The sequence below is a fragment of the Triticum dicoccoides genome, chromosome 2B, assembly GCF_002162155.2.
Source record: "Triticum dicoccoides isolate Atlit2015 ecotype Zavitan chromosome 2B, WEW_v2.0, whole genome shotgun sequence".
Classification (NCBI taxonomy): Eukaryota; Viridiplantae; Streptophyta; class Magnoliopsida; order Poales; family Poaceae; genus Triticum; species Triticum dicoccoides.
Window position 1 is genome coordinate 650,828,625 of NC_041383.1, and position 72,089 is coordinate 650,900,713.

Below are 72,089 nucleotides of genomic sequence, written 5' to 3' on the forward strand. Positions count from 1 at the left end.
GAAGCAATATGGCCCAGCTCTTTCAGCCAAAGATCCAGACCAAGAAAACAATAATGAAGGAGCAAGTCCAGTGATGCAGGTATGAAAATTGTACACCACCCCCATGGTGCAGATCCCCCGGAGAGTCTAAGTCAGTATTGATCCACATGGATATGCCTACAGCATGAGTAACCGGCATGAGGAATAACAGTCTGGAAGCCTGAGTCCTCACTTATATGAATTATCATGGATAGCCTGTCGTGAACAAAATTTTTCCGTCAGAACCACCATCAGTCAAGTCTGCAGATATTATCATACAGGCCAAACCCTTTATGCTGGCCCCGACAGGAGACAATCAAACAATTGGTACGGATCCGCTACTCACGACAGTGGAACCAGTTAAGATGATTCAGAAACTTCTACGATGAGTCAGAATCTGTCAGGAAACGGTTATGTTTTAACTCACTGTTTGGAACCCAAAGGACCTGCAGTTAGTGGAGAAACCCCAATGCAATGAGTCAGATCTTGAGTTTTCATCAGAAAAATCTGATCATCATTACATGAAAGGTTGTCAGTGCCGGGTGGCACACCCAGCGGAAATAACTTTTGGATTTGTGAGACGGACATATATTTCAGTCGTGATAATTAATCACAGTCAGCTAGTCAGCAGATCTAAAAAGAAATTGGAGCCTGTATAATCATGAGCAAGCCAGGTAAGATCTGTCATAATGTGGATACAGTAAATAGAACTACCCCAGGGTTAGTTAGATAAAGATTTAGTGGGAACAACAATAAAGGAAAAAGGATACCCGAGTTGGAAACGGTTTCCTTAAGTCAGAATATTCATACTTGTTCCCTCAGCAACCAAATCTCGAGGACGAGATTTCTTTAAGGGGGTAAGGTTTGTGACAGCCTGATTTTTGGCCCAGTCTTTTTCTTTTGTTTTTCCGAGGTTTTTGCTTGAGTTTTCTTTTTTCGTGGCTTTGTGGTCTGGAAACTGAAGAAGATGCCCTCTTCTTTGCTTCCAGAGTGGCTTGTCATTCCCAAATCCTTCCCGAGACCCTGTCATTTTCATCCTAGCCCAAATCCCAATATTCTTTTTATTGGGAATATTCCTTTTCTATTAAAGGAATAACTCAAATTACCCTAGGTTGTGAAGCAACCTATATTTCCCTCACTCCTAAAATTCCCAAATAATTCTCATAAATTGTTTGGGTCATATCTTGATGAAATATGGCAAAACTTTTCATTTCCATGTACGAAAATAATCCTCCAATAAATCATTTCCTATTCTGCCCTAAATGGCACACTGTGAAGCAAGTGCCATTTTCCTTTGCCTAATTGACCTCAAACTCCTTGGAAATCTTATCATGTACATATCATTTCCACATGCCAAAATTCAACCTCATTTGCCTAGTAATTATTTAATTATGATTTTCCAAAGTTTCTGTCTAGAAAGAAGCTTTGTGAAGGAGGTACAAGCTAGGCATATCCAGATGAGTTTCCATTTTGCATGTTCCTCATATCATCATATCATAGCCCTCCACCAAAGTTGATGTCATTTCATGCCTCCATGTGAGCACAGCTTCATATCTTAGTTTCTGGTCAAAATTTCAGTTTGTGAAGCACGTATATTTTATCTTGCTCCCTTATGGCTGTAAATTTTTCTAGACCTTCTAGTAACCGTATAACCTCTCTCCACCATGTTGTGTCTCAATACCATAGACCATTTGCCCTGTGGAATTTTTCCAAGTTTCTGGTCAGAATAAATCTTTCTGAAGCAAGTGCTATTTTGGTTCATCCAAATGGCACGAAACTCCTTGGGAATCTTAATATCGTCAAATCATTGGTCCATAACCATTTTCAGATCAATTGATGCAACTATGTGAGTGCATCATCCAAATTTTCATTTCTGGCCATTTTGGCACTTTCTACACCAACCACCCTTTAAACTCCTCATCTTAAGCTGATTTCTTGTGATCGTAGTCCCCTTAGTGTTTTATCATCACCAGACAAACTAGTTACTTAGTTACCTAGCTGCTGTCCCCACTGCACATCACAAACACTTGGTTGCTGGTTTACTTTGGAGCTAAGTGCAAATCACTTCTTTGCCCCTCGAATGATTTATTTCCTCAGTTGTACTAAGGTCACTAGATTCAATCCACTAGACATGGTTGGTCCGGCCAAAACGAGCTATTTGCACCAGTGCGCGTGGTGATCACGCTTGCGTCATGCAGATTGCACGCTCTGGCTTCTTCCCGCCCCTGTTCTCGTCGGCTCCCTCCTCGTCTCGACCTCCATTCATGTCCTGGAGCTCCCCCGTGATGCCCTGCATCGCCCTGCATTGATGGCTCATCGTCGTTCGCCTTAAATGCGTCGCTAGGTCCATGCCCGTGTCGTACCCCGCCACTGTCCACCATTAGAGCCATGTTGGAGCTCGCTTGTGATGCTCCAGAGGCTTCCCCTGGCCTATATAAAGCAAGGGCGAGTCCTCCCGCAGCTCATCCATCCCTCCCCCGCCTCGTTTGCCTTCTGGAATCGCCTAATCTCGCTGTTCTTTGCCGTGCACGTCTCGGCCATCGCCGGAGTTCGCTCCTCCCCGGTGTGCCTAGCCCTCCCCTCATCATTCCAACTTGTCCCCCGCGTTCCCCTCACGCCCACAGCTCACCCCAACCACTTGCCCATCGCCGGAGAGCACAGTGGTCGTGTTCCTCGAGCTCGGCCGCTGCCTCTATAGCTTTCCGTCGCCGCGGCTTCCCCTCTTCTCCAACCCTTCCCGGCGCTCGTTCTGCCTCTGAACGGGTGTGCCTCGTCGCCCCGCACCTGCCGGTGATCTCCGTCCAGCCGGAGACGGCCGGAGCCGCCCACTCCCTTCTTCGGCGTCCTCCTCTGTTGCTCCTCTGTCGCCGCGCCTCGCCGTCTCCCAGGCCGCCCCGGCGCCCCTGCTGCCTAGGGACGGAGGCGCCAGGCTCCGCTGGTCCCTCCGGTGGCCGCGCCCTGGCCGAAGGTGGCCGGAGCAGGCCTGCCCCCTCGCCGTCCCTCCCCTACTCTGCCTCTGCTTCACGCGAGGAACAGGGCGAGCGGGAGGAAGGGGACGAGCGCCCGTGCCCCCTCCAGCTGGCCAGGCGGGCCTCGCCTCCCCTCTTGACCCCACACATCAGTGAGCCAGGAGCCGGCCCCGCATTGACCCGGTCCACTGAGTTGGCTAAGTGGAGACTTAATTGGGCCAGTACATTTTCATCCCCCGAAAGCGTATTTCTGATTTTACGCCTCTACCTTATCCACTCAGGGACCTGTTTGCTGAAGAAATATTCACAAATTGGTTCCTAATCGTCATCACCTTATATCTCCGTAAAGTAACTCCAAATTAGGTGATTCCAAAGCCTACTTCGTCGTCTCGTCGAGCCCTTTCTGGTGGTGTCACTTTCATTATGTTTTCGCATTCTGAAAATGACCTTTTCGCCCTTGCACTTAAACAGCCCCTCCGAGAGAGAACTGTTTCCGGCAAATCTTTCCGTAGCTTCACCGCACTTCTCCCCGGTGCCTTCTTCATCCCCAGGCAAGCCACAATACCCACTTGCATGATAGTCATGCAGTAGCCATGGTTTTCAACTTGAATATTTAATAAATGTTTGCTTGTTGAAAAGATGGTTACTTTGTCCCGGTGATGTTTAGATTTGCATGTTCAACTTTGTGCTATGTTGTCTTGTACTCTGTTATCATGTTCTACCTGCTAGTATTTCCTTTCATATGTTTATGCTTGCTAGTAGTACATGTTGATGTTGGTGATGGTCTTTGGTGCATGACTGTCGTCTGTCCTGAGTACCGTTGTTATGCATGTTCCATTGCATCCAGTTGGTTAAATGCTTGCATGTCATGGCATTATGATGCCGGTTATTTTCACTTTAAGTTGAACCTGATAATAACTCAACTTGAATATGTTGTTGACTGGGTCATGGTGCCGCTGAAACGAGTCTTTCCCAGTGCAACCACATTTGCCGGTATGGGACGGCCTTAATTCGGTTCATTGTCGTGCCTCTGGTCGATGCCTCCATCTAGGGAAGGTTATGGGCGTGCTGTACCCTGGCCTGGTAAGCAGTCATAACCTTGTGTGCCCGTTGTTAAGTTTTTGGATCCGGGTCCCAAAGTGGATCGTGGCCATGACGGTCTTCGATGTGTCTTGAGGTAGACACGGGGCCACCCAGGACTAGCCTGATGGGGATTTAGTCGGAGTGGCCGGGAGAGTGTCATGGCAATGAAGTGGTTTCGTCGGAATGTCGTTGGTCCACCTGAATGGGAATGCGAGGCCAATGGTTCCGTAGTGTGGGTCCAGTGCGCTACCTCTGCAGAGTGTATTAATCTATCGATAGCCGAGTCCATGGTTAAGGACACGCTCGAGATTAGGGTACACCATGGGTCAACACTTAATAAATTTGCACACTAAGTATGAAGTGAGGTGATGGCAGAAAGGCCATCGTGTTGAGTTGGACCAGATGTGGTCGTGGTTGTGATCGCCGTAAGGATCACGGGCCATTTATTGGTCTGGTTGTGATCGCCGTAAGGATCACGGGCCATTTATTGGTCGAATTGTGATCGCCGTAAGGATCACGGGCCATTTATTGGTCGGGTTGTGATCGCCGTAAGGATCGCGGGCCATTTATTGGTCGGGTTGTGATCGCCGTAAGGATCTTGGGCCATTTATTGGTCGTGGTTGTGATCGCCGTAAGGATCACAAGTTTGTCTATGTGTTCATCACGTTTGTGATCTGGAAATGATCATGTTCGGTAAGCCAGTCCAATGGACGAGTACTACTTGAGCATAGTCACAACATGTTGGATATATTGTTGCATGCTAGTATCATCAGATTCATTTGTTCATGCCAAGTTCATGTTGTTCTAGTTGTATCATGTTCATGTTGATGCCATGTTGCTATGATGATATCATGTTAATTTCTGCTTAACCTGTAATTGCCATGCTGTTGTTTGTCTTGAATGCTTTTGGTTATTGTGAGCTTGCAAGTACATTCAATGTACTAACCTGGCGTGTCATGCCAGTTTGCAGGTCATTCCGGATTTGATTGCTTGTTTGCTGTGGAGTTCTTCTTTGCGAGCAAGGATAAGCGTTCCAGCCAGAGTCCCTACGGAGTGGAGTTCACCACCGTCATCATTGTTCCGCTGCTAGAGTTATTCCGCTGCATCGTGTTGTTCTGCTGCTTGCATAGAGCAACAGTGGCAGGCATAGTGTCGCCGTGCCGATGTAACCCTTGTATCCAAATAGATTGTAATAAAGAGCTTGTTTGTTCTATGCTAAGAAGTGTCATATTCCAGAAGACTTCATCTCGATCTCTGGGCTGGAGTACGGGGCGTTCCGGTTTTCTCTGAGCCGGGGTGCCACACAGTATGACTATTATCGCCCACAACTCTTTGTGTTCTACTCGTGCATATAACATCTATGCATAGACCTGGCTCGGATGCCACTGTTGGGGAACACAGTATTTCAAATTTTTTACCTACGATCAGGCAAGATCTATCTATGTGATGCATAGCAACGAGCGGGAGAGTGTGTCCACGTACCCTCGTAGACCGAAAGCGGAAGCGTTAAGTAACGCGGTTGATGTAGTCGAACGTCTTCGCAATCCAACCGATCAAGTACCGAGCGCACGGCACCTCCACGATCTACACACGTTCCGCTCGGTGACGTCCCTCGAACTCTTGATCCAACTAAGGCCGAGGGAGAGTTTCGTCAACACGATGGCGTGATGATGGTGATGATGAAGTTACCGACGCAGGGCTTTGCCTAAGCACTACAACGATATGACGGAGGAGGAAATCTGTGGAGGGGGGCACGCACACGGCTAAACAATCAACTTGTGTGTCTATGGGGTGCCCCCCTCCACCATATATAAAGGAGTGGAGGAGGGGGAGGGCCGGCCTCATGGGGCGCGCCCGGGGGGATTCCTACTCCTAGCAGGAGTAGGTTTCCCCCTTTCCCTAGTTGGCGTAGGAGAAGAAGGAAGAGGGAGAGGGAGAGAAGGAAAGCCCCCCCCCCCCCCAAATTCAGATTGGGCTTGGGGGCGTGTGCCTCCTGAGGGAGTCTTGGATTAGGGGATGTCCGGATGGCCGGACTATAGCCTTTGGCCGGACTCCCGGACTATGAAGATACAAGATTGAAGACTTCGTCCCGTGTCCGGATGGGACTTTCCTTGGCGTGGAAGGCAAGCTTGGCGATATGGATATGTAGATCTCCTACCATTGTAGCCGACTCTGTGTAACCCTAACCCTCTTCTGTGCCTATATAAACCGGAGGGTTTTAGTCCGTAGGACGAACAACAATCATACCATAGGCTAGCTTCTAGGGTTTAGCCTCTCTGATCTCGTGGTAGATCTACTCTTGTACTACCCATATCATCAATATCAATCAAGCAGGAGTAGGGTTTTACCTCCATCGAGAGGGCCCGAACCTGGGTAAAAACATCGTGTCCCTTGTCTCCTGTTACCATCCGCCTAGACGCACAGTTCGGGACCCCCTACCCGAGATGCGCCGGTTTTGACACCGATATTGGTGCTTTCATTGAGAGTTCCTCTGTGTCGTCATCTTTAGGCCCGATGGCTCCTCCGATCATCAACAATGATCCGGTCCAGGGTGAGACTTTTCTCCCCGGACAGATCTTCATATTCGACGGCTTTGCACTGCGGGCCAATTCACTTGGCCATCTGGAGCAGATTGAAAGCTACGCCCCTGGCCATTAGGTCAGATTTGGAAGTTTGAACTACACGGCTGACGTCCGTGGAGACTTGATCTTGGACGGGTTCGAGCCACAGCCAAGCGCGCCGCACTGTCACGATGGGCATGATCTAGCTCTGCTGCTGAACAGTGCCCTGGAGGCCGCACCAGTGTCCGCTCCGACCCTTAGCTCGGAGCCGACTGCGCCGATCAAGGACGGTGGCTGGACACTGCCTCGGGGGCTGCGATCTCTACGGCGATTGAGCCGAACACCATCCCTGTCCTTTGCAAGGCTCATAACTCCAAGGTGCCAGACTCCTCTTCGGACTCTGAACCTTCCGCGCCCCTGCCAATCGAATCCGATTGGGCGCCGGTCATGGAATTCACCGCCGTGGACATCTTTCAGCACTCGCCCTTTGGCGACATCCTGAATTCACTAAAGTCTCTCTCTTTATCAGGAGAGCCCTGGCCGAACTATGGTCAGGAAGGTTGGGATGCGGACGACGAAGAAATTCAAAGCCCACCCACCACCCACTTCGTAGCCACTGTCGATGATTTAACCGACATGCTCGACTTCGACTCCAAAGACATCGACGGTATGGACGACGATGCAGGAGACGACCAAGAACCAGCGCCTATAGGGCACTGGAAGGCCACCTCATCATACGACATTTACATGGTGGACATCCCAAAAGATGGGAATGGCGATGGAACAACGGAGGATGACCCCTCCAAGAAACAGCCTAAGCGTCGGCGTCAGCGGCGCCGCTCTAAATCCCGCCACAGCAAAAACGGTGATTCCGGCATGGGAGACAATAACACCCCGGACAGTGCCGAAGACAACCCCCTCCAGCAAGATTCAGTGCAGGAGGATGGAGAAGCCAGCCCTCATGAGAGAGCGGCAGGCAGAGAGGTAGAGGACGATAATTACATGCCTCCCTCCGAAGACGAGGCAAGCCTCGACGACGACGAATTTGTCGTGCCAGAGGATCCCGTCGAACAAGAGCATTTCAAACGCAGGCTTATGGCCATGGCAAGCAGCCTCAAGAAAAAGCAGCAACAGCTTAGAGCTGACCAAGACTTGCTAGCCAACAGATGGACTGAAGTCCTTGCGGAGAATGAGTATGAACTCGAACGCCCCTCCAAGAGCTACCCAAAACGCAGGCTGCTACCCTGATTAGAGGAGGAAGCACCTAAACCTACATCACCAGCGCATGATACGGCCGACCGGCCACCTCGTGGCCGCGACAGAGAGGCCTCTCGGCCCTCCACTCAAGCCACACCCCGGCGCCGCTCAAAAAATACCAAGGTGCGGGAAAATGCGCCAGACCTGTAGGATATACTGGAGGACAAGGCACGGCAAACAAGATCGATCTACGGATCACGTGGGCGCCCCCACAATACGTGCTGATAAACATCACGCCGGATATGGCAATTCCGGCAGGGCCGAACACAGTAGACAAAGCTCATTTGAGCTGCATCGTGATATAGCCCAATACAGAGGCACCACACACCCACTATGCTTCACGGACGAAGTGATGGATCATCAAATCCCTAAGGGTTTCAAACCTGTAAACATTGAATCATACGATGGCACAACAGATCCTGCGGTCTGGATCGAGGACTATCTCCTTCATATCCACATGGCCCGCGGTGATGATCTACACGCCATCAAATACCTCCCACTCAAGCTTAAAGGACCAGCTCGGCATTGGCTTAACAGCTTGCCAGCGGAGTCAATTGGTTGTTGGGAAGACCTGGAAGCCGCATTCCTCGACAACTTCCAGGGCACCTATGTGCGACCACCAGACGCCGATGACCTAAGCCACATAATTCAGTAGCCAGAGGAATCAGCCAGACAATTCTGGACACGATTCCTAACCAAGAAAAATCAAATCGTCGACTGTCCGGATGCAGAGGCCCTTGCAGCCTTCAAACATAACATCCGCGACGAGTGGCTTGCCACGCACCTAGGATAGGAAAAGCCGAAATCCATGGCAGCCGTCACAACACTCATGACCCGCTTTTGTGCGGGAGAGGACAGCTGACTAGCTCGTAGTAACAACATGACCAAGAGCCTTGGTAGTTCGGATACCAAGGACAGCAATGGCAGGTCGCGTCGCAACAAGCACAAGCGCCGCATTAATGGCGATAATGCTGAGGATACGGCAGTCAATGCCGGATTCAGAGGCTCTAAACCCGGTCAGCGGAAAAATCCATTCAAAAGAAATACTCCAGGCCCGTCCAATTTGGACCGAATACTCGACCGCTCGTGCCAGATACACGGCACCCCCGAAAAACCAGCCAACCACACCAACAGGGATTGTTGGGTGTTCAAGCAGGCAGGCAAGTTAAATGCCGAAAACAATGACAAGGGTCTGCATAGCGACGACGAAGAGGAGCCCCGGACGCCGAACAATAGAGGATAGAAGGGCTTCCCCCTACAAGTGTGGACGGTGAACATGATATACGCAACCCACATACCCAAAAGGGAGTGGAAGCGTGCACTAAGGGACGTATATGCGATGGAGCCAGTCGCCCCAAAGTTCAATCCGTGGTCCTCCTGCCCGATCACTTTTGATCGAAGGGACCACCCCACTAGCATCCGCCATGGCGGATTCGCCGCATTGGTTCTAGACCCAATCGTTAACGGATTTCACCTCACTAGAGTCCTGATGGACGGCGGCAGCAGCCTGAACCTGCTTTATCAGGATACAGTGCACAAAATGGGCATAGACCCCTCAAGGATTAAACCCACAAAGACGACCTTTAAAGGCGTCATACCAGGTGTAGAGGCCAACTGTACAGGCTCAGTTACATTTGAAGTGGTCTTCGGATCCCCGGATAACTTCCGAAGCGAGGAGTTAATCTTCGACATAGTCCCGTTCCGCAGTGGCTATCACGCACTGCTCGGACGAACCGCATTTGCAAAGTTCAATGCGGTGCCACACTACGCATACCTCAAGCTCAATATGCCAGGCCCTCGAGGAATCATTACGGTCAATGGAAACACCGAACGCTCTCTCCGAACGGAGGAGCATACGGCGGCCCTCACGGCGGAAGTACAAAGCAGACTCTCAAGGAAATTCTCGAGTCCGGCTATTAAACGTCCGAACACTGTCAAGCGCGCCCGGAGTAACCTACAACAAGACCGCCTGGTACGTTCCGAGCACGCGTAGCAATGCGGCCCCAACCCCAGCCCTCGTGAAATTGCGAAACCAGTACTACGCGTACATAATTACGCTCTGGAAATACCATGGGCATAGGGGGAGGGGCACGACCACGGCAGGCCCAGAATGCGGCTCAACTGCACCAGGGGCTCCCGATTGTGTCATCCTTTTTTTCTTACTTTCAGGACTCTATTCTCAAGAAGCCCTGTCCGGCAATAGAATCGCCGAACACGCGATGCAACAGCCAGGGAAGCAGAAAGCTACGTCAAGTGTCTAGGTGGTCTCTATAACGAGCAGTATACTTGTTTCACATATCATCCCGCAGCTCGCCCCTGGAGGGGGACAGGTCAAGCAGTCCCGTCCATTGCTTATCGCACTATTTGTATCGTTTTGCTTTTACTGCAGCCTTTTTGAATAAACAATATATAGCTTCTCCCTATTATTGCATTCCTTTTTTTTATCTATATATGTTCACTTATGACATGTTGCATCCGTACACTTTGGTGCGGCCAAATACACCAGGGGCTTAAGTACCCCAAAATATGGTGTGATAAGTCCGAACACTTTGACAAGTGCGGCACCCCGAACTTATATCATTATATGCATCGGCTCCGAATCATGTCTTGGGTCAATAGTTGGGTTTGCCCGGCTCCCATGTTTTGGTACCTTACGTTCCGTTATATCGGCTAAGGTAGCGCTGGGAGAACCACTGCGATTGTGCCCCGGTTGAGATGGGTTAAGCACCTCAGTGGAGAAAGCTAAAACTAATCGTCATGATAGGGCGAGAGCCGGTCGCTGTTCGAGAGGTGTCGCTTAGAGCGAGGAGTCGGCTTTGTTCGGCCCAGGCGTGGATAGCACCCCGAACTCGGTCTTCCGAATACTAGGGGCTTCGCCGAAATTTAAAATTATAGAATTCTATGGCTAAGTGAGAGTGTTCAAGCATTATAGTCCGGTTGCCTCATTCGTTGCGTTGAGCGCCTCCCTCTAAGGACCCAAGAATGGGAAAAAGAGCGCTCAAGTTTATCCCAAACACCCCAGCACTCGTGGCATGAGGGCAGAAGCCGACGACTCGCCATCTCTCAAATTTAATAAACGGCCGCACAGAAGGTAATATTTTAAATTCACAAGCGTTGCTTAGCGCATATGAACAAGTTTTCAACATACAGGATAACAAATGCGAGTTTACTCAAAAATTACATCTTTGGAGCATTCACACGCTATAAGGCGGGCACCCTTCAGGACGCCCGCATAATACATTTCGGGCTTGCGATACTCCCTGCCCGGCGGGGGAGCGTCCGTCACAAGCTTCTCAGCGTCCATCTTGCCCCAGTGCACTTTAGCACGGGCAAGGGCCCTACGGGCACCTTCGATACAGACAGAGCGCTTGACGACTTCAATCCATGGACAGGCGTCCACCAGCCGCCTCACCAGCCCGAAGTAGCTCCCAGGCATGGCTTCCTTAGGCCACAGCCGAACTATGAGGCCCTTCATGGCCTGTTCGGCCACCTTATGGAGCTCGACCAACTGCTTCAGCTGGTCGCTCAAGGGCACCGGGTGTCCGGCCTCAGCATACTGAAACCAGAACACCTTCTCCGTCGAGCTCCCCTCCTCGGCTCGGTAGAACGCGGCAGCATCGGACACACTGCGGGGCAAATCTACGAATGCTCCTGGAGAGCTCCGGATTTGGGTAAGTAACAAGTAATTCACTTTCACGTGCCTGCTTTGCATAAAGAATGCCTTACCCGCCGCTATCTTCTTCATCACTTCAATCTCCTGGAGGGCTTTTTGGGCTTCGGCCTTAGCGGCTTTGGTGCTCTCAAGGGCCGAGGCAAGCTCGGACTCTCGAGTCTTTGAGTCATGCTCCAAACCCTCGTGTTTTTCCACAAGAGCCTGGAGCTCTTGCCGCACCTCCGCCACCTGCACCTCCTGTTTCTCTTGCTCGGCGCACTCCGTGGCCGCATTGCTTTCGGCCTTGGACACCGCTTCCTTCAGGGTCGCCCCCTCGTTCGTGGCCCCTGCAATACTCACGTTATTCCTGTCATTTTTTGCAACCACATCTTTTATACACTTCCATAAGGTATTACTTACCTTCCTTGTCCTCGAGCTGCTTCTTGGCAAGGCCGAGCTCGTTCTCGGACCGCTCGAGGCTCTGCTTCAATGCATTGACCTCCGCAGTCAGTGCGGCAGAGGTCAGCAGCGCAGCCTGCATTCCCCATATTGACATACTTATGTTAGACTCCTGCGTACATCTTTTTAGATCCTCAGTTCGTTTTTTCTTTCCGAACACCAAACTGAGCATCAGGGGCTACTGTCTATGTGGTAATATTTTTACATATCTTAAATACATACCTCAAAGCCTGTTAGAAGGCTGGCACAGGCTTCAGTCAGCCCGCTCTTGGCGGATTGAACTTTCTGGATCACCACACTCATAACAGTGCGGTGCTTCTCGTCGATGGAGGCGCCGTTAAGCGCCTCCAGCAAATTATCTGGTGCCTCCGGTTGGACGGAGGTCACCGGTGTCGCAGTCTCGCCCTTCTTAGAAAGGGGCCGCCTGCCGGACTTCGGAACCACTAAAGGTTCCTGTGCGGAGTCCGGCCCAGGGCCGGACTTAGAGCCCTTTGGGGTTTGATCCCCCTTGTGCCCAGAGTCCGGGAGGTTGCCTTGCGGCGCCTCCTGGACCTCCTCCTCCTGGCTGGGCCCCTTCTGGGACCCCACCTCGGTGTCATCCACAGCGCGAGGAGAGGAGGCGGCCGGAAGTGAAGTGCTATTCACGTCCGACGAAGCCAGGGAGCCGCTCGTTGAAGTATTGAGCCCGTCCTTGGGCGGGCTGCAGGGTTATATTCGGCGTTAGGAGATTCTATACGACAAATGAAACGCCACGAGTTATTCTGATATCCTGACACTTACGATGTCGCCAGGGGCTTAGCCCTCGGTGGCCACTCCTCTTCGCCGTTGTCGGTGTTGGTGGAGTAGTCCGGAGGAAGGGTCCTTCCCTTCTTGGACCCTCCGGCCTCCCCGGTTGGGGTGGCCTTCCTTTTCTTCTCTTCCCCCGCTGGGGGAGAGGCCTCTTTTTCCTCCTCCTCGTCTTCGCGGGAGGAGTCCGCCTCGGAGTCATCGGACGATGAGTCCGATAACACCTGGCGCCGGGAACTCTTTCGGGTTCCCGTGGCCTTCTTCTTGGCCTTCTTCTCCGGCACCACGTGAGGTGTCGGAACCAGCAACCCCGTCAATCGGGCGTCCGATGGGTCTTCTGGCAAGGGAGTCGGGCAGTCAACCTGCCCGGACGTCTTTTGCCAGGCCTGTCAAAGGTAAGGGAGTTTAGATCTCGCATAGATTCAAACTATGGAAAGCAAGTGTCCTGTAAAGGGTAAAATAGCTTGCCTCGCCGGCTTGACGCTGCGAGCTAAATCCCTGATCTTCGGTAGCGGATGCGGGAGCCTCGGCGCCCTTGAACAGCACCTTCCAGGCATCTTCGTACGTAGTGTCGAAGAGCCTGCTCAAGGTTTGGTGTTGTGCCGGATCAAACTCCCACAAGCTGAAGGCCCATTATTGGCACGGGAGGATCCGGCGGATGAGCATGACCTGGACTACGTTGACGAGCTTGAGCTTCTTGTTCACCAGATTTTTGACGCAAGATTGGAGTCCGATCAGCTCTTCCGAATTACCCCATGTTAGGCCCGTCTCTTTCCAAGAGGTGAGCCGTGTAGGGAAGCCAGATCGGAATTCGGGGGCCGCCACCCATTTAGGGTCACGCGACTCGGTGATGTAGAACCACCCCGATTGCCACCCCTTTATGGTCTCCATGAAGGAGCCCTCGAGCCATAAGACATTGGGCATCTTGCCCACCATGGCACCTCTGCACTCCGCCTGGCGGCCGCCCACTACCTTCGGCTTGACATTGAAGGTCTTCAGCCATAAGCTGAAGTGGGGCTGGATGCAGAGGAAGGCCTCGCACACGACGATGAACGCCAAGATGTTGAGGATGAAATTCGGGGCCAGATCATGGAAATCCAGGCCGTAGTAGAACATGAGCCCCCGGACAAATGGGTGAAGTGGAAAACCTAGTCCACGGAGGAAGTGGGTGAGGAACACCACCCTCTCATGGGGCCTGGGGGGTGGGGACAAGCTGCCCCTTGTCGGGGAACCGATGCGCGATGTCGTTGGACAAGTATCCGGCCTTCCGCAGCTTTTTGATGTGCCCCTCCGTGATGGAGGAGACCATCCACTTGCCTCCCCCTTCGGACATGGTTGGGGAAGGTTGAGGCGAGATGTCTGGACTTGGGCGCTGGAGCTCGAGTGCACGGAAATGGATGAGCAAAGGAGGAAGAAGGCGTGTGTGAAAAAGTGGATCCTTATCCCCTTATATGGACGGACGAAGATATGCGTCCCCACCAGCCTGGTAAAACTCGCTTATCTCCCAAGCGCCATAATCAATGGCGCGGTTGAGTTACCCACGCCCGTATTGATGAGAATCCCGGAATAAGGGGACACGATCTCTACTTTGACAAGACGTGCCAAAGAAACCGCCTCGCTAAACGCGCTGAGGTGGAACAGTAAAAATGATCCGAATAAAGGCTTGGCCGTGGTGTGATGTCACACCACGGAATACGTCAACAGATTGAATTTGTGTAAATATTATTCTCTCTACGGTGGTATGTGGAACTTATCTTGCAGAGCCGGACACTATCCTTGTGTTCAAAATCTTCTATGAAGTATTCGGAGGAGGAACCCGCCTTGCAATGCCGAAGACAATATGCGCGCCGGACTCGTCGTCATTGAAGCTTGGTTCAGGGGCTACTGAGGGAGTCCTGGATTAGGGGGTGTCCGGATGGCCGGACTATAGCCTTTGGCCGGACTCCTGGACTATGAAGATACAAGATTGAAGACTTCGTCCCGTGTACGGATGGGACTTTCCTTGGCGTGGAAGGCAAGCTTGGCGATACGGATATGTAGATCTCCTACCATTGTAGCTGACTCTGTGTAACCCTAACCCTCTTTGGTGCCTATATAAACCGGAGGGTTTTAGTCCATAGGACGAACAACAATCATACCATAGGCTAGCTTATAGGGTTTAGCCTCTCTGATCTCGTGGTAGATCTACTCTTGTACTACCCATATCATCAATATCAATCAAGCAGGAGTAGGGTTTTACCTCCATCGAGAGGGCCCGAACCTGGGTAAAAACATCGTGTCCCTTGTCTCTTGTTACCATCCGCCTAGACGCACAGTTCGGGGCCCCCTACCCAAGATCCGCAGGTTTTGACACCGACACCTCCCACTTGGCCGCCGCCTCCTGTCTTCCACCATGGCCCATTAAGGCCCATTAACTCCCCGGGGGGTTATCGTGGGGTTCCGGTAACCCCCGGTACTCCGGAAAATGTCCGAACTCATCCGAAACCTTTCCGGTGTCCAAACATAGCCTTCCAATATATCGATCTTTATGTCCCGACCACTTCGAGACTCCTCATCATGTCCGTGATCACATCCGGGACTCCGAACAACCTTCAGTACATCAAAACACATAAACTCATAATCCCGATCGTCATCAAACGTTAAGCGTGCGGACCCTACAGGTTCGAGAACTATGTAGACATGACCGAGACTCATCTCCGGTCAATAACCAATAGCGGAACCTGGATCCTCATATTGGCTCCCACATATTCTATGAAGATCTTTATCGGTCAAACCGCATAACAACATACGTTGTTCCTTTTGTCATCGATATGTTATTTGGCCGAGATACGATCATCGGTATCATCATACCTAGTTCAATCTCGTTACTGGAAACTCTCTTTACTCGTTATGTAATGCATCATCTCGTGACTAACTCATTAGTCAGATTGCTTGCAAGGCTTATAGTGATGTGCATTACCGAGAGGGCCCAGAGATACCTCTCCGAAACACGGAGTGACAAATCCTAATCTCGATCTATGACAACCCAACAAACACCATCGCAGACACCTGTAGAGCATCTTTATAATCACCCTTTACGTTGTGACGTTTGATAGCACACTAAGTGTTCCTCCGGTATTCGGGAGTTGCATAATCTCATAGTCATAGGAACATGTATAAGTTATGAAGAAAGCAATAGCATTAAACTAAATGATCATAGTGCTAAGCTAACGGATGGGTAAAGTCAATCACATCATTCTCTAATGATGTGATTCCGTTCATCAAATGACAACTCATGCCTATGGTAAGGAAACTTAACCATCTTTGATTAACGAGCTAGTCAAGTAGAGGCATACTAGTGACACTCTGTTTGTCTATGTATTCACACATGCACTAAGTTTCCGGTTAATACAATTCTAGCATGAATAATAAACATTTATCATGATATAAGGAAATATAAATAACTACTTTATTTTTGCCTCTAGGGCATATTTCCTTCAGGTGACTATAAACTGTACTGCCTCAATGGTGATCTTTAACAGTTGTTGCTTCTCGTACATCCCAAAATATTTTGTATAACCAATTGAAAGGGCATGTATCCACTAACTATGGTTTGGTAATTAATAACAATCTATATGGAGTAATGCTTTCACTAAGATATATGTGAAGGAATATTACATAGGTGGTGCCTTAATGATGATTGCCATAAAGATGAAGATTTGCTCTAAGCTTTGGTATTGAATGAGAATTCATATGAAACATCAAGGGCATTGTATCTTATGTAAAGAAATGGTCCATAGTGATGCATGAAGCATGTTGGACTATTGTGGAAGAGTTTCATCAAAAGCCTCTCGAAGAAGTCCTCATGGTATCCTCTCTGCTTAACCCGTGAGCACGGGGTCCAGGAAATCTCTATGTACACCCCATGCGCACGGGCCTCTTGACCCGTGCACAAGGGGTAGAGTGTTAAATTCTGTGGATGTCCCGTGTGCATGGTTGTACCTGTCAATGAAGACGTCTTTTTTCGTCGTTACCTTGTTGAATGCATTGCTCGGATATAATTGGACAAAGATTTCACGATGAATCGGGACTTCATAAACATATGTATTTCACGTCTTTCCTATATGATTAAATAAAATATAAGGGGATTTTTGTAAAAAGAATCCTCGTGCGCGGAGTATACCCAACATTTTCCCGCTCTCAGCCACTTACAGGTGGGTCACCGCTATGCTGGCACGCCACGCAGATTGGACGTACGTTTGGATTCGGAAGGAGGCACCGTATTTGCACCATGGGACAAGTTTAAGCACTAGTTTCATGTATTTTCCAACTTTAGGCCTAAACTGACCGCGCAGGACAAGTTGGGGCACCTCCAGCGTACTTAACTCTATTTAAAACTAAAATATGTCTAGATGCATCCATTTCTATGACAAGTATTTTCGGACGAGGGAGTATTTGCATCAACATAGAAGTGCACCAGCGAGTACAATGCCGAGAATGTCACGGGATTTACACAAGAAAAGATCAACACCACGCAGCAGATACGGAGCTTCGTGGTGTATACGAGGAATTTACGTGAAGCATATAACTTAAAAATAACATATGCTTATGCAGCTATACCAAATATATAATACATATGCAAATGTGACATATTTAGATAGGAAGTTGAATAACAAATATAGTACAATAGTTGTTTCTGATGTACCACATACACAGTGTATCCGTACTGCTGGTTATTATCTGATTCATAAGTTTTTTCTCAAGAGAGCATCAGATTGATCGGTCCATTAAAACAAGGCAAAATACACGGAACCCTTAATTTACTGACTGCATGGGCAAAGGTCGATTGTTGATTTGGAGTTTTAGCGGCTCGTTGATAACTGCATTAACCGCACTCACCATTTCATTTGGCGAGCTAAATCCATCAGTCTGAGAGTAGAACAAGTGAACTATCTTGCACATCTTCCAGAACAGCTCCTTGCATGGCCTAGGAACAACTGTGTTTTCCCTAAGAACCAGCTTTAGCAAGTCTTTTCTACATGAGGCTATGGCCTTCTGTATCGTTTCTTTAGCCGTTTCAATTGACATAGAACCACCACTGTGGAGAACAAGTAGTGAGACACAATCCAGGTTTCCCTCCCTGCTCTCCCTCTGTAGTAAATAGATTTAAAGATTGTCAGGGTACCAAATTACAGCATGCAGGTCGAAAATACATGAGACAACAGGGATGAGTAATTACTACTATTCTCTTCATTATTATTATATAATAACAGGATACGCAACTACTAGATGTATTATAGCTTCTAAGAGTAAACATCAGTCTGTCTTTTACCATCGCCTGGAACTCCTAAGATTACCATACAAGCACTTAGATGTGTGTTTTACAAGAATAAATTCTTGACAAGATCATGAATGACTGCAAATTTTGATTTTTGTTAGAACTTGTAGTCCTGAGGATTACTATAGTGTCTCTATCTCACCACATATCTGTTTACAGTTTGTTGTGGCAACCATCGGGATATTTCTTTATATTAAGATGAAAGGAATTTCCCTGTTGTGGTGTGTGAAGCATATATAACTTGAAAATAACATATGTTTATGCAGCTATACTAAATATAGAATACATATGCGACCGTGACGTGCGTAGGTACGAAGTTGAGGATAAAAGGAACCCAAATACCTCAAGTCCTTGGATATCATTGAGGAGACGACCAATTGTGCTCGTTAGCCTAAATAACTCCTTGTATTCTTGATCTTGGATAACACATCCCGAGAGCTTTGGCCCAACAAAGTACAACGATGTGAGCACAATGGGCCCCAGTGTGAAGGAAACAACTGCATTTGACATGTATTGCTCAACTGTTGGCACATATTTTCTCATCCGCCATTCTGCCTCAGACATCATAGACCTCAACAGTTGTAGCCACTGCAGATGGATTCAACATGTCAGTGCTGAACAATTTTATTTTGAGAAATAGACAAACATAATGGAAACTCACTAATTCTATCAGGTGCTTTCGAACATCACGGTTTTGTATTGCAGAAGCTACTACTCCAAGCTGATTGACTGTAGTATAGATAGCATAAAACAATATTTTCACTTGCTCAGAGCAGAACTCATCTTTGGAGTGATCATCCCACCTAAGATAAACATTAGCAAATCAGGGACCAAAACTTGTTAGCAATGTGCGACACACCAACTCCACTTACAAAATGAAGGGCCAAGGGGGTTACTTCTCAACTAAAGTTACGAGGTTTTCATGTTCTTCTTTTGATCCCCCAACATCGAAGAAGTCATCAACAACGGTTGTGAGCACACCATTTTTGGCCCACGACATGCGAGCATCAGACAGTTCAGGAGGAAATATAGTAGCAGCAGCAGCAAGATAACAATATGCCAGCTTCTGCCGTGCAAACTGTAATTGGTCCAGCCGATTCCCTTTCGCCCAACTGTTGCCACAATTATTTTTTAAACATCTAAGAATGGAAATTAATAGGGCAAGAGAGCATAAATTTTACATTACCTTTCAAGATGCAGGAGTTCATCCTGGTAAATAGATTGAGAAAAACTGAAATCTTCAATAGCCAAAGCCAGGAAATCTTGGCAGACACGACATGGCCTGATTCAGCAAAATGTCTAGAATTTATGTCTGACATCCTTATTTATATGACTTTACAGACTATTCTTTTTGAGAAATGAGACTTACAGATGTTCTGTCTTTAGCTTTTGAGAACCACAAACATCGAAGTGTTCAATGTTCCTCTTGTGGCCTATACGTTCCATTGTGGCATAGAAGGGAAATTTAAGAGCATACTCAACCTAGAAGTATAAAAACATAGAAACAGTAAACACCCAATAAAAGCTAGAATTAGTCCACTTTCTAAGATTTAAATTTCATGTAAGGACCTCTTGAAATATTGCCGTTGTTTGCACCCGCTCGGAGAGCAATTTTTCTGTCAATAACCTGCCTGACCAGTAGCCTATGTTATCTAGGCTAAATTCATTTTCTGATACACTGACTTTTGAAGCTTTGTACAATTCCAATATAGATTTTGTATCATTTAAATATCCCTGAAGTGAATTATGGAAGGTGGATGCATCAACATGATACAGATCATCTGCATTGTATTGAAATTAGCGAGTTAAATTAAACATACAAAAAAATATAAAGATAACATTTGTAAGATAGGAAATTCCCGCCCAAAGAAAGTACCCGAGGAAACATCATATCCATTCATTCGCAAAAGACGGAATGCCATTGCACATGTTGCTACATCTAGCATGATTTCCTCATCTCTCTGTAACCAGAAACTACAAAGTGGATACAATGAAGTTTACAAGATACAAAAGATAAATATCAGAACTTTATTCATGACCGTTACCTGTGTGCCACGTCCAGGATGCTCTTTATCTCACTAGAAAAATGATGAGATATCCCGATGGTTTCAAGATAATCTACCAATGAAAGCTGACAATGTATATTTGTTGGATAAACTGTTGGCACTGCAAAATTCTAATATTGTTAGGTATTTAGCCACAGCCTGAAGAGCTTACAAATTTCTCACAAAGAAAGGTACCTAGACCGACCTGAACCACCAAATTTATTGACAAACAAATTTAAGTAGTGTAGGGCTTTGTCATCAAAATTGTGGATTAGTGCAGCAGCAGTTGTGGAAGGAGAGTTGAACAACGACCCATTCTTCCTCTGGAACTTCATAACTTGATTCCAGTCCAGCAGGTTTCCTAGCCCTTCAGCAACATAAGCCATATATTCTTTTCTCCCATCGGATTTATCCCCAAGAAGTCTGAATAAAGTCCATATGTATAAGATACAAACTTTTGAAATAATAATCAGAGGTAATACATGTCTAACTCAAATTCTGGTTGCCCATTTCATTAAGGAAAAGACAAATGTGCTAACATGTGGTCCTTTTCTTCTTCAAGTCATGGTTCTTAGAAAATCATTAAAAAAATGAACTTCGCACTGAAAAATGTTCATCTTATACAAGAGAAAAATAGCCAGTCCCAAAAACCTATGTTTCAAAATCATCTATCCCTAAAGTGTAAACGTGGCCAGAAAAGAAAGAGTACAACACAATTTTCATGCCAGAACTGTCAGACAAACCTTTTCAGCTCCACCTCCCGGAGGTGAAGAATCCTATCAAGATCATTTTGTCCAACCGGAAATTCCAAACCCATCTCAGTCCCAAGGATAAGCATACCCGAAAACGTGATATTGAAGCCTATAGGGGTATCACTCTGCTCATTCGTAACAATAGAGAAATTTCTTCTGATGAAACATAGTCCTGCCAGTACCATTTTTATCGCATCAAGGCCACATTAATTTGGCAAAACTTGAGATACAAGACAGTAAAACAACAATAAAGGGTAGGCAAATTCATCTTTGTTCATACCTCTCTTGATATGCTCACCACCAACATTCCATCTCTTAAGTGCCAGCACACAAGCCAATGTGGATGAGAGGACATCCTTGTTGACGGAGGAGTCCATTTGGATGAGACCCCAAGATCCATTGCTCTGCTGGTTTTGTAGGATCCACTCAACACACTTTGGGAAGCATGGAACTTGAGGAGAGCCCGACAAGGGCACCATAGCCACCCAGGCGGTGTCGTAGGAAGATGGCAACAACTCAGCTTCCAGGAGCTGCTTCCTTATTCTAGCCTTCCGCTCCTAATTTAGTTGAAACTAGAATCATGTGACAAGAGCCTCAAACATCACCGCAACAATGATTGATAGTGATGTACATACTACATACCATGTTTTGGAGACATGCATTTTCTTCGGCAGATGCCTCCTCCACATTTGCTGATTGAAGATAGGAGATGTATTTCACAAATCAATTGGCACATCCCATAAAAAAGAATGTTTGAGGAAATTGGGACATCACCCATGTTATTTTTTTCAGGCTAGGGACATTGCTCATGTAAACACTGCAGAGGATGCTACTCTCAGGCATACAAAACATTTAAAGTGTATATTCATTCTTGTGCAGCTAATGGAGAATATGATTTTTTTTAGCAAATCTAACTTGAGATGAGAAAAGTATATTTTCCGTCCCTCAACTTTTTTGGTAGTCTACAAATGGTTCCTCAACTCTAAAACCAGCAAAATCTAATCCCTCAATGGTTGAAACCAGAAAATTTTCGTCCCTTGGATTGCTTCGGGTGATTTTGTGCTGACCTGACATGGTTTTGACCGTTGAACTCACCACCTCATCTTCGTCTTCTCTCTCTCTCTCTCTCTCTCTCTCTCTCTCTCTCTGCCCACAGGAGCACCTCGCCGCGAGCGTCTGCTGAGGCCGCCGCCTTCGGCAGCCGTGGCCTCGCCTCCATGCTCCTCCGCTTCTTCCTTCACTCATGACAATCTTCCACAAAGGTACTCCGATTGAAACAGCGAGACGCGCACGTTCAGAGCAGTAAGCAACTCGATCGATCCTGTTGTGTGAAGCTAGCCAAGCTAATTGATTTACCACCGGCCAGAAACGCACAACTCTCATACACGTACACACACTAGTAGAAAACGGGTCTTTAGTCCCGGTTCCAGAGGGCCTTTAGTCCCGGTTCTGAAACCGGAACTAAAGGGTCGGGACTAAAACCCAAAACCTTTAGTCCCAACTCGCTACACTTTTTAGAATTTTGTTTGATATATATTTTGATTAACTGTTCATTCAGAGAGCATATGCTCCCGCGAGCTAAAGTGGCGCCCTCCGAGATAGATTGCAAGCCCTTTCTCTTCTTGGCTATCATGGTATCACTTGTTAAATTGTGTATGTACACTGACAATTGACCTGGTAATTCCGTGGGTTGTGCATTAAATAGCCTGACCCTAAAATCCCAAGGCCAGTCTTGCCTAGTATGAAAAGTAAAAATGATAGCATTTTATATTTAAAATATTAATTAAATGATTTATATACTTTTCACTTAAACCCTTCTTTTAAGGCATTTTAGGCTTTATAGAGCTTTTGGGTCATAAACTGAAGCCCAAGCCGGCCGAACTGTCGAGCTTCAGGCTCGGGCTGTCAGATCGGGCTGCCCATGCCCAGATTCTAAGTGATAGGTTGCGAACAAACATGTCACAAAACCTCACAAAAAATATTACTTGAAAAAAAATCATGTACATAGATTACCAGCACCTGTCAAATGCAGCTGACTGTCTTAATAAGAGATCCAATGGCAATGGAGAGTGGAGCCGGACCGCATGGTTTGAACCACACAGTATTTCTCCACATTCTTAAGTAAGCCTTCACATGTTTGTTTATATATAAAAAAAATATTTGTAAATTTGTTATGTTATTTCTGTGGCTCATTGAGAAATAACTATTTCTCTGTCTCAATGGTGAGAATCTGATATTATATACAAGTATTCCCTAAACGCTCTTATATTAGTTTACGGAGGGAGTAGATACGGATGTAAATTAGTCACTCACTGCTGACAGCAATAATTCCGACTAAAGGAGCGACGGGTCACTCTCTTCCGAAGGTGACGAAAAAGGAAACGATCAAACCAGAGTTTCTTACCTAAAGCGGAAGTTACCATCGTCCGCGTCCTCCTCGCGCTCATCGAACAGGGAGGAGGACGGCAATGGTCATGAGGGAAGAACTCGGGGCGGTGTGCTCCGGTGAGACCATGCTCGGCGGCACGGGCGGAGGCAAGGCCAAGAGGCTGGTTTCTTCTGTGATGGTGTGAGCGAGACAAGTTCGACACGAGCGGCGACACCGTGGCAGGCCGGAGGCGATGTCCGGCGATGGCGGAAGAGGTCCCGGCGGCTATTCTCGCGGTCGCCATGGAGATGGTCGATCAGCTGAATCAGAGAGCAGTGGAGGGAAGGTCGATGCGTCGTCTACATATTTATACGGCTACTAGTGCTAGACATGGCATGCAGATGCGGATTTTTAAGTACTGTATTTCGAACTGCCTGCCATGCGGATTTGCTGGTGCATGCATGCCATCAAGTATCGACCTGATGCATGCAGATTTTTCTCCTCTTCTAACAACGTGCTACGCTAAAGCCAAGGAAATTGAAGCATCGACCTGGACCTTTCCGGGTCAACGCAGCAGCTTACAGTCAGAGAAGAAGAAAATAGCCGCCGGCTTGTACGAAACCCGATCTGTAGCCCCCCTCTAGTACTGCTGGCACTTGCAAAACTCTACAAATATTCCCTTAATTATTGCTCCGAGCTTTCTAGTCTAGGAATACAATTCTAAGTCAACACACTTAGCACCTCACGGGTTTCAACCACGTGTTTGGACTGCAGAGCCGGATAACACAATTCCAGGTCCAACACGCACAGACCGCGGCATCACGTGCTCAACACATTGACCCGGCCGCAGCAACATGTGTTTCAGTGAGACGACATATCATTCACCATAGCTCCTCACGTGTTCTCTGGCTATGCCGTCGTATTCTTTTTTGCCAACGAAGTATTGTACTCCCCCCACAATACCTGCTGGGCTTCATATCCCAAGGCAATTGGGCGCCTCGCGATTTCATGACCAGGCGAGCCCGTCCACTCTTGTTAATATTCACCCTGTCACTACTATAAATACTGAAAGCGCGCACGTCAGTTCTCTCCCGTCTAGTGTCCCGGGCTCCCCTGCCGCTGCCTAATTTCCTCCTCTTCCACACCAGGCTCCGCTCAACCGAACGACTCCGATGGAGTCGCTGCTGGCGGCGCTCGCCGCGAGCAGTGGAGGCACGGTCGCTGCCGCAGCCGTTGGCGGGCTGGCCGCGGCTGCCGCGCTCGCTGTACAGGCCGGCAACGGCGGGACGGGCCCCAAGGACCGCACCAACGCGCCCCCAGGTGACGAGCGTCTTTTTATTGCTCTAATTGTTGTATTGCTCTGCTTCTTTTTGTTGTCGTGGTTTCAGTTCATCCCCTCCACAGTGCTACCAATGGCATCCCCAACAGTGCATGTAGTACTACACACCGTATCTTTTTTTATTCTTAAAATCAGTACTTATATTATTTCTTGAAATCAGATAAACCATAGTTGCCATAGCTATTTGACGAGTTATGTTCCCTGCCTTATGGCAGTACAATGGTTTTGGTATATCTTATGTGTATGAGCACAAATCAATTGCTATTTGTTTTAGGACAAGTAGTGGCTATTAGGGATTTGAAAATAGGAGCCCAACATAAATGAGTTTACCAAAATATATTGCACTATACAATAATTTCCCCATTATTTTGAGTTGGTAATTTCACCAAATTTTACAAGTAATACTTTCTATATAGAAAAATACGATGGTTTGATATTTTAAAGAACATGTTGACCTACTTGTGATGCAGATTAATCCAGTCAAACAATCTCCTCCTTTTGATACTTTGAGCATTAGAAAAGTCCAGGACTCAATTTATATAGATATATTGTCGTAAGATTGTTGCCTTGTCTTACTTACTGAAGGTACTCCCTCCGTTTTTTAGTCCACATATTAGATTTGTCTTAAGTCAAAATTTATAAACATTGACCAAATTTATATTAAAAACACATATTAAATATAAAAATATATTCCATAATAAATGTAACGATATTGATTTGGTATTGTGAATGTTGTTACTTTTTTTATATAAACTTGGGCAAACTTCAAAAGGTTTGACTGAAGACAAATCTAATACTCCCTCCGCCCGAAATTACTGTCACATAAATAGATGTATGTAGACATGTTTTAGTTCTAAATACATCCATTTTTATCCATTATGGGACAAGTAATTCGGGACGGAGGGAGTATGTGAAGTAGAAAGAAACAGAGGGAGTACATAAGAAAAATAAATAAATGTATTACTTGGTTGATTCATTTGGATGAGTCTAAATTTCATTTGAAGTATGCAGATGAATTATAAATCTGACTTAGTTCAAATATTAGTTTTACCCATCATAGAGAATACTACTAACACAGTGACGCATGCTTTTGTGCGTCTAGATTTGATGTTGTTTTAGATTTTGACATGACTTTGGACTAAATCATATGAATATGCTTGTATGAAAATAAATAAATGATAGTGCCATTAAAATTTGTAACAAATACATTAATACTCGCTTCACTTGAGATTTTTTTTTAAATAATATGGCATGTATGTTCACTAGACACATCGCTAACCATATCATAGTTCCATCACTCACTCAACAAGTGTAATATTGTTTTGAATTAAGTATACCATGGGCCAAAATTATTAGTTTAAAATAATGTTAATGTTGTATTATTATAATTTTATCCATTCAAGTGACTTTTTTCTTCAATTTTTGTTTGCTTCTAAGTTGAGAGGTAGTTTGATATAAAAGGATGAACACATCGTCCACATCTTTCAGTTTTTCTTTGAGAATCTTTTTATTTTTGTTTGTGGTATTTTAGTTGTTTGTGTTATAATATTAGTGCAATGTCACACACCTAGATGATTTTGCACATGCTTACTTAACTTCCTCTAATTTTATCATTCAGATCTCTACCTAATGCAATGTAATTGCTAGTGCATACTAAAAAATGCTAAAGAATTTTATCTCATTCGCTTGTATGGTAAATTGTCCTTTTCTTGTTCGCGTTGTCCATGCCATCTGCTCAAACGATTGGAATTCAAAATGCTAGTTTCATTTCAATATTTTTAATTCCACGTTTCAGTATTAAATATAAACAAATATAACTAAAATCCTTCTGAACTTGTCTGTTTATGCACTCTCCATGGGTTTGGTAGGAAAATCAATATGGAAATTCACATTATTTTCTTATTCTAAATTTTATACTTCCATGGGTTTGGTAGTACATGGGTTTGGTACAAGCATATTCATATGATTTAGTCCGAAGTCATATGAATTTGCTTGGTAGTACATGGGTTTGGTACAAGCATATTCATGGAAGTATAAATCATATGTACACGGGTTTGGTACAAGCATATTCATATGATTTTCATGGGTTTGACATGACTTCGGACTAAATCATATGAATATGCTTGTATGAAAAAAATAAATGATAGTACAATGAATATGCTTGTATGAAAAAATATTAATTCATTGATGTTCATAATAAAAAAAAATTCCCATTTTTATATCTCAAAATATTAATTTGGGATACAAATAAGAGTAATATTAATATTGTTTTCCAAACTTAACCTGAACAATGTGGCATGTATTACAATTGTTTTCCAAACTTAATGTAAACAATCTGGCACGTATACATACCTTTATGGAACCTGCTTTGTTTCCACCTATCTTCTTTTTTTGGACTATGATATCCATTCAAACTATATGCATGTTTGTGTGCTTGTCTGTGTCTTCAATATGTTTGCGCAATTATGTTATCATAGGACACATTTGAAAATAAAAGAGTAAAACCGTAAAATTGGTTAAGCAATTGCTACATACCAACCACAAAACCATGTGTTCAACTATTGGATCATGAACCCTTCATGTCATGTGGCTAAAAGGACTATAGCCGGGTTGTAGCATTTGATGAAGAAGGTGTCCTCGAAAACATATAAGTACACCATTCTTTCCATCCACATATAGGTCTTTTGATGATATTTTATCAACTAATTTTTGTTTAAGCATGCTAACTTATATAAGAGTAATTTTACGTTACAAAATTACAATCCACAATATAGCAACATCAAATCGATGTTTCGGATGGTAGTAAATTATTTTCTTATAGATGGTCAAATTGCAAAAGTTTGGCTGGCAAAATTATGAAATGACCTACATTATGGATTGGAGGTAGTTTTTTTTGCCGGATGTTTTCAGCTTCTAGATTACAAATAGATGTAATCCTACCTAACATGAAGATGCTTGTTTAACTATACATTTCTAGAGTAAGTAAATTATGTCATTGTGTCCTTATGACTCAAACAACAATGGACGAGGAAGCTCTCAAATGTTCCATAGTTGTACATGTTTATTACCAAGAGAGAAGTGCACATTACAACCATGAACTCGCCGACCAAGTTTAACTTACAACCTCAAACTTGAAATCTGGCTAGAACATAATTTTTTCTCAACTCGATGGTGGTTTTTGCCAACGAGGATGACATTTCATCGTTTTTGACAAAGTCATGTACAAACCATGCCATTAACCTCATCCTTGCTCTGTCTCTTTACTCAAAAAAGTACCACATCCTCCTGCTGGCCTGCATAGATGAACCCCATGCCGGTGGTCGTGGTCGCCAACATGAACCTCTCCTCCGGCGTCCATGATGGCACGCTAGCTAATACAACAACATCCACGTAGCAAGCTCGTGGATGGGTAGTTGCTACTCTAGTCGTTCACCTTAGCATAAACCTGGGCCATGTGTCGAGTGGCAGGAGGTGACGATTGTGGACTTGGGATCAAACAAGTAACACACCTAGGAAGTGTTGCTAGCCGAACACTACGTTCTTTTTAGATAGGAGCGATTTAGGCTTACCAAGATGGCACATCAACATTGACTGGTCTACCGGGAGGCAAGGTCACAGCAAAACTACCTTCTAATTGTCCAAGAGGGGTAAAGTAGATGGTTTAAATAGTTTAGGGGCACGTCCTAACTAGTTTCGAAGTTGACAGTTGTAAATTATACTAGGGCATGAATTCCAAATTGAAATGTACACTTCTCTCTGTCACCATCACCTTCTAATTACTAATTAAGTCTGAATAGATATATTGGTACAAATTTTGTGTGCATCAATACCAGAAGGTAGTGCAACGTGCATTACATCTCCTAGTTCACGTTGTGATGAACTTCCATCCTAAAGCAGAATAGATTGGAATGTATTTTATTCTCTACACAAGATTTACCTAGTGCATCAGTCGTCACGAACTTTAGGTTAAGGATCAATCTTTTTCCTTTTTGCGGTTAGGTCAAGGATTAATCTTATATCTTCAATGTATCATACTTTAGACCATTATTAAACCTTTGTCGTTCTTTCTCTTTCAATTCGCTAGCAAAATAATAGATATATTCTGCTGCAAGAAAAATATATGTTAAATCTCATTTGCTCTATATAAATTTCATGCAGTTGTTCCTGGTTTACCACTGATTGGAAATCTGCACCAATTGAAAGAAAAGAAACCTCACAAGACCTTTTCAAAATGGTCTGAGACTTATGGTCCGATATACACTATAAAGACCGGGGCTTCGTCAGTAGCTGTGCTCAACACAAGAGAGGTGGCTAAGGAGGTAATCTGGCAATAGTCAATTCCCATATTTATTAAGGCCATTTTATAATTAATTTTGAAGTTGTGCTACACAAATATCATTTTATTAGAATGCTATAAAAATATCTCTCTTTTCCACTCCTAGGTATAGGCATCCTCATCTTCGCCTCCCCCGGCCTAAATATGGCTCTCCGTACGAAAACCAAACGCAGGAAACCGCAAAAAAAAAAAACTCGGGAAAACAATTCGGGAGCTCAGCTCCACTAGCGAGCAATTACTAGTTTTTTTAGTGGACCGAGCAATTAGTTGTGTCGAGAACACAATAAGGTCAAATATGGCCCGCTAAGAAGGGTGGGTTTAGGTCCATTTGGAAGCAAAGGACATGGGCTCTAGGCATGTTGTCTGCCCTAGGTTTCAAATGATAAGGTATTAACCCATTTAGTTAGGCGTTCCCTCTTCAAGCGCTTCGTTCGTCCATGATCTTTTTTATTTTTGGGTTTGTTTCAGTTTTCAGTCCTTTTTTCTACAAATGCCAGAATATTTCTGAAATAATGTATTGAAAAAAATTACTTTTTAAAAAATTGAACCCTTCCTAAATTTTAAGAATGTTTTTGAAAAAATATGTAATATTTCCAAATTCAGGTCATTTTGCGAAAACAGGAATTGTTTTAAAATTTTGATCATTCTAAAGCACTTTTTTTTAAAATCCCCAAACCTTTATTGAAATTGTGAACATTTATGAAGTTGTGAATAAATTTTGTGAATGGGAACAGTTTTTGAAATCACATTTTTTTGAATTTATCAACAATTTATGAAAACAAGAAGTTTTTATAAATTCGAAAAATTAAAACACGAACATTATTTTAAATTTCAAATGCAATCATTTTTTAAAATTATGATATTTTTCAAAATTCTATTTTTTTAAATGTGAAAAGTAAAATGTTTTTTTTAAGAAAGCAGGTAAAAGAACAACAGAAAAAATAAAAAAAATGACCTGAACCGGTTAGTAACCGTCTGGAAGGTTCCCAAAAGCTGGATCTATAGAATGCAAAAAGGGCCAGCTCAGTTAGTCCCTCCTACAGTCCTACTCCAGATTTGTGCGGTAGGTCAACAGTTTGCCGCACGGATCGGTAAATAGGATTTTCTATTTCCTCTCGCTTCTTGGGACGAATTGTAGGTGAAATGAACAAGTGCTAGCGACTTGGGCGTACCAACTACACAGGCGGGTTACTGGGTTGGGAGCGTTTTTTCTGTTTTTCTTTCATTGGTTTCTACAACATACTTTTGTATTTTTATTTTCCCTTTATTTATAGCTTTTTAAAACTCACTAACATCTTTAAAATTCAGGAGCCATTTCAAAATAAACGAAGTTTGACAAATACACAAACATTTTTTGTAAATTTGAGAGCTTCACTTAAAATTCACAAACTTTTTTTAATTTTGTGGATATTTTAAATTGGTGTATATTTTCAAATTACACGCAAATTATTGTATTTCAGTATTTTTTGATATTTAAATGAACATATTATTTCTAAATTCATTTAATGTTTTAAAAAATTATTATATATTTAGATGTGTGAAAATCTTTCTATTTTCGTAAATATTCATTCCTGAACTTTTTCCATATTGAAATGATATATTTCTAATATATCGAAACAAATCCACCAACAGTTCTCTTTGTGGAGGAAAAAACGAACTGGAAAACCGAAAAAGACAAATGAAGGAAAGAAAAACACTCATAGGAGACGAGCTATGGATGGAGGACCGAAGTGGGTCTGACCCAAGACCGAGCGCTATGTGCGTTACCTAGACAATACGGCACAAAGAGCATCAAATAGGAGGCTGAATGGCAGCGCATCAATCCCAGAACCGCTGATCCATTGGTCACTCCATTATGCTACCCACTCGGAGAAATACTGCAGAGTTGGGAGCTGGTGGATTGTAGAACATGGCCTTAGTAATTGGACTATTTTTAAAAAATAATTTTACGTTAGTCCACATTTACTCTGTATGCTTATGTTGACAGTATCTTAGTGATTTTTCATTTGACTGACAACATGATAATAAAAATCTAGATACTACTCCTTAACCCCCACACCTAAAATTGAAGTTTAAAGCTGATATAAAGGTTATTCTTATCGCTCATTTCCTCATGTTGGAGGTGAACCAATGGTTTTAGTAACTTTTCTCTTCTCAAACGGTTATAAAATGACCTCTTTTTCCTTGGAAATTACCAAAATAAACACTAAGCTAGAAAGTAGCCAAAATACTCATCCATATATATAGTTCTTCTTGATATTAGCTGCGATGCAAAACTAAGAAATAATAGCAGCATTGTAGAACTGTGTCACATTTGACCATAAATTTACAAGAACATATATTATGTCCTGTACTTGCAGGCAATGGTTGCAAAATACTCATCGATATCTACTCGAAAGCTACCTAAATCTTTAGATGTGTTGGGTCGCGATAAAGCGATGGTTGCTATGAGTGACTATGGCGACTTCTACAAAAAGGTGAAGCGTTTGGTTATGGCGGGCATGTTGGGTTCTTCCACTCAGGTATAAGCCCTAACACTTTCGAAATTAGACAGCTTAGTTGACATCTCTTGGGTCTGGTTAAGCTTTCAGTTAACTAACATCTCAGAACAAAATGCTTGCCAAAACATCTAGAAACAATTTCGGGAGACAAGAGACCTGATGATGGATAACATGCTGAGCAGTTTTCGTACATTGGTGACTGACAACCCGAATCATTCCCCTGTGAACTTCAGAGATGTTTTCAAGGACGAGTTGTTCCGCCTGTCCTTGGTCCAGGTTAGTCTACAAATTTTATGATGGATTGTGCTGCTCCACAGTGTCATTAGTATCACTTTCTTGAGTTAAATCAATCTTCGGGTGCTTTGTTTATTATTTGTGATACTGAGAGTGCACACTACAATTACAGAGTATAGGCGAGGGTGTGAGTTCAGTCTACGTGGAGGAGTTTGGGAGGGAGATATCGAGGGATGAAATCTACCAGATTACTGTGGTTGACATCTTGATGTGGGCGATTGAGGTTGATTGGAGGGATTTCTTCCCCTACCTCGGCTGGATTCCAAACAAGGGCTTTGAAACAGGACTTCATACCACAGAATTTAGGCGAACCAGCGTAATGAGAGCCTTGATCAATGAACAGAAGAAAAGAATTGCACGTGGCGAGGTGGCTCCAATGCACATAGCTTGTAGCCTGATTCATTTTGATCCATTTACTCCTTTGTGTTCATTTCATTGACGCAATACATTTGCGATATGCAGGCAAGGGTGTCCTATCTGGATTTCTTAGTGGCAGAAAACGCGCTGACAGACGACCAATTGATGATGCTGGTATGGGAGGCGGTCATCGAGAATGCAGATACTACTTTGGTGACCACCGAGTGGGCTATGTATGAGCTTGCCAAAAACCCAGAAAAACAGGCGAGTTTCCTAGTCTCCCGCGGTTATCTATTCTGCATGGAACAAATTGTTAACACAAACAAAATACTCTTGGCACATCAGGAACGGCTCTACCAGGAGATCAAGGATGTGTGCGCGGGCGAGACGGTCACTGAGGACCACCTGCGACGGCTACCGTACCTCAACGCCGTGTTCCATGAAACGCTGCGGTTCCATTCTCCTGTCCCACTGGTGCCTCCAAGGTTCGTCCATGAGAACACCAAACTGGCCGGCTATGACGTCCCTGCCGGCACAGAGGTAATTGAACCAGCAATGCATGGCATCGAGCTACATGCAATAATCATAGCTGATGGCACCTTGAGTTTCGGCTGCCGACCGTGGATTTCTGAAGAATTTCTCAATTGTTGTAGATTATCATCAACCTGTACGGGTGTAATATGAACGAGAAGGATTGGGAGAAGCCCGAGGAGTGGAGGCCAGAGAGATTCCTGGACCCGAGGTTCGACTCTGCGGACATGTACAAAACCATGTCATTCGGCTCCGGGAAGAGGATCTGCGCCGGGAGCATGCAGGCAACGGTAATCTCGTGCACAGCTATGGCGCGCATGGTGCAGGAATTCTCCTTCAGGCTGAAGGAGGGCGACGAGGACAAAGTGGACACAGTCCAGCTCACCAGCTACAAGCTCCATCCACTCTACGTGCATCTCTCTCCGAGAGGGAGCAAGTGAATGGCAGCATTGTTTTGATAATAATAATAATGAAAAGGCAGTACTCGAGCCGGCCCAACGTTTGGTCCGGTCTTACGCTAGCCACCCGATCTATTCATCATTAGCCATTGGATTTGGCCCTATCTGTGTTGTCTTCCTCGCGAGAAAAAAACAAGGGGATTCACAAGCTCCCCCACGTGCACACCTCCACTCCCTCTCCTTGTCGTCGTTGTGGCCGTGCCCGACAAGCTCCGGTGAGGTCGTGCCCCCGTGACCGTGCCCGATGAGCTCTAGTGAGGTCCCCCCCTCGGGGCCGTCTGGATTGCATCAGGACCACCATTGGTTCCAGCACGATTCACCATGAATGCAACTCTAAAAATAAATCAGATTGATCAGATTCAGTGTGCGGGCGCCATTATTGTAGCATCGTAGGGTAACCCCGCCTCCGGCTCGCCACAGTTGTCGGTTTGCACCATCAGGTCCAGTCAAAAACAGATCTAAAAAAGGCACAAATTCTCAGTCTTCGGTTGAAACAAAATCATTATAAGGTTCCAGGAAAACTAGACATTGGTTCCAGCAAAAAATTAACCTCAGCAGGGAGAACTTCAATGGTTGATTGTAGCAACCAAAATTGCTAGTTCCGGCAAAAATAAACACTATTTCCAGCAAAAAAAGCTCAACAAGAAGACTCTCAATGGTTCGATTGTAGCAAACAAAAGAATGATTGTATCAAAAAGAAAAGCTAGTTTCAGCAAAAACATATACCGGTTCCAGCAAAAACTCCATCGTCGACGGCGAGGGCGCATCTGGATGCAGGAAATCGCGTGGCCGATGGCAGAAAAAACTGATGACGGTTCCAGTAAAATGGATGGCCGGTTGCAGCAAAAAGGTAGCCCGCAACACGCCGTCCGTCTCCACGGCGCGAAGACTTTCACGGGTTGAAGCAGCGGGGGGCACCGGTTCTAGCTCTGGGATGCTCGATTGCAGCAAAACAGGGAGCCCGTTCCTGCTCACCACCGCTTCCAGCACCAGCGGCCCCTTGCCGCAGGTTTGCCGACACGGACAGAGCAACTCCAAAATGGTCAGTTCCAGCAAATTCCATCACCGGTTCCAGCAAAACTTGTCGCTGGTTCCAGCAAAATTCGACAAATGTCGAAGCAAAAATCACCACTTACGCAGGGTCTCCGGCAAATTTAGAAACCGGTTGCAGCAAATTTCATCGCCGGTTCCAACAAAAATTGTCGCTAGTTCCAGCAAATATGTCACGACAAAATATCAGCACCTATGCGAGATCCCCAGCAAAATCAGACACCGGTTCCAGCAAAAATCATTGCCGGTCCCAGCAAAAATTTGGCCGGTTGAAGCAGCGGTATGGCATGGGCGTAAAAAGAGAGCGCGCCCCGTCTTCCTTGCCGCAACCCACAGCCACCGGTGCCCCTTGCTTGCAGCAACACCCTGTGGTGGGCATTCCGGCAAGGCGGAATCGCTACCAGCCCCATGCATCAATCGTCGGGCCATGGGGGAGTGTGTGACGTCCTCTGTAGATGCAACAGCTAGAGAAAACTTCAAAGCAGGGAAGGGGGAGAGATGCTCACATCAGTGGGGGAGGGAGGTCTCGTGGCTGTAGGCGGTCGGATCCTTTAACGACGGTGAGCTCCAAATGCGGTGGTGAGGGGACAGGCACTCGGCGCCATGCCAAAATAGAAAAAAGAAGAGAGCAGCGGAGGAGAAAAAGGATGCGAGGCCAAGCGAAGGAGATAAGGGTCCGCATGGGCCTAGCTTGGCATGTGGACGCTGTTCGCGTGGTTCCTACACGTGGCTGTGCCATACTGTCAATGCGGCCGGCCGAAGTTTTGGCCGGCGCGGTTTATAAGTGTTCTCCATAATGAAATGGTAACTAAGAACCAGCTCTGTTGCTTTTTACAACTTGGCCAAACAAGCTCGAGCGTGATACAAGTGTGTAATGAATACTGGTTTGCATGAATAATTTGTTCAGATATTCTGATTATATGTTTTTATTTTTTATGATAATCTAACATATAAAGCCTCAAGAAGTGCTAGGCACAACCAATGCCTCGAGAGCACGGTATCACGCGAGGCAAAAGACCACCGCATCGGGCGCAACGCACCACACGAGCGACCTGGTGAGGCGGCGCCGCCGGCCATGGGACGCTGGACCTCGGGGAGCCCCATCCCAGGCCCGCGCCCAAATTCTTGGGCAGGGGAGGATAGATCGACGATGGCGCATCACATAAGGGAATGGGAGATCGAGGAGAAGGGAGACGAGGGTGGGTGGTGGCTTGCAGCATGGGGCGGGCACGTCCAACGAGGGTGGTGTTCTGTGGATCTGGTGCCCCCTCTCCTTTGGCGACCTCCTCCTTCTCATCTGCTGCCGATGGCTGTGAGTTCACGGCTGCTCCGGAGCTCCAACGAGCCAAGGTCATCTCTGAACCGCATTTGTTTAAGGGAAAGATAGATACAAGAAGAAATTAGTCTGTACGTGCCCTTATTTATTTTGATTTTTACCACTCCTTGACCAACTCATGCTCACATATCAACTATTCCCCGGACTCCCTGTTTCTAGATTGCTAGACATGTTAGTTGGTTTTGTTCTTTCTTATCCTAGGATGGCATTTTTGTTTAAGGGGAATTAATTCTTTTTTTAATAGTACATCTTCCCCTTTTACCAATAATCTGATTTTTATATATCAATTTATGGGTTTCTCCCAGTTGTGTGCAAATCCGACAAAGAAGAGAAAAGGAAGAATATTGAGGAAGAGTTTTGGTGAAGAAGAACAAGGTGAACTCTCTCTCTCTCTCTTCCCCCTCTCTCTCATGTACAGCTATGGTTGTTTGCAATGCTTGTTTCTTCTTATGGTGCATCTATGATCTTCCTAGCTTGTTTTCATTTCTAAATTACCACACACGCAAGCACCACCACAGTCTAGCCAGGTTTGGTTCAGAAGATTTCTTTGTTCCCTGTCTTGTAGATTGTTTTCTAAAGAAAGAAAAACAGGTTTTCCTCAACAAGGAAAATAAATAAATGAATGATACTACTGAAAGTACTGACTAGCTAGCTTCTATTCTTGTCCTAAAATTTGGTTCTGTGATCAACATAACTAGCATGGAAGAACAATGTCACTCCTCCATTATCTAAAACCACATGTGCGTGTGCATGCAGAGTAGCAATGGATTGTACAGAAAATAGCATACTAAATGTTCTTGATGAGCTGATCATGGACCTCGGCAAAATTGACAATGCTATCGACACTCTTTGCGACGCTGTATAATATCTTACACACTCATATTCATTCGATATATGCGCTTGTATATGTTATACCCTTTTTTAGACGAAGTATATGATACTGCTTACCAAACATAGCTGTCCTGTTACACTTTTGTCAGGGAATAGAAATAAAAAATTATAATTTAATTACTCTGGCATCTACAGTGGAAGGATCAGTTTTTATGGCATGGACTAGAAAGGAGAGAAGTGGACCATGTGAACGTAGTACAACATTGTTGTTAGTTCGCGCAGTCGAGGTCTGCTCAGGAAGACACAGTTCGACCGAACAGCTGTTGTGTTTTCCCAGTTGTTTGCAAATCCGACGAAAAGGAGCAAAGAAAGAATATTGAGGAATATTTAGGTAAAGAAGAACAAGGTGAACCCTATGTCTCTCTTCCCCCTCTCTCTCTTGAACACCCATGGTTATTTGCAGTGCTTGTTTGGAATTCTTATGGTGCATCTATGATCTTCTTAGCTTGTTTTCTTTTTCGGGTTAAACTCCAATCAAGCATTGTGACGTATTAGTCATAATTTTATTATTTTTCCCTCGACTACTTTCTTTTGCCAAGATGAATTAATGTGTAGGTTTTCCACCACAAGTTCGTTGCAATGCCTTATTTTGTATTTAGTTCAGTTCAACTCTGGAGAATAGCAGTTTGATTTTTACCCCTTGACAAGTTACATTGGTACTGTATACAGGTTTGTGTATGATCTTAGTTCCTACAAATTGGGAGGCGAAGATAGATCAGTTTACCATTTTTTACCATCTTCAGTCACAACCATATTTTCCGTCATGAAAACACTCTTAACTCTGAATTTGCAACTGTTCAGTGCATTTATGTTGCTTCCTGCAAGGTCAATGATATGGAGCCAGTTGGAATTCATATTCAAGCTAATACAGTGACTAAATTTGGCGAGGTTGGCACCTTACTGCTACTCTATTGATTCCTCTTTCTTATAATTATGTCGATATGTCGTTTCTTGAGAAAATATGCTTTTGTACCTAATCATGATATGCTGGAGGGTGACTGATTTTGACAACTGAGTGTGTCTTAGTCGCAGTAGGGTAAGGGCATCCATAATTTTGATCGTGGTACCGTAGTTTCCAACTAAACTGTCATTTGCCGATTCTATAGCAGTGATTTCATATGCCTTACTAAATATGCTCTTGTTTTCTGAAGCAGCGAGTGCCTGATCATGATCTGCGGGAGGGTAACGGTTATTATAATAATTGAGTGTACCCAATGGAGGCTGCATTACATAATTAATCAGAGGGTAAGGGCGTCCATAGTTTTCATTGAACTACTGCAGTTTCCAACTGAATTTTCATTTGCAGATTCCGAAGAACGGAGTTCTAGGTTCTAACCATGTCGCTTCCATTTGTTGTATTCTGAGAATAAATCTTGTTCTATATCCCTGCATTGTTATCCACTGGACTCTAAAACAAAAATCAATGTTTGCACATCCAGACAAGGTAAACTTATGATGAGTAGACTCCACAATATAAATTGACATTCTATGTCAGTGGAAGTGAGTCTATACTCACCGAGGAACAATTTGATCTGATAACTATGAAATGTTCTTTGTTGGTTTTGGTTCTATAAGATCAAGATCTATAATTATATTCACTTTACATGTTAACATGTTGTAAATAAATTGTTATCTAATAGTCAGCAATCTGTGGGAGCTTTTCCTCACAGTAGGGTGTGTTGTTGATGTTTTCTTGATCTACCAGTGAACTTGTATCATGTGGCTAATATGTATATACAACGAGACTTTATTTACGTTCGCCCTTTTTGTTTTGTGCGTGCTTGGTGAATTGCTTACCCGGTGTGTGGCAGAAAATAGAAGGTCGAGTTTGATTTCTATTGTGGCATTGCAATAGATGACCAACCTTTTATGTTATGTGCTTTAGCTTCTTTTCAAATTTTAGAGTGACAACCATTTGACAAAGGGTGAAATTTTTGGTAGGGCCTAGGTGGAAAGTATTTGATTAGTTTTTTGAGAGACTGAACAATATTTTTAGTTTTGTTTTGTGCTAATGAACTACTTTTTAATCACTTTCTTATGAACGTATAAAATAAATTACATTGTAATGTATCATGTTTTATTACATGAAAAGGTGTTGAAAATGACGCAATCCATCAAATATATGTAGTATGATATAGGATCCTTGCTTTATTGTATTCATATGTTGTAAGGAGATTATCTTGTCCTTTCATTATTCTTATTATTTGTCCTTTTCACACTAATCGTGAGTAGACTTGGGCCATTGCATTTGATGTTGATCTTATTTGCATATTAGTCCAAGAATAACAATTGCTCTTTGTTGTGGCATTGCTGGAGAAATACAAATGTATATACCCGTTTCCCACTGTCCAGTCGAGGAGATCCCTGAGGCATTTGATTCTTGTGGGATTCCCACACATCTTACAGGATCATCAACAAGTGGCTGGGCCTCTACATCACTCAGAAAAGCTTCCGACAGTCTCCGATTCAAAAGAAAACAAATAAGAAAGGATGCATTGATTATTTTGGGTTGATCTTATTTGAATTTCCAGTGAAATTCAAACTTGAGACCTTACTCGAGTATTTAGTTCCAATGGAATTAAATGAATTTCCCAAAATGTCTCTTTGGGTATTAGTTGCATTTTTATTTGGATCCTTGTACATTCAAACAGTTTCTGATTCAAAAGACAACAACACGGAGAAGATAAAATGATTAAGCAACACCCAAATAGTGGTTGCAGCAGATCTCTCTCTCATTCTCTTTCCAGTTTGGTTGACCATTCTTTTTGTTCTTAGGTCTTTGATCTGCTTTCTTCTTCAATGAAGCAGACCATGATCTCCTACACATTATGCCTTGCTCCCTGGGGCAACCTTCTCTGTTTCAAATGCACTCTTTTCGTTCTGGTTTTAACTATGCTTATGATTACCTGTCTTGCCGAAATTCACTTGCCATATGCAAGTCTTCTGGTGTGTGCCGACGGAAATTTTATTTGCGCAATCAGATTAGAGTAGATAATTTCCTAAACTTGATTCGTTATCGAGTGCTTACTAAAATAGATGTACAGTTATTTCATTCCATGCTTACAATCCACAAAGTTAATTCTTGTGATTTACTTATGCTATCAAAATCTGTTTGATTTCCTATACCCGTAGGTACCATTGTATACCTGAATTCATGTGATTTCATGTCTCTATGGTTATATTGATTATCTTACCTTTGCTAGCCATGTGTGCCCTCACCTTTGTTCATCAATTCATGCGCAGATCTTGCTAATGAGTTAACTATTGACTCATTTATGTATTCTTATGCCCCAATGCTTCATTAAGTATTCTTATTTCTGCAACATAAAATTATTTCTTACCATCTTCTATTGTTTTCCTCTGTTTTTATAGTTATTCAGAGAACACCACATGTCACATGAATTCTAGACTACTTGTCTACAGTTAACTGGTTAGAATCAGTTTCTTGAGTTTGCTTGCTTAGCATGTAATATTTCACACTCACTAATTGTATTATTTCACGGTTGTCAATTGTTAGAACCAGGTCTTGAGTTTGCTTGCTTAATCGTGTCCCTGTGTAATTGCTCACCAAGCTCGCCAATGTGAGTTTGTCCCACATAATGGAGTTTCTATGAATTTTTGTAGTCCAGAAATTCTTGGAAATTCTCTTGTTGCTGTTATAATGTGGGTTTGTTCGGCTTCCTTCTTCATTAAAGGTGAGTCATTTCTTTCAGGTTGGCCAACATGATGTTGTTTCTGCTGCAAAATAATTCATTATGCAATTATGGTTAGGTTGCCCTTTTTCCTTCATAACCGCGTTTAATGGGTAGCTGTTATGCTCACTTTCCTCAAAGCAAGGTTGTGTAGCCGTGCTATTTTGTGCTTTAAGAAGTAAGCCGACACCAAATCAGTAATCATGTGCTTCTGCTTTGTTGGACCAAAGTCACTATTTTTTGTGTGTTATCTTTACTCTTTAGCCATTCCAAAACATTTATCTGATTTTGCAGTATTGCAGACCATAGAATTACAAGTTGACCATATTTTTGAATGTGTGAACCTCACATAGATGTCGTGCGAATGCAGTTTGACAAGAGTCGTAAAACCAATGGATAATAAGAGACTGTTTGATGGTGAAAGAATTTATGCTCGTGGTGACTACCTCAAGTGTGCCAGAGTAAGAATTTGTCACAATTTAGTTTAAGAAGACTATATTATAGTTCTGCAATATTACATGCTTATTACATGAAGAGGACCCATTTGGCAACACTTAAATCATTTTATGGCGCCTTTGTCTCTGATCTACAAAACAACTTTTACCGAGGCTTGTTATTTCTAATTCATTCTTTTCCCCTGCTTGCTTATTGTAACACAAGCCACCATGACTCTAATATCAATCATACACACCTGTTCGATATACTCCCTATGCCGTGCAACAAGCCAAAAGTAATCCATTGGAATTTATAGATGCTTACAAAATATGCAGCCCTATTGGTAAAAAAGGAAAAACAATTTTCAGATGCCCCTGTTTTCTCCATCGAGATTAGCCTTCATAAAAATCACATTCTTATTTTCCTTTGCAAAACATTTTGTCGCCCTTCTGTCTACCATACACAACCAATCATATAGCTCCTTGACTATGCTAAACATTTTTTTTATGCCAACAGAAAAAATGTGTACTACTAAATCTCTGTGAAACGCCTGCGCAGAAATAATTTTTTTCATTAACAAACATAATAACGTGGTTCTGCCCCGCAAAAATAATAATAATAATGTGGTCCTGGCTTTTGTAGCCGCAAAAAAGTGCTCTCCATCAACTAAACAAGTTTCTATAAAATAGACCAGCCTGCTTAATACATTGGCTTTCGAAAAATTTCACAGCCCATCACCAGCCCATAAAAATCTTCGCCTGACCCTTTTTAGAAGGAGACCGCAGCTCCCATTAAACTCAGCCGCTCCAAATTCCTTATCCAGATCCACCGCCGGACCACCTCCCCCATCCGCATCGACAGCGACCGACCTGGCATCGACCGGCTGCTGGAGCCATGGCCAAGAAGCCGCTCCGAAGTAGCGCCGCTGTCCATCGTCACGGCGTGCTACCGACGCATTCGCTCGCGGCACGCCTGGCTCAAGCACTCACCAACGAACAAGCCACCTCTTCCCTTCTGCATACGTGTTCCAACCGCCAGATTTACGAGGTAGGATCCAACAACTGCATTAGATTCGTACAGACTAGCCAAGATTTCTCTTACAGAATCGATAAAGAGGCAAATCAATTTATCTAATACTTATATAGTTATTTTTATGAGAGATAACCTAACACTTACAATATCATCTCAAAATTTCCAAATAGATCCTGTACATATTCCATCAAGCACTATTTTTAGATGCTATGCTGGAAGACACTGTAGCTCCAAAAATCTGTATGTTACGCCTAGCCTATAGGAGATGTTGTTATAGAGACTGTGACTGAGTTTTCTCGATCTCTGCAACGCTTGCCAGAGAGCACTGTCAAGAGATATGTTTTTCAGACTCATCTTGCTACTTTTTCCGGTTTATTAACATATGAAATCACCATAATTTTTGCCATGTCTCTGGTTCTTAATATGATGCTCACAAGCACTATCCCATCCTGATTATTCGCATACAGTTTATTGTTTCGCTCAAGATCGTCTTTGAGAACTGGCCAATCTTCAAGTCAATGAAGAGCACTCACATGGGCAAGAGCCATGAGATCTTCATCCACCAGACCTTGAAAATGAGGCGAGAGAGATCTGCCCTCACCTTGAAAATGAGGCGAGAGAGATCTGCCCTCTACTGGGTTCGATGCGATGCCGTCGATTTCACCCACTGGCATTGAGCGATATGCTTCCCCTCCCACATAAAGAAATCAGATTTTTGAGGGCTAGGATTATTTATTAAATATAATGACCGCCTTTTACTACTAATGGCCTGTTAAGTCTGTGTGCATCACTGTTAATCATCACAACTAATACCACGGTCTAATATATCAGCTTAATTATTCTATTACTTCTTTCCAGATGGCTGCTGTTAAACAAGAGGAGGTAGACACAACCAATGATACCAGCGGTGGCCAAATTACCCATGGTAATTCTGAAAAATGTATTTATAATTGTTTATAAATTGCAAAGAATGTTTCTTCTTCTTCGCTGATGCATGCTATTTGAAAAGTTTTTTGTATCACACTTACACATGCAAGTTGATCAAGTATGTAATAAAACAAACTTCTTTCAGGGTCCAATAGATCTTGTGTTTGCTATTCATTAATGCTGTAATTTATTTGTTGTTACATGTGCAAGCACTGCTTACTACTTCCAGCTTACCATATACGATGGATACCATTTTCTGCCTTTCACTAATACACACAAGCTAATTAGCCCCTCTGTTTGTTTATGTTATCCTCTATCTGCTGTTGCAACCTTTTACAATGTTCTCCTTACCTATTCAACACAAACGAACCACTATGTCGGAAGCACAATAAGTGATATGAGTATATTCATCGCCCACGCAAAGCAAGCTCAATCCAAAAGTTCAAAGGCAAGAAAATCCATCTAAAGCCCGGAAAGTTCATTCTCCGTGGTAAGAACTACATTACTCTTCCCATTCCATCAGCTCTCGCAACAACTACTGAAAAGTATAATTTTGTGCAATTTAACATAGGTGAGCCTTGCAAGCACTACTTAGATGAGTTTAGTCGCCACGTTGTGTGGGGCAACACAGTTAGGCTCTACAACCATAATGTTCGTGCACTGCAAAAGATCATCCGCAGCACCACCACGCCTAATAACTACTATGTGTGCCACATGACAGAAACATTTGCAACACAAGGCAAAAGAATGGTAATCCTTCGCAATTATTCTGTTCTATTTCATATAATAGCATGGTATAAAATGATATAGTGACTAACCTTTACTACTGTTTTCAGTACTTTAATGTCCACTTTTCTATGGGTTCCCTTTTTCCACACATGGATGCTGACCACGATGAACTTACAATCACAACTGGAGATGGAACAACCACTATCACGGTCCGCTTTATCAAGGGAGTTGACAAAAGGGCCACCATCACTAAAGGCTGGAGCAACTTCTTCCGTCGGACCCACATGAACGAAGGGCAAGCATATGCTTTCGGCTTCAAATGCACTTCCAAGGGATTGCACCTGATTGTCTACTCAATATAAGCAAGTTGCAGGAGCCCCTTTCTATATAACATAGTATTAGTATAAATGCCTACAAAGACATCTATGTTTATCCTCCTTTTCGATCTTATGTAATCCCCTAAGACAATGTTGTGCATTTAGCTATCGATTATCCGCTACTTAGACTTCTCTATCGCATGCTTTTGAAACAACCATGATAAAGGAAATATATGCTCCTTCAAGTTCATATCCAAAGGCCTCTACATGATTATTTATCCAATCTAAAAAGATCACAAGGGTCCTTTCCTGCATGACTTGGTGTATCATTTCCAATCTTATGTATTTACTGCATGTAGTATATGAGCTATTCTTTTTGAAAAACAATATGTTAATGCACACTCTTACACCAATTGGCTTACATTTGGCCTTTGCGCCATGGGCGCAATGGGTCATCTAGTGAAGAGAAATCTTTCTCGTACTCAGCTGAGCACAACTCAAGTTGTTACAACTATTATGCAGCTGGCTATGTGTGAAACAATATTACATTTCTACTTCAGTACATCCCCTCTAAACACATCGACGCTGAAGATCATCCGATACCCCTTCATAACGGAGGGCATGATAGGCATTTAAACAAAATCATCCCCACGCTGGTACACGCCGTGCAACTTTATGCATACTCCCGTAAGAGCATCTCCACTCACCTCCCAACAGCCCCCGGGCCATTTTTTATCGCCGACGCTAAAAAAGGGCCCCAGTCGCGCCCTTAGAAGCCCAAATTTCGCCGGGAAGGACCGAAATTGGCACCGGTGGACCCAGGTCGAACACAACACGCTGGGGCCCGACAGGGGCGCCGGACAAAAGAAAAAAAAAGTGCAAAACCTTCCCGCACCGAATTCCCATCATGTGGGCCCGTCGAGTCAGCGGATGCATCATCGTCCTCAGCGCCCTGCCTCGGCTCCCACGTGAATCAATGCGAAGGCTGCCGTTGGTCAGCCTTCCATTGATCACGGCCGGAATAGTGAAGGCGTCCCGCCGCGCGTCCCGTGCCCTTTCTGCCATGCGTCCACACTCCTGCCACCCCCTCGCCGCCATAAAAACCACCCATCATTGCCGTTGGCCGCACATTCATCTCCCACAGCTCTCTCCCCGCCGACCACCTTCTTCCCCTTGACGCCCTTTGCTCTCTCCTCCTCCTTCCCAGATGGCTGAGCGTTTCCCCGACGATGGAGCGGTGGCTAACAGCTTCGATCGTCGCCATCTGCATGAGTGGGAGGCCCGCCTCCTCTACGAGGCCAACTACCCTACGCCACCCGACATGCGCGTGCCATGCTCATGGAGGCTCAGCACCGGCGGCGTTCCCGTGCCCCCATTTCCCTCAGATGCTGAACACCGCACCGAGATCGCGCGGATCCAGGCGGTGCTGCCGGAGGAAGCACGACAACAACCAAGGTACGCCCCAGACAACCACTCGCTGTGGACGACGTACTTTCAGCGCCGCCATGTCGACCAACTTGCGTCCATGAACGGCGCACATGCGCCATGGGGGCGCCACAACTCCGCCGGCCGCCGACAGTGGTGGGGCGTCCCCGGGCGCATGATTCACGCCGTCCTCGAGGACATCAAGGGCGGCAATGCACTGGAGTACCCGCCGCCCACTTTCTCACGTCAGAGCGGCGACAGCTCTTGGCTGCCAAGGCACATGGCGGGAGCGTGGTTCTCTTCCTCCAGCTCCTACTCCTCCGGCACGATGACGTTGCTCGCCGTCATCAAGGCTGAGCCCCAGGAGACACCGGAGCGCCGACGCAGCCGCAACGGTAGCCTCGTCATAAACGAGGGCCACCGGCAACCTTCTCCTCCTTCCCGCAGCCATCTTCGCCTGGTCAGGCCAAAGAAGGAGCCGGTGACGCCGCCTGTCGTTGTCAAGATGAGCACGCCGACATAGCCGCCGACCTTGAGACGGGCATCAAATGGGCGCGGGACGACTATGTCCGGGACAGATGGAGCGCCAGCGCCGCGCCCTCGAGGAGATCACCGCTCGGCGCCACGGCCGCAACGAGGGAGGCATCATCATCCTCGAGGACAGCAATAAGGAGGTGCCGGCGCCCACCAACCCCGTCCTCCAAGGTGACCCAGGACAAGGCTGCAGCAAGGACGGCGACGGCATGCAGGATGACGATGACGACAATGACGGCGACTACACCGCCTTCTACAAGCTCCTCGGCATGCAGTAGGCTCGAGGCGACGGCGGCAGCGTAGTTCTATTTTTTCTAAGTTTTTAAGTTGTGTCTTTAATTTTGTACAAATATCAATTGAGACCGCCTGAATTTTGCCCAAATTTGTGTCATTTTGTACTAAATTTAGCCGGACTTGTATTTTAAAAATGTCGTCTAGGGCCAACTTGGTGTGGCGGTTGGGAAACAGACCTCCCCACAGTGAAAATAGTGCCGGCTAGCCACCAGAGGACGATATTTCAGTCCCTGGGGCGCCGGACGGCTGGAGATGCTCTAAGCGTTCCCCGCGTTCACCTCCACAACTGATCGACACTATCAACTTACTGTGCAGCGGTTCCCCACACAGCGAGCATGTAGTTAGTTCCCCACACAGTAAGCATGCAGGTAGTTCCTCACACGACAAGTCGACGCCTACCACAAGCATCTCCAGCCTACACATGTGGGGATTCCCATGTGCCCATTAATGAGGCACAAGCGCCCACCACCCTCCCCCTCCCCCATCTATCATCTTCCATTATTGCTAGTACTCAAAGCATATTCTTAGAACAAATGGCATCCATCAAACACAGAGAAAGATAGGAGCTTAATATTTTGCCTCCCAACTAATTTATCATAAGATAATTGTCAACAATAATAAATCATGGTCAAATATATTTTACGGGCCATATGTGCCTAAATCTTTCCCCACCACATGATGCTTGCCAACTATAGAATACTTGAGGTTGAATGAGGACGTATACTATTGACCCTTTGCATAAAAGTAAATAATGAAAAGTAAAAGATAGACCCTTCGTAGAGGGAAGCAGAGGTTGTCATGCGCTTTTTATTGTTGGATGCCCAAGCTCTTAATGCAAAGGAACGTCACGTTATATTGCCCCTTATGATAGCAACCTTTATTATGCAGTCCGTCGCTTTTATTACTTTGCCATCACAAGTTCGTACAAAGCTCAATTTTTGCTTACAATAAAAGATCAAACATATTTAGGAGCAATTTTTATTGCTTTATGCACCGATGACAACTTACTTGAGGGATCTTATTCAATCCATAGGTAGGTATGGTGGACACTCATGGTACGAAACTGGGTTTAAGGGTTTTATGGATGCACAAGTAGTATCTCCACTTAGTACGAATTTTGGCTAGCAAAAGATCCTAGGCAAACACCACATGTTAGAGGATCCATGACAATATAACTTCTATGCAAATATACACAACCATAACTCATTACGTTGTCTTCCTTGTCCAACTTCAACTAATTTTATCAAGTTTGAAAATAATTAATGGGCATTGACAATCATAGAAGATGTCCAAGATAATATATTTGTATGTGAAAGTTCTCTTCCTTATATTAATCATTCATGAATTGCTTGTATGACCAATATTGTGATTGTCAAGCTTCAAAAGATTTCACTTTCTAAACCCAATGTGAAGCTACTACTAGGCATGATATGAACATATAATTTCAGCTTTATGATATTCAATTCATTCAACAATTTACTCTAGGATATAAGTGAAGCACGAGAGTAAAAGACAAACTACTCCAAAAAGATATAAATGAAGATCAAGAGAGTAGTTAAGTAAATAGGTAGCTATGTGAGGACTCTCTCTTATTTAAAACAAATTTAGATCTAAGTATTTTATTAAAACAACAAGCAAAGCAAAATAAAATGACATTCCAAGAATAGCACACATCATGTGAAGAAGCAAAAACTTAGGCTCAACCGAGGCTAACTGATAATTGTTGATGAAGAAAGGTGGGATGCCTACCAGGGCATCCCCAAGCTTAGATGCTTGAGACTTCTTGGAATATTATCTTGGGATGCCTCGGTCATCCACAAGCTCAAGCTTTTGTGTCTCCTTAATTCCTTTTATACCATGATTTCCCTAAATCTTAAAAACTTCATCCACACAAAACTCAACAAGAACTCGTGAGATGAGTTAGTATAAATCAATGCAAAAACCTTATCATTCTCTACTATAGAAAATCACTAAAGTTATTATTTAACATTGCATATTTAATGCCTCTTCATATTTAATACTTCTATCCTCAAATAGAATCATTAAACAAGCAAACATATGCAAGCAATGCAAACATAACAACAATCTGTCTAAACAGAACAGTCTGTAAAGGATGCAACAAGGTCCAATCTTATTTAACTCAAAAAATTCTGAGAAATTACCAAACTGTAGAAAATTTATCATAGCTTATTGTGAAAAAAATTCAACATGTTATCACATTCCGACTTTTCTAGAATTCACGCACTAGCATATAACTTTCTGTTTTCAAACAGCCACATATAGACTTGCAAAATAAGCATGGTAAAGGCTATACTTGCCATTTTTATTGAAATAAAAGATGCAAAACATTATTCTAAATAACAACAAGCAAATCTTAACAAAATAAAATGATGCTCCAAGTAAAACTCATACCATGTGAGGAATGAAAATATAGCTCCAAGTGAGGTTACCGTTAATGTTGGAGACGAAAGAGGGGATGCCTCCGGGGCATCCCCAAGCTTAGTTGCTTGGATCTTCCTTAAATGTTACCTTGTGGGTGCCTTGGGCATACCCAAGCTTAGGGTCTTTTCGCTCCATATTCTCCACATGTCAATATCTCTCACCCAAAACTTGAAAACTTCAATCACACAAAACTTAACGGAACTTTGTGAGATAGGTTAGTATGATAAAGAGCAAATCATTCAATTTGGTACTATCAAAGACAAGATTCATAATTGTTCTCACACAATGCCTACTGTACCATATCATTTCTAAAATTTATATTGATCAATATAAGCCATAGAAACTAGAAAACAAGCAAACTATGCATTGAAAACATAATCTGTCAAAAACAGAACAGTCTGTAATGATCTGGACAACTACCATACTTCTGCTACTCCACAAATTCTAAAAAATTAGGACAACGTAGGTAATTTTTATATACATCATCTTTAAAAAATTCAGATCAAAATCATGTTCGAGTGAATTTTTAATATTCCTTGACTGTGCGCAAAAGTTTCTATTTTTGCACAAAATCAAGTCTACTATCATCCACACTATCCCAAAGGATTTACTTGGTACTTTCTTGAAGCAAAAGCTATAAAACATGATTACTACAGTATCCTAATAATGTGAACACATAAAAACAGTAGGGGTAAATGTTGGGTTGTCTCCCAACAAGCGGTTTTCTTTAATGCCTTTTTAGCTAGGCATGAAGATTTCAATGATGCTCGCATAAAAGATAAGAATTGAAACATAACGGGAGCATCATGAATCACATGACAAGAACATTTAGGCCTAACCCACTTCCTATGCATAGGTATTTTGTGAGAAAACGAGTTATGGGAACAAGAATCAACTAGCATAGGAAGGCAAAACAAGTGCAACTTCAAAACTTTCAACATAAAGAGAGGAAACTTGATATTATTGAAATTTGTAGAAGCATATATTCCTCTCTCATAATAATTTTTAGTAGCATCATGAATGGATTCAGCAATATAACTATCACATAAAGCATTCTTTTCATGATCCACAAGCATAGAGTTTTTATTACTCCCCACATAAGCAAATTTCTTCTCGTCCATAATAGTGGTGGGAGCAAACTCAACAAAATAACTATCATGAGATTGAAAATTAAAATCATGATGACAAGTTTCATGGTTATCATTATTCAATATAGCATAAATTTCATCACCATAATAATCATAGCTAGCAACTTTGTTGTCATAATCAATTGAAACCTCTTCCAAAATTGTGGATTCATCACTAAATAAAGTCATGGCCTCTCCAAATCCACTTTTATCATTATAAAAAGATTCAGCACCCTCCAAAATAGTGGGATCATTACATAAAGTTTACACTCTTACAATCCCACTTTGAACAATATAATCATCATAAATTGAAGGCATGCTTTCATCATAATAAAATTTCTCATCAAAACATGGGGGACTAAAAATATCATCTTCATCAAATATAGCATCCCCAAGCTTATTGCTTTGCATATCATTAGCATCATGGATATTCAAAGAACTCATACTAACAACATTGAAATCATGCTCACCATTCAAAATATTTTGTGGCAAACATTTTTTTGAATTCTTCTTGTAACAATTGAGCACAATTTTCTGATCCATCATTTTCATGAAAGACATTATAAAGATGAATAATATGAGACCACCTCAATTCCATTTTTTGTAATTTTATTTTTATAAACCAAACTAGTGATAAAGCAAGAAACTAAAAGATTCAATTGCAAGATCTGAAGACATACCTTCAAGCAGTCACCTCCCCGGCAACAGCGCTAGAAAAGAGCTTGATGTCTACCACGCAACTTTATTCTTGTAGACTCGTGTTGGGCCTCCAAGCGCAGAGTTTTGTAGGACAATAGTAATTTTCCCTCAAGTGGATGACCTAAGGTTTATCAATCCGTGGGAGGCATAGGATGGAGATGGTCTTTCCCAAACAACACTGCAACCAAATAACAAAAAGTCTCTTGTGTCCCCAACAAACCAAATACAATGGTAAATTGTATAGCTACACTAGTTCGGCAAAGAGATGGTGATACAAGTGTAATATGGATAGTAGATATAGGTTTTTGTTATAAGAACAATAAAAACAACAAGGTAGTAATTGATAAAACGGAGCACAAATGGTTTTGCAATGCTTTAAAATGAGGCCTAGAGTCCGTACTTTCGCTAGTGCAATCTCTCAACAATGCTAATCTAATTGGATCATATAACCATCCATTAACGTGTGATGAAGAATCACTCCAAAGTTCTTATCTAGCGGAGAACATAACAAGAAATTGTTTGTAGGGTACGAAACCACCTTAAAGTTATTCTTTCTGTTCGATCTATTCAAGAGTTCGTACTAAAATAAAGCAAAGTTATTATTTCCGTTCGATCTACCCAAGAGTTCGTACTAAAATAACACCATATGATATGCATCAACCAACTCTAATGTCACCTGGATACTCGAATGTCACCACAAGTATCCATGAGTTAATTATACGATACATATCAAACAATTTCAGATTCATAATACCCGGCCCAACACAAAGAACCTCAAAGAGTGCCCCAAGACTTCTATCGGAGAAACAAGGACAAAAACGTGCAACAACCTCTATGCATAGATTACCCAAATGTCACCTCGGGAATCCGCGAGTTGAGTGCCAAAACATATATCAAGTGAATCAATATAATACCCCATTGTCACCATGGGTATTCATATGCAAGACATATATCAAGTGCTCTCAAATCCATAAAAATATTCAATCCGATAAAATGAAATCTCAAAAAGAAAACTCAATTCATCACAATAAGGTAGAGACGGAGAAACACCATATGATCCAACTATATTAACAAAGCCCGCGATACATCAAGATTGTGCCATCAAGAACATGAGAGAGAGAGAGAGAGAGAGACTAAACACATAGCTATTGGTACAAACCCTCAGCCCCGAGGGTGGACTACTCCCTCCTCATCATGGAGACCATAGGGATAATGAAGATGGCCTTTGGTGATGATTTCACCCTCCGGCAGGGTGCCAAAATGGGCTCACAATTGGTTTATCGTGGCTACAGAGGCTTGCGGCGGCGGAACTTCCGATCTATCGACTCACCTAGGGTTTTTGGAATATTTGGGAATTTATAGGGCGAAGAGGCAGTGCGGGAGGCCACCAAGGTGGGAACAACCAACCAGGGCGCGCTTGGGCCTCCATGCGGGCCCAGGTGGGTTGTGCCCCCCTCGGGGGCACCCATTGGTACTTCTTTGGCCCAAGTTGTGTCTTCTGGTCCATAAAACTTCTCCAAAATGTTTCTCTGCGTTTGGACTCCATTTGGTATTGATTTTCTGCAATGTAAAAAATGAGCAAAAACCGCAACTGGCATTGGGCACTATGTCAATAGGTTAGTCCCAAAAAATGATATAAAGTTGCGATAAAAAATGATTGTAAATGATAATATAACAACATGAATACTTCATTAATTATAGATACATTGGAGACGTATCAGTACCAAACTGAGGTTCTAAGGCAAAGATTGAATACAAGAGATAAACTATGATCTAAGAGGAGATGGTGATGGTGAAGATGTTGATGAAGATTGACCCTCCCTCGATGAGATGATCGTTGGTGATGACTATGGCTTCGATTTCCCCCTCTCGGAGGGAAGTTTCCACGGCAGAACAGCTCTACCAGAGCCCTAGATCGCTTCTACCCAGGTTCCGCCTTGAGACGGTGGCGCTTCGTCCCAAAAGCTTCCTTCTTATTTTTTCTAGGTCAAAACATTTCATATAGAAGAAGACGGGCACCAGACGATGGCCAGGGGCCCACAAATCCTGAGGGCGCGCCCTGGGGGTAGGGCGCGCCCCTGATACGTCACCAACGTATCTATAATTTTTGATTGTTCCATGGTGTTATATTATCGTTCTTGGATGTTTTACAATCATTTTATAGCAACTTTATATCATTTTTTGGGACTAACCTATTGACATAGTGCCCAGTGCAAGTTGTTGTTTTGTGCTTCTTTTTTACTTCTTAGAATATCCCTATCAAACGGAGTCCAAACGCATCGAAACTTTTTGGAGATTTGTTTGGATCAGAAGACAACTTGGGAGCCAAGGAAGTACCTGGGGGAGGCCCATGGGGCTCACAAGACACATGGGTGCGCTAGAGGCCCCTAGCGCGCCCTGATGGATTGTGGGGCCCACGAGGGTCTCCTCCATCGCCTCTCAGCTCTATAAATACCCAAATATTCCAAAAACCCTAGGGGAGTCGACGAAACACAATTCCAGCCACCGCAAGTTCGAGAACCATGAGATCCAATCTAACACAATTACAGAGGGGTTCATCATCCTCATTGGTGCCTCTCCGATGATGCGTGAGTATTTCACCATAGACCTACAATCCGTAGGCAGTAGCTAGATGGCTTATTCTCTCTTTTTGATTCTCAATACAATGGTCTCTTGGAGCTCTATTTGATGTAATGACTTTTGGCGATGTGTTTGTTGGGATCCGATGAAGTTTGAGTTTATGATCAGATCTATATCCATGAATATTATTTGAGTTTTATTTGATCTCTTATATGCATGATTATTTATAGCCTCGTATTTCTTCCTCGAATCTTTGGTTAAGTTACGCCAACTAGATCGATTTTTCTTTCCATGGGAAGAGGTGCTTTGTGATGGGTTCGATCTTATGGTGGCCTCACCCCGTGACAGAAGGGGTAGCGAGGCACGTATGTATCATTGCTATTAAGAATAACAAGATGGGTTCTATTCCTACATGAATAGATCTTGTCTACATCATCTCATCATTCTTATTGCATTACTTTGTTTATCTATGAACTTAATACACTAGATGCGTGCTGGATAGTGGTTGATGTGTGGAGTAATAGTAGTAGATGCAGAATCATTTTGGTCTACTAATCTTGGACTTGATGCCTGTATATTGATCATTGCCTTGGATATCGTCATAATTATTTGTTCTTCTATCAATTTCCCAATAGTAATTTGTTTACCCACCATGCGCTATTTTCTTGAGAGAAGCCACTAGTGAAATATACGGCCTCCGTGTCTATCTTTTATCATATTGCTTTCAGATCTATCTTTTACCATGATCCATTATTCTAAAAACCCAAAAATACCTTGCTGCACTTTTTCTTTACTTATTTTATTTCGTGTTTTATTCAGATTTATTTATCCAAACACATACAATTTAATCTATCTTTTTATAGAGGAGGGATTGACAAACCCTCTTATGCGTTGGATTGATACCTTTGTTTCATAACCGAGGGAAATACCTACCATAGCTATACTGCATCATCCCTTCCTCTTTGGAGAAATACCGATGCAGTTTTGAGCCGCATCAGCCCCCAGGCTTGTGGACACCTAGTGGGTCCCCTTTTGTTGTTTCTTTGCCTAATATTTTTATATATTCCAAAACAACTCCGTAAAGTTTCTGGATATTTGGAGTTGTGCAGAATAGGTATCTCAGATTGCTCCTTTTTGGTCCAGAATTCCAATTGCCGACTGATGACCCACAAGTATATGGGGGTCAACTGTAGCTCTTTTCGATAAGTAAGAGTGTCGAACCCAACGAGGAGCAGAAGAAAATGACAAGTGGTTTTCAGCAAGGTAATGTCTGCAAGTGCTAAAATTGTAGGTAGCGGAGTAGTTTGGTAGCAAGAGTATTTGTAACAAGCAAGTAACAATAGTAGTAACAGAAGTGCAGCAAGGTAGCCCAATCCTTTTGAGGCAAAGGATAGCCAAAATGGGTTCTTATGATAAGTAAAGTGTTCTTGAGGGTACACGGGAATTTCATCTAGTCACTTTCATCATGTTGGCTTAATTCGTGTTTGGTACTTTGATAATTTGATATGTGGGTGGACTGGTGCTTAGGTGCTGTTCTTACTCGAACAAACCTCCTACTTATGATTAACCCTCTCGCAAGCATCCGCAATTACGAGAAAAGTATTAAGAATAAATTCTAACCATAGCATTAAACTTTTGGATCCAATCGGTCCCTTACAGAATAGCGAATAAACTGGAGTTTAAGCTTCTGTCACTCTCGCAACCCACCATCTAATAACTACTCCACAATGCATTCTCTTAGGCCCAAATATGGTGAAGTGTCATGTAGTCGACGTTCACATGACACCACTAAGAGAATGGCAACATACATACCATCAAAATATCAAACACATATCAAGTTCACATGATTACTTGCAACATGATTTCTCCCGTGACCTCAAGAATGAAAGTAACTACTCACAAATGATAAACATGCTCAAGATCAGAGGGGTATTGAATAGCATAACGGATCTGAACATATAATCTTCCACCAAAGAAACCATATAGTAATCAACTACAAGATGTAATCAACACTACTAGTCACCCACGGGCACCAATCTATAGTTTTGGTACAAAGATTGAACGCAAGAGATGAACTAGGGTTTTAGAGGAGTTAGTGCTGTGAAGATGTTGATGAAGATAACCCTCCCCAAGATGGGAGAGTTGTTGGTGATGATGATGACGACGATTTCCCCCTCCGGGAGGGAAGTTCCCCTGGCGGAATCGCTCCGCCGGAGGGCAAAAGTGCTCCTGCCCAAGTTCCGCCTCGAGGCGGCGGCGCTTCATCCCGAATGTTCTCTCCTTATTATTTCTAGGTCAAAATGACTATATACCAGAAGATGGGCACTGGCGGTGGGCCGAGGAGGGCAGCACCCACCAGGGCGCGCCTGGGCCTCCTGGTGCGCCCAGGTGGGTTGTGCCCACCTGGTGGCCCTCCTATGGTACTTATTTGCTCCAATATTACTTACATATTCCATAAAAAAAATTCTCGAGGAGTTTCAGCTCATTTGGAGTTGTGCAGAATAGGTAGCTTGACGTAGCTTTTCAGGTTTAGATTTCCAGCTGCCAGAAATCTCCCCCTTGGTGCATACCTTGCATATTATGAGAGAAAAGGCATTAGAGTTACTCCAAAAAGCATTATTATACAATAAAATAACATAAATAATAGTAGGAAAACATGATGCAAAATGGACGTATCAACTCCCCTAAGCTTAGACCTCGCTTTTCCTCAAGCGAAAAATCGAAATCGAAAAACATGTCCACATGCTTGGAGAGAGAGGTGTCGATAAAAACAAAAATATGGACATAGCAGCATCATCTGACTTATTATAACAGCAACAAACTTTAATATAAAACTTTTATTATAGAACTTTTATCATAGACTTCTTATGAACAAGTGACAATTCATCACAACATTGAAGTATAAAGCATAAACTCTATTGTAAACCAACAAACTATGTTCTCAGTCAAGTTTGCAACTACAATTCATCATCTTTTCAGGAAGGGTCATGTATCGGAGCCTTTAGGCAAGTCCACATACTCAACCATCATTTAGTCTTCTATGATTGCTAACACTCACCGCATATACATGAGCAAAACGTTTCAACCGGACACAAAGAAAGATAGGGTCCTATAGTTTCGCCTCCCAACACACTCACCTCAAGGGTGATGTCAACAATAATAACTTATGCCACCCATATTCAACTGGACATATGTGCCTAGATCTTTCCTCACCACATGATGCTTTCCAAAAGAGAAAAATAGAAGGAATAGAGAGAAAAACTTTGACTCTTGCATAAAAGTAAATACATGAAAGTAAAAGATAGGCCCTTCCCAGAGGGACGCAGAGGTTGCCATGCGCTTTTGTTTGTATGCTCAACCCCTTAGTGCAAGAGAACATCACGTTATATTGCCCCTTGTGATGGAAACCTTTATTATGCAGTCTATCGCTTTTATTCTTCACCATCAGAAGTTCGTACAACGCTCAATTTTCCCTTACACTAAATGATCTCACACTTTTATAAGCAATTTTTATTGCCCTTTTTGCACCGATGACAACTTACTTGAAGGATCTTACTCAATCCATAGGTAGGTATGGTAGACTCTCAAACAAGATAGGGTTCAAGGGTTTTGGATGCACAAGTAGTATCTCTACTTAGTGAGGAATTTTTTGGCTAGCAAAGATAGGGGCAAGCACCACATGTTGAAGGATCTATGACAATATGACTTCTATGTGAATATGAACAAACATAAATCATAAGTTGTCTTCCTTGCCCAACGTCAACAATTTTGGCATATAATATTTTGGTGGGTGCTCACAATCACAAAAGATTTCCATGATAGCGTATTTATATGTGAATCTTCTCTTCACTTATTAATTCTTTCATGTGTTGCATCATTGACCAATGCTATTTTTGTCAATCTACAATAAAATTTCCTACTTATACTTTTCCTTATGTAATGTCATCACTTACCATAAGATTAGCATATGATCTTTCTTTTTATTTCCTTTCTTTTTATTGCAGCAAGTAAGTAAGAAGGCAAAACTCAAACTAAACTTTATTATATCCCGCACTCGATTACAAGGATTGATCACTAAGCAAACTCACAAAAAGAAAGGATCGAACTAAACTTTTATTCATCTAATAGCAAAAGATAACCATTGATCGAACTAACAAAATAAAGGCAAAAGATAGTGGAGATTGATACGATACCAGGGCACCTCCCCCAAGCTTGGCGAAAGCCAAGGGGAGTGCCCATACCCAATACTCAGTTTTCTTTTGGTGGTGATGAAGAAGATGGTGGTGATGAAGTAGAAGGTTTCTTGTCCTCGGATTTCCATGGCAGAGGTTCACCATCATAAGAGGAGGAGTGAGTCTCCCGGATCCTGCAACTGGCAGCCAAACTCATACCTTTAAACCTAGCCTCATATTCAAAGACCTGGCTTTGAAGATCGTGGATCTGGCTATGGAGGAAGTTGATTTGCTCGTTGAGGGAGAATATGATATCCTTTATGGGCTTGCCATCCACCTTGAGATCATAGGTATAGTCCGTGATCATGAGGTGATTGGCATTGAGTCCACGCTCCACCATCCCCTTGCACTTGAAGATGTCCTGCTCCATGGCTCCAAGCCCGGCCTCCATGGATCCAGTCCCCGTGGGTCCTTGCACATCATGGATGTGCAACACCCCATCATGCACCTGGATAGCTTGAGGGTGCTGCATCACCTCCCACAGATATGGGTTGATGAAATTGTCGAAGAACTTGTCCTTGGAGGAGCTTGAAGAGGCCATGGTGGATTGGATCTGACAAAAAACAGCAAGAAAAGAAAACAGGAGATTTCTCCGTGATACGGAGGTTAACAGGTTCGGGAGGTATATATAGATTTTTTTATCTTGGGGAACAAGCAGAGCAGAAGAAAAATGGAGATCGGAAAGTACCAGAGGTGGGCACAACCCACCTGGGCGCGCCAGGCAAGCCTGGCGCGCCCTGGTGTATTGTGCCCACCAGGTTCACTTTCCTGGAAGTTCTTATTTTCCTAATTTTCTAAATATTCCAAAACTGACGAAACATATTTTTGCGGATTTTTCCGAGTCCGTTTACTTACCGTATCACGTACCTCCTTATTTTCACAATTCCGGAGTGTTCCTGAAGGACTCCTTTATGTGTTCTTCCGGTGTCAAAGTTTGGATAACATTACTTTCAACATTAATTGGCGTAGCTGAGATATAGTGTTTTATTCGTTGACCATTGACAACCTTTGGGTTAGTCCCTTTGGCATTATTTATTTTGATAGCTCCTGAACGATAGACCTCCTCGATAACATAGGGTCCTTCCCATTTGGAGAGGAGTTTTCCTGCAAAGAACCTGAAACGAGAGTTATAGAAAAGAACATATTCTCCTACTTTGAACTCACGCTTTTGGATTCCTTTGTCATGCCATCTTTTAACTTTTTCTTTGAATAACTTAGCATTTTCATAAGCCTGGGTTCTCCATTCATCTAATGAGCTATTATCAAATAACCTCTTTTCCCTAGCAAGTTTGAAATCATAATTGAGTTCTTTTATTGCCCAAAATGCTTTATGTTCTAACTCAAGAGGTAAATGATAAGCTTTTCCATATACCATTTTATATGGAGACATACCCATAGGATTTTTGTAGGCTGTTCTATAAGCCCAAAGTGCATCATCTAATTTCTTAGACCAATTCTTCCGGGACCTATTAAGAGTCTTTTTTAAGATTAATTTTATTTCTCTATTGCGAAGTTCAACTTGACCACTAGACTGAGGATGATAAGGTGACGCAATTATATGATTAACATCATATTTAGCAAGCATCTTACGGAAAGCACCATGAATAAAGTGTGAACCACCATCAGTCATTAAATATCTAGGGACTCCAAACCTTGGAAAAATAACTTCCTGAAGCAGTTTAATAGAGGTGTTGTGATCAACACTACTAGTTGGAATAGCTTCTACCCATTTAGTAATATAATCAACAACAACCAAAATATGTGTATACCCATTAGAGGAAGGAAAAGGTCCCATAAAGTCAAATCCCCCAACATCAAATGGTTTAATAGCAAGTGAATAATTCATAGTTATTTCTTGACGCTTACCGATATTACCTATTCTTTGGCATCCATCACAAGATGAGACAAACTTACGGGCATCTTTGAAGAGAGTACCAATAAAAACCAGATTGCAATACCTTATGAGCGGTTCTATCTCCCGCGTGATGTCCTCCATAAGCTTTGGAGTGACATTTCCGTAGGATTTGTTCCTGTGCATGCTCAGGTACACAACGTCTAATAATACCATCTACTCCTTCTTTATAAAGATGTGGGTCATCCCAAAAGTAATGTCTTAAGTCATAGAAGAATTTTTTCTTTTGTTGGTATGTGAAGCTAGGTGGTATGTATTTAGCAACAATATAATTAGCATAGTCAGCATACCAAGGTGTACTATGAGAAACATTTATTGCAGCTAATTGTTCATAGGGAAGCTATCATTAATTGGTTGTGGGTCATCAAGAATATTTTCAAGTCTAGACAAGTTATCAGCTACATGGTTCTATGCTCCTTTCCTATCAGTAATATGCAAATCAAATTCTTATAGCATAAGAACCCACCTAATGAGTCTAGGTTTAGCATCTTTCTTTTCCATAAGATATTTTATAGTAGCATGATCGGTGTGAATAATTACTTTAGAATCAACAATGTAAGATCTGAATTTATCACAAGCAAACACCACTGCTAAGAATTCTTTTTCAGTAGTAGCATAATTTCGTTGAGCACTGTCTAGAGTTTTACTAGCATAATGAATAACATTTAGTTTCTTATCAACTCTTTGTCCTAGAACAACACCAACATCATAATCACTAGCATCACACATAATCTCAAAAGGCAAGTTCCAATCAGGTGGTTGAACAACATGCGCACTAATTAAGGCTTTCTTTACTGTTTCAAAGGCTTCCATACAATCATCATCAAACACAAAGGGAATATCCTTTTGCAAAAGATTAGTAAGAGGCCTAGAAATTTTAGAAAAGCCTTTGATAAACCTTCTATAGAAATCATCATGACCAAGGAAATTACGAATACCTTTGATATCTTTAGGACATGGCATTTTCTCAATTGCATCAACCTTGGCTTTGTCCACCTCAATGCCTCTTTTATAAAATTTGTGGCCCAAGACAATACCTTCATTAACCATAAAGTGGCACTTCTCCCAATTCAAGACAAGATTTGTTTGTTCACATCTCTGCAAAACTCGATCAACATTTCTTAAACAATCATGAAAAGACTTCCCATAAACAGAAAAGTCATCCATGAAAACCTCAACAATCTTTTCAAAAAAATCAGAGAATATAGCAGTCATACATCTTTGAAAGGTAGTAGGTGCATTACATAAACCGAAAGGCATGCGTCTATAAGCAAATGTTCCAAAAGGACAAGTAAAAGTGGTCTTTTCTTGATCAGATTGTAAAACAGGTATTTGTGAAAAGCTAGAGTATCCATCAAGGAAGCAAAAATGTGTGTGCTTAGATAGTCTTTCTAACATTTGATCAATAAAAGGCAGAGGGTAATGATCTTTTCTAGTAGCTTTATTTAATTTTCTATAATCAATTACCATGCTATAGCCCGTGACAATTCTTTGTGGAATAAGCTCATTCTTATCATTAGGAACAACAGTAATACCTCCCTTCTTAGGGACACAATGAACAAGACTTACCCATCTACTATTAGCTATAGGATAGATTACACCTGCTTCTAGAAGTTCCAATATTTCCGTTCTTACCACTTCTTTCATTTTCGGATTTAACCGACGTTGGTGATCAACAACGGGTTTAGCATCAAGTTCCATATTAATCTTGTGCTGACATAGAGTGGGACTAATGCCCTTAAGATAGTCAAGAGTATATCCAATAGCAGCCCTGTGCTTCCTTAGAACTTTGAATAATCTTTCTTCTTCATGTTCTGAAAGGTTAGTACTAATAATAACAGGATATATCTTCTTTTCATCAAGATAAGCATATTTCAAGGTGTCTGGCAATTGTTTTAATTCAAACACAGGATCACCTTTAGGTGGAGGAGGACCTCCTAGAGTTTCAATAGGCAAATTGTGTTTAAGTAGAGGTTGTTGTTTGAAAAAGATTTTATCTATTTCATTTCTCTCACGCATATGCAAATCATTTTCATGGTCTAGCAAATATTGTTCCAAAGGATCGGTAGGAGGCACAACAATAGAAGCAAGACCCATAATTTCATCCATACTAGGTCTTTCTTTTGAGGTTGTTTACTAAACTTGGAAAAATTAAACTCATGAGATTCATCACCAAAGCTAACACCGACAGTTTGTTTCTTACAATCTATTTTAGCATTGGTGGTGTTCAAGAAAGGTCACCAAATATAATGGGACAGAATTCATCTTGTGGGGTGGTAAGAACAAGAAAATCAGTAGGGTATTTTCACTTCCCACACAAGACTTTAACATCTCTAAGAATTCCAATTGGTGATATAGTATCTCCATTAGCAAGTTTAATAGTAACATCTATGTCTTCTATTTTAGCAGGTGCTATTTCATCTCTAATTTCTTCATATAACGAGATGGGAATAGCACTCACACTAGCACCTATGTCACATAACCCATGATAACAGTGATCTCCTAACTTAACTGAGACAACTGGCATGCCAACAACTGGTCTATGTTTATCTTTTCCTTCAGGTTTAGTAATTCTAGAGGCTTCATCACATAAGTAAATAACATGCCCATCAATATTATCAACTAAGAGATCTTTAGCCATAGCAACACTAGGTTCAACTTTGATTTGTTCCGAAGGTTTGAATGTTCTAACATAACTTTTGTTAACCACAGTTGAAGCTTTAGCATGTTCCTTCATCCTAACAGGAAAAGGTGGTTTTTCAATATAAGCAGTGGGAACAACTGGATCAACATTGTAGATGATAGTTTATTTTTTAGCTTTTACCAGTTCTTTAACTTCTTCTTTAATTGGTGGGTGATATTTGAACCACTTGTCCTTAGGGAGATCAACATGCGTAGCAAAAGATTTACAAAAGGAAGCTACTATCTCAGAGTCAAGTCCATATTTAGTGCTAAACTTCTGAAAGGCATTGGTATTCATAAAAGACTTAACACAATCAAACTTAGGTTCAATACATGACTCTTTACCTTCTCGAGTTCCCAATCTTCAGAGTTGCGTTTAATTCTTTCTAAAAGATCCCACCGGAATTCAATAGTCTTCTTCATAAAAGAACCAGTACAAGAAGTATCGGGCATGGATTGATCATTACGAGAAAGCCGAGCATAAAAGTTCCGAATAATAATTTCTCTCGAGAGCTCATGATTGGGGCATGAATATAACATTGACTCAAGCCTCCCCCAAGCTAGAGCGATACTTTCTCCTTCACGAGACCGAAAATTATATATATAATTCCGATCACGATGAACTAGATGCATAGGATAAAATTTCCGGTGAAATTCCAATTTCAAACGATTCCAAGTCCAAGATCCAATATCATCACATAGCCTATACCATGTTAATGCTTTTCCCTTCAAAGATAAAGGGAAAACCTTCTTCTTAGCTTCATCTCCGGGAAAACCTACAAGCTTAAATAATCCACAAATTTCATCCACATATATCAAGTGCATATCAGGATGTTCGGTTCCATCTCCTGCATAAGGATTAGCTACCAGTTGTTCTAACATACCTATTTAATATTTTCAGTAGCTGTAGTAGGTTGATGGGTAACTAATTGTGGTTCCAGTCGAGGTGAAGATACCCCAAACAAACCCCTCAAAGGATTGTTTTCCATAGTAGCAAGTGACAATAAATTTCAGCACGTAGTAATAATGTTTCCTTACCAATTTCCACTTACCAAGAGTGCTTCACTCCCCGGCAACGGCGCCAGAAAATTGCCCTGATGACCCACAAGTATATGGGGTCAATTGTAGCTCTTTTCGATAAGTAAGAGTGTCGAACCCAACGAGGAGCAGAAGGAAATGACAAGTGGTTTTCAGCAAGGTATTGTCTGCAAGTGCTAAAATTGTAAGTAGCAGAGTAGTTTAGTAGCAAGATAATTTGTAACAAGCAAGTAACAATAGTAGTAACAGAAGTGCAGCAAGGTAGCCCCATCCTTTTGAGGCAAAGGATATGCCAAAACGGTTTCTTATGATAAGCAAAGTGTTCTTGAGGGTACACGTGAATTTCATCTTGTCACTTTCATCATGTTGGCTTAATTCATGTTCAGTACTTTGATAATTTGATATGTGGGTGGACCGGTGCTTAGGTACTGTTCTTACTTGAACAAACCTCCTACTTATGATTAACCCTCTCGCAAGCATCCGAAACTACGAGAAAAGTATTAAGAATAAATTCTAATCATAGCATTAAACTTTTGGATCCAATCAGTCCCTTACGGAATAGCGAATAAACTGGAGTTTAAGCTTCTGTCACTCTCGCAACCCACCATCTAATAACTACTCCACAATGCATTCACTTAGGCCCAAATATGGTGAAGTGTCATGTAGTCGACGTTCACATGACACCACTAAGAGAATGGAAACATACATACCATCAAAATATCGAACACATATCAAGTTCACATGATTACTTGCAACATGATTTTTCCAGTGACCTCAAGAACGAAAGTAACTACTCATAAATGATAAACATGCTCAAGATCAGAGGGGTATTGGATAACATAATGGATCTGAACATATAATATTCCACCAAATAAACCCTATAGTAATCAACTACAAGATGTAATCAACACTACTAGTCACCCACAGGAACCAATCTATAATTTTGGTACAAAGATTGAACGCAAGAGATGAACTAGGGTTTTAGAGGAGTTGGTGACGTGAAGATGTTGATGAAGATAACCCTCCCCAAGATGGGAGAGTTGTTGGTGATGATGATGACGATGATTTCCCCCTCCGGGAGGGAAGTTCCACCGGCGGAATCGCTCCGCCAGAGGGCAAAAGTGCTGCAGAATGTCCTCTCCTTATTTTTTCTAGGTCAAAATGACTTATATACCAGAAGATGGGCACCGGAGGTGGGCCGAGGAGGGAAGCACCCACCAGGGCGCGCCTGGGCCTCCTGGCGCGCCCATATGGGTTGTGCCCACCTGGTGGCCCTCCTCTGGTACTTATTTGCTCCAATATTCCTTAAATATTCCATATAAAATCCTCGGGGAGTTTCAGCTCATTTGGAGTTGTGCAGAATAGGTAGTTTGACGTAGCTTTTTCAGGTCCAGCTTTCCAGCTGCCAGAATTCTCCCCTTGGTGCATACCTTGCATATTATGAGAGAAAAGGCATTAGAATTACTCCAAAAAGCATTATTATTCAATAAAACAACATAATAACAGTAGGAAAACATGATGCAAAATGAATGTATCGCCGGCATTCTCCCTCTTCATGTAAACCTTGTAAAATATGAGAGAAAAGGCATAAGTATTGCACCATAAAGTGAAATAACAACCCATAATGCAATACATATCAACATAAAAACATGTTGGAAAATGGACTTATTTTGGTATTGTAGAAAACCCATTCATATTTTGGTATTGCATTATACCCACTCTATTCTAACTTTACCATCGCTTATACCCCATGATACAATCCATAGATTCATATAAATAAGCACACAATGCAACAGGATCAAATCAACTATCACCCAAACCATCCTAAATGCATTACTTGGCAGAAACATTAATTAAATCATAAAAACACAATCATAACAGTAGCATAATGGTGCAAACACACAAGAAAAGAAATAAAAAGTGAAACATTTATTTTATTCATTGGGTTGCGTCCCAACAAGCGTTATTATTTTATGCCCCTAGCTAGGCATAATGCATAAATTCAAGTATTATCATATTTAGTTTTTGCTCCATAGCTTGCCATCATGATTGACTCATATGGTGGCTTTTCTAGTTCTAGGGAAGTGTTCCATACCCTTTCTCAATGGAAACTGAAATTTAACAATCCCTTCTTTCATATCAATCACGGCACCTATAGTTCGTAAAAACGGTCTACCAAGTATTATGGGACAAGACGGATTGCAATCAATACCAAGAAAAATAAAATCTATGAGCACGTAATTCCTATTTGCAAGATGAACATCATTAGTTCTTCCCAAAGGTTTTCTAATAGTAGAATTAGCCAAGTGTAAATTAAGAGAACATTCCTCCATATTGGTAAAACCTAGCACATCACATAGATATTACAGAATTGTGGAAACACTAGCACCCAAATCACATAAAACATTGCACTCATAATTTTTGATCTTGACTTTAATGGTGGGTTCCCATTCATCATATAATTTTCTAGGAATTGAAATCTCTAATTCCAACTTTTCTTATAAAGCTTTCATCATTGCTTTGATAATATATTTAGTAAAAGCTTTATTTTGTCCATAGGCATTGGGTGAATTTAGCATGCATTGCAACAAATAAATACACTCAAGCAAAGAGAAACTATCATAATTAAAGTCCATGTAATCCAAAAGAGTGGGCACATCACTAGTTAAAGTTTTTATCTTTGCAAACAAACTTTTCTCAATTTTTTCAACAAGATATTCACCCTCAAAATTATGGGGACACCTTCTAGCTAAAGTTGACTCTTCTTCAATCCCCTTATCATCAATTTTTAATATTACTAAACAAGGAATCACTAGAAGAAACACCAATAATCTTAACATCTTCATCATTACTATGAAAGCAATCGGGGGAAAATGCTTTTTCTAAAAAAATCTTTTAGCTCTTAGCATCGCGGTTCTTTTCCTACTTTCATCCATGGAAACATATAGAGCTTTAATTGATTCATCAACATCAACCTTGGGTGGTAAAATTTTAATCTTGAGATTTTCTACATCATGCATAATTCTATCAATGCTTCTAGACATATCATCATTCTTATTCAAATTTTCTTCTATCGTAGTGTTGAAAACATTTTGAGAATTGATAAATTATTTAATATTACTATCAAGATAAGAGGGCATCCTATTATTAATATAAGAATTACCATAGAATTGCCATAATTATTAGAAAACTTTCCAGGAAACGACCTAGTATTAAAATTACCCCTATAAACATTGTTATTAAAATTGTTTCGCGAGACAAAATTCACATCTACAGAATCATTATTTTGCTTAATTAAAGTAGACAAAGGCACATCATTAAGATCAATAGGAGAATGTTTACTAGCAACAAATTCATAAGTGCACCAACTTTTTCACTCAAAGTACTAATTTCTTCAGACCTTTACTACTAGGTGCTCTTTCGGTATGCCATTGTGAATAATTAGCCATAATATTATCAAGCAATTTAGTAGCTTCACCCAAAGTAATTTCCATAAAATTACGACCAGCGACGGAATCTAAAAGATTTCTAGAAACATGATTCAATCCCGCATAATTTTTTTGTATAATCATCCATAGATTTAAACCATGAGTAGGACAATTTCTTAGCATTAACTTCATTCTTTCCCAAGATTGTGCATCATGTTCATGCTCAAGTTGCTTGAAATTCATAGTTTGGTTCCTAAGGGAAATAATTTTTGCGGGAGGAAAATACTTAGTAATAAAAGCATCTTTGCACTTATCCCAAGAATCAATACTCACTGGTGTAGAGACCTGCTATACAAACGGTTTTTAACCCCTTTCCATGATGGCGTTTGGAACTATCGCTAAGTGAGTGTGGGCGATATGGGGGTCCTTCCCACATGACCCAAAAACTGTCGGGGATAGGCTCTCCTGGCACACAGGCTTGGGCAAAATGAGTTCGTGTGCAATCTGGCGGGGCATCGAAACCCAATTGTTTATGTTCGTATGTACACCCGACACGGTGAATCCCAGAAAAACATTTCCGTTTGTATGTATATCATACACAGTTTTTTGTGTGGAAACATTTGTGCAAGGTGGCCTAACGCAAACAGTTCTCTGCCAGAAGTCGTGTGTGATTGTTAGTTCATCACCCACGGTGCTGTCTAAGTATCCGTCTGCAACAGAAAACCCCAATAAGCAGGGTAGTTAGCTTATTATTGATAATCCATGTACTAATCAAATTGATATTTCTTATAAAAACACATCAGATATTTCATATCCGTATAACAACAACCAGGATTTCATAATAGAATTACATCAGATAGCTTTTGCACTTAGTTCCGCCATTACACAATAGCACCAAGTTTCCCATGCGACATCAAAAAGCTTTGTAAAGTAGCATCATACATGATAAATAGACATATGAATCTCATCTAGGAAACTACAAAAGTGGAAGGCAATTATTGAGCCTTCAGTGATGTTGAATGTCCTTGCAACTTTAGGACAGTGGCTATGGATAATTGCCTGCCGAACCTTCGTCCTCTTCAGCAAGACTTCAATATTGTACCGTGGATGTTGAATGAATACCTTCCTCGCCTCTTGACCATGCAGGTGGTTTGAGAGGTAATCATCGGTGAACTGCTTTGAAAAGTACTGAAAACAAATATATGCAAACAAGGTAAAAGAGTTAGTACCATCCTATGGTTGACCGATGGCGCAAGGGGTAAAAACAACGTAAAAGAGTTAGTACCATCCTATACTTGACCAATGTCTTCTTCATTATGCAAACAAAGATCTAGCTGTTATTCATCGCAAGTTTCTTCATCCTAACAATCTTTCTGAGTTTCTTAACTTTACTGATATTCATGGACATCTCATTTCCCCATATGCAAAACGGGTCGAACATTGGGTCTAAGCCTCTGACAGCAGGACCTACATGTGCAAGATCAAATTGTAAGAAACCTAAATATTAGAATGATTCCTGCAACTGCACAATAATGTGCTATTAGCCAAAGGACCATGCTTGAACAAACCTTGATGGTAAACAGCAGTGTCTCCCATTGTTTCCCTGCAACACACATAAGGAAGATCTTGATCAGGTTAACTGAGAGTTGCCATACTATCAGTAGAATATGTATTGAGTACGGCCAAATTCGATTTATTTCACATGCATAATAGTACAAAATTGTACCCACAACAAATGAAAATCAAATTGTAGAACTGAACCTAATAGTTAAATGGACAATAGACCAAATGAACCAAAATAGTTAACTGAGCACGACATTGCAGAATAGAAACATGTACTAGAAGATAAGACAGTTAACAAAACAAAGAATGCTTGAGAACACTACTACGAAATGTAGCAATTGTTGGACCAAACCGTTAACTGAACATTACATTTCAGAGGACCAAATTGTAAACTAAACATCAAATTGCATATTAACATTACAGAGGACAAATCACTAGAAGGCATTGGCGGTGGCCTCGAGAAAACAGCACATACTGTATTTTAAAGTAGACAACCGTGCATTGGTGTCGACTGTGACCTTGAAGACAAGGTGCTCCTCCAAGATTCTGCGGTCGGCACGCATGGCATCCATATCGACCTCGTGCATGTGTGTGGCCGCGATTTGCTTCTCTACTGCCAGATGCTACTGAGCTCCATGTTATATTGCATGCAAAATGGCTGTGGGCGGCGCTTAATTGGAGGAGGGGGATAATGATTTCGGCGGAAGGTGTCGTGCTGTCGGTCGGGGCATGTGGGGCGGGAAAGGATGAGGATGGTGCGGGTGGGGTGTGGATTACCTGACCATATCGACGAGGCCGCGTAGCAAGAAGAAGGGTCGGCGGCGAGGAGGCTGCGCATCAAGAAGAAGGGTCACCAGCGAGGAGGCGGCACTGCAAGAAGAAGGGTCGCCGGTGAGGAGGTGATGCTGCAAGAAGAAGGGTAGCCGGTGAGGAGGCGGCGCTGCAAGAAGAAGGGTCACCGACGAGGAGGCTGAGCTACTAGTAAGCAGCAGTGAAGGTTTGAACTTGGAAAGAAAGGATGAATAGTGGAAATGTGGCTTTTGGTGGGAGGGAGGGGGCGGGGAGATAGATATTTCCGCGGTGGCAAAAAAATTTCGCTCGGTGCCGCGAGAAACTGGCGCGCAAGTGTGGTTCAAGCGGGGGGTGGTGGATTCTATACAATGAAGCTTCCTGCGTAAGCTAGACAAGACGGTGCACCAAGATATTTTATATCGCATCCCACATGATTCTTTCTAGTAAACTGTTTGTGGTATACCTGATTTTTCATTATGTTTTTAAAGACAAAATGGTGTTATGGAGGGAAAGGATGGTGTTTGAATTGCTAGAACATTTATGTACAGTGAACATGAAACTACATGAGTGTTGTGTTTAAATTTGGAATTATTCCAGGTTCGTTTGGCATTTTTATGGATTAATTGAGTTTCTCGGCATTTAATGTGCATAATTCAAATCTGAACTACAAGCACATGCTCCAGTGCACCATAGTTTGTTAAAAAAATCACATGTGTGTCTTGGGGTGAATTTATAGGTCCCATGAAAGAAATGGGAATGGAATTCAAACATCTGGGCGTCATGGCTCGGTCGGGAACATTGAGAACCTGGTTTTTAAATTCCTGGAAATTCAACTCGCCTGAAAATCATGAAACTTGGCATGGTGTCATTTCATGGCACCAACATGCTGTGGTAAAAAAATTGGCTGCATTTGGACAAGTTTTTGGTATAAGCTAGTTGCAAACCGGAGCTTCTCTCAAGAAGACTCGTGGTTCCCGAGGGGGGACGTGTCACCTATGTGTTCGAAATGATATACGCTTCCTTCCCCCCTTATTTTTTTACAGAGGCAACATAGAACTATATGAGTGCCGTGTTAAAATTTGGAATTATTCCAGGTTCGTTTGGACTTCCTTATACATTAATTGAATTTCTGGTCATTTAATATGCATAATTCAAATTTGAACTACAAGCACATGCTCCAATGCACCAAAGTTGGTTAAAAAATCACATGTGTGTCCTTGGGTGAATTTCTAGGTCCCATGCAAGAAATTGAAATGAAATTCAAACATTTGGGCGTCGTGGCTCGGCTGGAAAGATTGAGAAACTTGGTTTTTTGATTGATGTAAACCAAAACATGCCTGAAAATCATGAAACTTGGCATGGTGTCATGACATGGCACCAACATGCTGTGGTAATTTTTTTGGCCGAATTGGGACAAGCTTTGGTATAAGATTCTTGCAAATCGGAGCTTCTCTCAAGAAGGTTCGTGGTTCCAAGAGGAACATGTCACCTCCGTGTGCGAAACGACATACGCACACTGCCTTCTCCCGCCTTAATTTTTTTACACATGAATATTAGACCAAATAGAAGTATCATGCTAAAATTTGGAATTATTCCAGGTTCTTTGGCCTTTTTTATACATTAATTGAATTTCTGGTCATTTAATGTGCATAATTCAAATTTGAACTAGAAGCACATGCTCTAGTGCACCAAAGTTGGTTGAAAAATTACATGTGTGTCCTTGGGTGAATTTCTAGGTCCCATGGAAGAAGTGGGAATGAAATTCAAACATCTGGGCGTCGTGGCTTGGCCGGAAAGATTGAGAAACTTGGTTTTTTAATTCATGTAAATCCAAAACACACCTGAAAATCATGGAACTTGGCATGGTTTCATGACATGGCACCAACATGTTGTGGTAATTTTTTGGGTGAATTGAGACAAGCTTTGGTATAAGCTTCTTGCAAACCGGAGCTTCTCTCAAGAAGGCTTGTGGTTTCGAGAGGGAACGTGTGCCACCTCCTTGTGCGAAACGACATACATACACTGCCTTCTCTCGCCTTAATTTTTTACATGGGCAGATTAGACCAAATAGAAGTATCATGCTAAATTTTGGAATTATTCCGGGTTTGTTTGGACTTTTTATACATTAATTGAATTTCTGGGCATTTAATGTGCATAATTCAAATCTGAACTACAAGCACATGCTCCAGCGCACCAAAGTTGGTTGAAAAATCACATGTGTGTTCTTGGGTGAATTTCTAGGTCCCATGCAAGAAATGAGAATGAAAATCAAACATCTGGGCGTCGTGGCTCGACCGGAAAGATTGAGAAACTTGGTTTTTTAATTCATGTAAATCCAAAACTCGCCTGAAAATCATGAAACTTGTTATGGTGTCATGACATGGCACCAACATGCTGAGGTAATTTTTTGGCCGAATTGGGACAAGCTTTGGTATAGGCTTCTTGCAAACTGGAGCTTCTCTCAAGAAGGCTCGTGGTTCTGAGAGGGAACGTGTCACCTCCGTGTGCGAAACGACATACGTACACTGCCTTCTCCTGTCTTAATTTTTTTACACATGCAGATTAGAAAAAATAGAAGTATCATGCTAAACTTTGGAATTACTCCGGGTTCATTAGGCCTTTTTTATACATTAATTGAATTTCTGGGCATTTAATGTGCATAATTCAAATTTGAACTACAAGCACATGCTCCAGTGCACCAAAGTTGGTTGAAAAATCACATGTGTGTCCTTGGGTGAATTTCTAGGTCCCATGCAAGAAATGGAAATGAAATTCAAACATCTGGGCGTCTTGGCTCGGCCGGAAAGATTGAGAAACTTCATTTTTTAATTCCTGTAAATCCAGAACACGCCTGAAAATCATGAAACTTGGCATGGTGTCATGACATGGCACCAACATGCTATGGTAATTTTCCTGTCCAATTTGCGAAAGCGCACACATTAACAATCAACAAAGTCATTTTGGAACAAGTGTTGTCATGTTACAAATCGGAAACATAACTACTATTGAAAACGTGGGTGTTCTACTTACCAATTTCGTGTCACCAGGCATCCCCTTTTTATATTGGCTAGGAGGTGCCATGCGGGGTAGCTATTTTAGTACGGGAGGCGTGCGATCAGCCCCCTGCACGTGCTCATCAGGAGGAGAGACCTTTGACCTCTATCCACCGTGCACCTCCCTCCCGATGTCTCCATTAATGGCGTCTGAGCCCTTGTTTCACGGTGTGGCTATGTCTCACTGGACTAACATTTAAGAGAGAAAAATGAAATCTAAATAAAAAGTTTTGCACGGATCTTGATGATGAATATATGGATGATGACAGTGATAATAATTGTCTTACATATTTAGGAACATAATTAAAAAAGCCACATGCGACAACGCCCGAAATACACAAGGGCAAAAGAAGAAGGAAGACAACGATTTGGCTCGCTGATCTCTACTTTCTTCATGCGTTGCTGCAGGTTGCGGGAACTAGTCTTTGCGGTAAGCGGCAATGAGCTCTTTCGTGTCCTCAATATGCTGCTTGAGAGCATCCACGGATTCCCCCACCAGCCTTTTGCTCTTCATGTGCAGCACAACATTCTCGTCCATAAGTTTCTCGACAATGACGCTAGTCCTCTTCAACAAGGTAGTGGTCTCCTCCTACTGCTCCACACTTCCGACGATCTTCGCCCTCAGCAGGTCGCGCTCGGCCTAGAGCTTCTCATTTCTCTCCCTTTGTTGCCGGATGATGCTGGTAGCCTGTTCAAACGAGGCTTTCATGTCGTCCTGCAACCTCGCCCAGCCAGAGATCCGATCCATCTGACTATGGACGATCGCATGCATGCGCTTGTAAGAGTCCTCGCCTGC

General features: G+C 42.6%; 2 protein-coding genes and 3 long non-coding RNA genes across 10 annotated transcripts; 3 read left to right on the forward strand and 2 right to left on the reverse strand.

Annotated features, from left to right (window-relative positions):
- Positions 1 to 17,353: 17,353 nt before the first annotated feature.
- On the reverse strand, positions 17,354 to 23,881 carry LOC119365395 (ent-kaur-16-ene synthase, chloroplastic-like). 2 transcript variants are annotated; one of them, XM_037631008.1, is made up of 14 exons: positions 23,304 to 23,876; positions 21,542 to 21,591; positions 21,180 to 21,456; positions 20,891 to 21,071; positions 20,353 to 20,570; positions 20,148 to 20,268; positions 19,979 to 20,076; positions 19,672 to 19,883; positions 19,472 to 19,584; positions 19,289 to 19,384; positions 18,999 to 19,214; positions 18,764 to 18,905; positions 18,445 to 18,690; positions 17,354 to 17,915 (listed from the first exon to the last, which is right to left on the reverse strand). In XM_037631008.1, the coding sequence occupies exons 1-14, from the start codon at positions 23,569 to 23,571 to the stop codon at positions 17,580 to 17,582; spliced, it is 2,574 nt and encodes an 857-aa protein (XP_037486905.1). In that variant the 5' UTR covers positions 23,572 to 23,876; the 3' UTR covers positions 17,354 to 17,579. The 2 variants fall into 2 exon arrangements, with proteins under 2 accessions (XP_037486905.1, XP_037486906.1); XM_037631009.1 differs by lacking the exons at positions 17,354 to 17,915; positions 18,445 to 18,690 and having other exon boundaries at positions 18,773 to 18,905; positions 19,007 to 19,214; positions 23,304 to 23,881.
- A 445-nt stretch (positions 23,882 to 24,326) lies between these two features.
- On the forward strand, positions 24,327 to 33,095 carry LOC119365396 (ent-kaurene oxidase 2-like). The gene is made up of 8 exons (XM_037631010.1): positions 24,327 to 24,587; positions 28,765 to 28,925; positions 31,303 to 31,464; positions 31,576 to 31,719; positions 31,850 to 32,104; positions 32,200 to 32,358; positions 32,440 to 32,634; positions 32,748 to 33,095. The coding sequence occupies exons 1-8, from the start codon at positions 24,440 to 24,442 to the stop codon at positions 33,063 to 33,065; spliced, it is 1,542 nt and encodes a 513-aa protein (XP_037486907.1). The 5' UTR covers positions 24,327 to 24,439; the 3' UTR covers positions 33,066 to 33,095.
- On the reverse strand, positions 33,012 to 34,786 carry LOC119365397. 4 transcript variants are annotated; one of them, XR_005175515.1, is made up of 3 exons: positions 33,810 to 34,786; positions 33,634 to 33,700; positions 33,012 to 33,541 (listed from the first exon to the last, which is right to left on the reverse strand). It is a non-coding gene; the product is annotated as an uncharacterized LOC119365397 (long non-coding RNA). The 4 variants fall into 4 exon arrangements; XR_005175514.1 differs by having other exon boundaries at positions 33,012 to 33,700; XR_005175512.1 differs by having other exon boundaries at positions 33,634 to 34,786.
- A 1,591-nt stretch (positions 34,787 to 36,377) lies between these two features.
- Positions 36,378 to 37,971, forward strand: LOC119368207. 2 transcript variants are annotated; one of them, XR_005176564.1, is made up of 3 exons: positions 36,378 to 36,706; positions 37,162 to 37,248; positions 37,512 to 37,971. It is a non-coding gene; the product is annotated as an uncharacterized LOC119368207 (long non-coding RNA). The 2 variants fall into 2 exon arrangements; XR_005176565.1 differs by having other exon boundaries at positions 37,515 to 37,971.
- A 4,730-nt stretch (positions 37,972 to 42,701) lies between these two features.
- On the forward strand, positions 42,702 to 43,658 carry LOC119368208. Its single transcript, XR_005176566.1, has 3 exons — positions 42,702 to 42,936; positions 43,018 to 43,196; positions 43,283 to 43,658. It is a non-coding gene; the product is annotated as an uncharacterized LOC119368208 (long non-coding RNA).
- The last annotated feature ends 28,431 nt before the right edge of the window (positions 43,659 to 72,089 follow it).

Coding starts and splice junctions, on each gene's coding strand:
- LOC119365395 (XM_037631008.1), bottom strand. CDS start 23,571: ATGGCGACCGCGAGAATAGCCGCCGGGACCTCTTCCGCCATCGCCGGA. Junction 20,077..20,147: donor ATCCTGGACGTGGCACACAG/GTAACGGTCATG, acceptor TCCACTTTGTAG/TTTCTGGTTACAGAGAGATG. Junction 19,884..19,978: donor TGGATATGATGTTTCCTCGG/GTACTTTCTTTG, acceptor AATACAATGCAG/ATGATCTGTATCATGTTGAT.
- LOC119365396 (XM_037631010.1), top strand. CDS start 24,440: ATGGAGTCGCTGCTGGCGGCGCTCGCCGCGAGCAGTGGAGGCACGGTC. Junction 24,588..28,764: donor CCGCACCAACGCGCCCCCAG/GTGACGAGCGTC, acceptor AATTTCATGCAG/TTGTTCCTGGTTTACCACTG. Junction 28,926..31,302: donor CAAGAGAGGTGGCTAAGGAG/GTAATCTGGCAA, acceptor CTGTACTTGCAG/GCAATGGTTGCAAAATACTC.